Genomic DNA, 72,089 nt, shown 5'->3' on the forward strand with positions numbered 1-72,089 from the left:
TGCCTTTTGTTATTGAGGCTAGGACTTTTATACATGACCTGGTTTGTTTGCCTTTATGTGGTTTAGATATTATCTTAGTTCTAGATTGGTTGTCTAAGCATCATGTTTTCCTTGATTGTTTTAAACAAATTGCTATATTTCCATCATTTGAAATGCACACTGAACCAGTTGAGTCTTGTACTTTCTATTTGAATTCCCTAAGAGTTATTTCTAGTAATAGTGGGTTAGAAGGTTACGTTCTACTATCGGCTAGCTCAGAAACTAATGAACAAGACTTAGAGCAAATCCGAGTGGTGAAGGAGTTTCCTGATGTTTTTCCGGATGATATACCTGAGTTTCCACCTCAGAGAGAGATAGAGTTTATTATTGATCTGGTTCCTAGAGCCGGACCAATTTCTATAGCACTGTATCGGATGTCACCGTTGGAACTAGCAAAGTTAAAGAAGCAATTGGATGAATTGCTGGGGAAGAAGTTTATTCGTCCGAGTGTATCACCATGGGGAGCTCCAGTGTTACTAGTGAAAAAGAAGGATGGAGGAATGAGGTTATGTGTGGATTATCGGCAATTGAACAAGATCACAATCAAGAACAAGTATCCACTCCCAAGGATAGATGATCTGATGGACCAGCTGAGAGGTGCGACAGTATTCTTGAAGACTGATTTGCGGTCAGGTTACCATCAAATCTGGGTGAAGGAATCAGATATACCTAAGACTGCCTTTCGAACTAGGTACGGTCACTATGATTATACGGTTATGTCCTTTGGACTGACTAATGTTCCTGCTGTATTCATGGATTATATGAATCCCATTTTTCGTCTGTATCTAGATCAGTTTATGGTAGTCTTTATAGATGATATCCTCATCTATTCCAAGACAGAAGAAGAACATGGAGAGCATTTGAGGATTGTGTTGCAAATATTAAGAGCACGGAAGCTATATGCGAAATTGTCAAAATGTGAGTTTTGGGCGACAGAAGTGGCATTCTTAGGACATGTGATCACACGAGATGGTATAACTGTAGATCCTTTAAAGATCGAGGCCGTAATACAATGGAAGCAACCCAAGACAGTTACAGAAGTTTGTAGTTTCTTGGGGTTAGCAGGATACTATCGGCAGTTTATCAAGGGTTTTTCACAGATAGCTTTACCTTTGACCCGCCTTACTAGGAAGGAAGTTCCGTTTGAGTGGACAGAGAAGTGTGAAGAAAGCTTTGAAACTTTCAAGGAAAGGTTGACGACGGCTCCAGTTTTGGTGTTACCAGACCCACAGGAACCTTTTGAGGTGTATTGTGATGCTTCTTTTAAGGGACTTGGATGTGTATTGATGCAACATAGGAATGTGGTAGCTTATGCTTCGAGACAACTAAGACCTCACGAAAGGAACTATCCGACACATGATTTAGAATTAGCAGCAGTGGTCTTTGCACTTAAGATTTGGAGGCACTATTTGTACGGAGCCCAATTTGAAGTTTTCTCTAATCATAAGAGTTTGAAGTATATCTTTGATCAGAAAGACCTTAATATGAGGCAGAGGCGATGGATGGAATTCTTAAAAGATTATGATTTTAAGTTGAGCTATCATCCTGGGAAGGCAAATGTAGTCGCAGATGCTTTGAGTCGAAGAGTTTGGGCATATCCTGGATGATGATCAAGGAAGAAGAAATGATCTCAGCCTTTGAAAACTTAAAATTAGGAATGAGAGAGACATCAAGAGGAATTGTTATGGCGCAACTACAATTAACATCTGACTTTAAGATAGCTATTCAGCAAGCTCAAGCCCAGAATTTAGGAATGCTGGCATTGTTAACACGGATGAAGGCAGATCAGCCGGAAGAGGTACGCCAAGATAAAGAGGGAATATGGAAATATAGGAACAGAATTTGTGTACCTGCTCAGGAGGACTTGAGAAAGAACATTCTGACCGAAGCTCATGAAAGCAGATTTTCTATCCATCCCGGAACGACTAAAATGTACCAAGACCTGAAGAAGATGTTCTGGTGGCCGGAAATGAAGAAAGATGTAGCAACGTATGTTTCAAAGTGTCTCACTTGCCAGAAGATTAAGGTGGAACATCAAAAACCACCTGGAACCCTGCAACCATTAGAGATACCGCAACGGAAATGGGAAGAGATTACGATGGATTTTGTTACTGGGTTACCAAGAACCTCTGCCGGGCATGATGCAATTTGGGTAATTGTAGATCGATTGACAAAATCAGCGCATTTTCTACCAATTCAAATTGGTCACAGCTTGGAGAAACTTGCCCGGTTATACATTCAGGAGATAATACGATTGCATGGAATACCTTCATCAATTGTGTCAGATAGAGATCCAAGGTTTACTTCTAGATTTTGGGGAGCTCTACAGAAAGATTTTGGGATGAAGTTGCACTTAAGTACAGCATATCACCCACAGACTGATGGACAGACAGAATGAACAATTCGTACCTTGGAAGATATGTTGAGATCTTGCGTGATGGACCAACAGGGTAACTGGGACAAATACTTGCCATTGATTGAGTTTGCCTACAACAACAGTTATCAACAGAGTATCGGAATGGCACCATATGAGGCCCTCTACGGAAGAAAGTGTCAATCACCATTATGCTGGTACGACAAGGAGGAAGGCAGGATTTTGGGGCCAGACTTGGTACAAGAAACCACCGAACGGATTAAGCACATTCGAGAGAAGATTCAAACTGTCCAAAGTCAACAAAAGAGCTATACAGATATTAGACGTAGGCCCTTAGAATTTAACGAAGGAGACCATATTTTCTTTAGAGTGACACCTACGATTGGAATTGGTACAGCTCTTAGGACTAAGAAATTGAATCCACGATACTTAGGTCCTTTTCAAATTCTTAAAAGAGTCGGTCTAGTAGCATACCAAGTAGCTCTCCCTCCTTATTTGTCAAACCTTTATGATGTTTTTCATGTTTCACAACTCAAAAAGTATAATCCCGACGAAAGCCATGTTTTACAACCAAAGACAGTACAGCTGCGAGCTGACTTGACATATCAAACCCTACCAGTCAGGATTGTGGAACGAAGTGACAAACAGCTTAGAGGCAAGACAGTATCATTGGTTAACGGCCTAGCCCCGAAGAAACGGCGCTTTTTCGGGATCAAACGGAATTTTTACAGAATTTTTAGGAATTTCTATGCATATAAGCACCTCCACTGCACAGGTGCTGCGTCATCAAGCTTGATTGCACAGGACACCTCTCCTAATCTAAGAAGGCACGTCGCGAAGAGTTGCGTTTTTGAGCCACTTTGGGCCCGAATTTCAAAATTATGATTTCTGTGGTTAGTCTCTATGTGACGAGCCGATCACGAATTTCGAGAGAAAAATTATATTAATATAATATTCATATATTATTATTTTATTCCGAATATTATATTATTATCTTCTCTACTGTGATTAATGTTGATCTATGTTTTGTAATATAATAACTGAGCTAGAAATCTACCGGTAACGGATAATACCGGCATTCTTAGATGAACTTAGCACTGCTAATGCTTCATCATATATCTTTTATTCTTATGATTATCCAGTTACTAGTGTCATTTACACTAAGTAACTTAATGTTTATCCATTAGCAGTGTAATTACTTAAGTTCTAATACATCTAGCTTTAGTAATTATCCTTTTCTGAGATATTTTGACAAGTAACTTTTGGATAATCATCATCCAAAAGCCACGGCCTCCCTTGGACAGCTTGGCTATCATTTTTGTTCTTGGAAAAGCTTAGAACACCATGAAAGAAAACCATGAAACTTCCATGAACACCTGAGCTTCTTTCTCCGTTCTTTCTCAAACCGGAACCCCTATCAAAAATCTAATCTTACCAAAGTGTTCACATCTTCCTCCTCTTCATTTCTATGTCACTTTTCATGGAGTAAATCAAGGTATGAAGGCTGCTCCTCCTCCTTGAAGGTTCGGCCATGGTGGTTCCTTAAGCTAATGATGTTTTCTTCATGTTTTCTCTTAGGATCTATTATTCAATCACCAAAAGCTCCAAGAAAACGTGATTTCTAGTTACCTTAAGGTGAGGAAAACCTTCTTTTCATCATCATGAAGCTTCAGCCTTCATGGTTCATAAGATTCTAAAGTTGTTGTTGATGTTAAAATAGGCGTAAAAGTGCTTCTAGAAGCTTGTTTTTGGTGCAATCTTGGACAGCAGCAAAGGAGGTAAGGTTTGGTAAATTAATCAATGATTGGCTGTGTTCTTGAAGTGTTAAATCAGATCTTTTTGCTTGAGGTTTGATTTTGGGTGTTTGTGTGATGGTTTGATCATGAAATCTTGTTGTTTAATGCTTGAAAATCATGTTTATGATGGTTTTGAAGTGGCTGTTGGTGCTGCTGGAAAACGTGACATTCCAGCAATGAAAATCATGATTTCTTATGCTTATTTGATGTGCATTTAATGGCTGGAAAGTTTCTCTTTGGTTTGATAAAAATCGGGTTCAAATCGGTTTACGAAAAGATTGAAAAACTAGCTGAAAATCAAGCAGAAATTTGATGAACTTTTGGAAAAATGTTTTTGGTTTTTGGAAGAACATGAAAACGTGTATTCATGGAGTTTTGGGGTCAAAATTTAATTATTAAAAAGTTTGGGGTTGAAAATTAATTAATCAAAAGTTGAGGGGCTAAAGTGCAACTATTAAAAGTTATAGGGGTCAAAATGCAATTTTTTAAAGTTAAATAAAATATTATAATTTTAATAATAAAATATTAATATATATTTTATTAATAATATTATTTTAATAATAATATTATTTAATTAATAATAATAAAATATTGATAAAAAGACAGTTTTTCCTAAAAGTCTCAGGAAGGCAGTTTTGAGTCCAGAATTCTCTAATTTCCTTTACTAAACACCTAAGAAGAGGTATAAGAGAAGATATAGAGGTATATGAGATAAAGAAACAAGATTTTGAAACCTGTGTTTATGTTAAAAGGAAAAAGAGTTAAAAGTGATATAGCCGTGTACCTGACCTTACAGAGTAAACAGAGAATTGTAAAATGAGCTTTTTGTGATGTTATAATGCTTGATTTATGATGATTGCTAAGTGATGGAAAGTATGGTTATATGTGAATTTTGAGCCTTCGGGCAATGCTTGTGAATGTTGTGCGGGGACGCCCGTATTGTGATGTTGCTTCCCAGACAGGCTGCGGTAGAGTAGTACCAGCCCTGCAAGCTGAATGCTTGGTAGAGGCCTGACTCACATACCTGCGGTATATTGAGACCTGAGCAAATACCAGCCCTGCAAGTCGAGAGCACTTGGTAGAGGGTATGCGGTACTTAATCTGGGATTAAGTTCTGGGAAGGCCCTATCTGACTTAGAGGGTCGGATTGCGTCGGGTGCGTGTCGAAACCGACAAATGAGTTCATTACCTGCAGTAGGGACAGACATGCATCATACTTGTTTGTGCATTATTTATTGCTTATCTTCTTGTGTTCTTGTTCTATTCCTTGTTTATTTGAGCATAACTGTGTGATTGCATATTAATGTGTGAATATGCAATTACTTCCTATTTTCTCTCTTGTTCATGTGTTAGTTTATGTTGCTGTTATGTACATATTACTCTACATTTATTTATACTTCTATGACCACGGACATTATAAATGAACTTAACTGTAAACCCCGACCTTACTAAGAACTCCCCAGTTCTTACCCCTTACACCTCTACAGATGGACATAGGAGTCCTATTCTACGAGATTGATCCACCGTACATCCACGAGGACCCGGTGCGTGGCGAGTATTACATCTACTATGCGGTACCTCGTATCCGTAATTATGTAGTTCGTGGTAGACCTTTCCAGTACCCTATTAGGACAGCATACTTTAATCCTGATGCACCCTATGATTTTCCTTTATCTTGGTTACACCCCGGCGGACCTGGGATACCTCATCCTGAGGAGCAGATGCTACCTCCACCTGACTATCCTCCTCCACCTGAACCTCCTCTACCTGATGAGCCTATACCTGCCCAGCCTATCCATGAGTCACCTCCTGCACCTTTTGTCCTTGATGAGTGGGGTGTTCCTGTGTTGCCACCCGAGCTTGATACTTTACCTGAGCCGATCGAGCCTCCTGTCTTTGATGAGCAGCAGGGACATGAGTATGATCAGATCATGGAGGCGCCACCTCCTTCTCCCGATTGTATTTTGTTTGGTAGCTATCCTTTTATGGTTCCTGTGGCCAGCAGTGGTTCCTCTGCTATCACTCCAGCAGAAGAAGAGGACGAGGAAGAAGAAGATCAAGTGGAAGATCCTAACTTCATAGTTATCTCCTCTAACAGCTATGACGATGAGCCAGGCGAGGTGCCAGCAGGCGAGCATCACCATTCGCCCGGTGGTTTTCCGTGAGGTACTCTGGACCCGGATTGAGGAGATTTTTTGAGACGCCTAGTCTAACTTCAGTACATTAGAGTGTCTCCCTCACTTTTGTTAGCATGATTAGAGGGAATAGGCATATCATAGAGTTAGGCTAGCCTGGGTGCCAGCTTAGGGGCTTTTGGTCAGGCCAGGCCCTGGGGCGTCTTATGTACATATATGTACATACTATATGAGTCACTGACTTAAGGGTGTTGTACTATAGCTATATGCTTATATAACTGAGCCACTTTTGTAACATGATGTATATTATAGTGTGTTACTCCATATTCTATTATCTTTTGTTTTATGTATGTGAATATTTAATTATCCCTTGATATATGGAGGGTATGCGACTTTAAATTATTCTTGTTTTAAAAAAAATTTACTTGTAAAATTTGCGGTGTTTTAACAACGTACAGGCTTATATTTATTAATTAATAATACAGAAAAGGAAAAATAAGTTGGTAACATTCAATTTCTAGTATGATCTAGACATGCTAGAAGTTGGGTCGTTACATTAAACGCCCAGAATGGTATACATTCTGGTGTTTAACGCCCGAAATGCTACCCTTTTGGGCGTTAAACGCCCAGCTAGGTGCCCTGGCAGGCGTTTAAATGCCAGTTTTCCTTCTTCACTGGGCGTTTTGAACGCCCAGCTTTTTCTGTGTAATTCCTCTGCTGTATGTTCTGAATCTTTAATTCTCTGCATTATTGACTTGAAAAGACACAAATTAAAAATTTTTTTGGATTTTTAATGATGAGGAAAAATCAAAATGCAACTAAAATCAAATAAACAATGCATGCAAGACACCAAACTTAGAAGTTTGTATACTACTGACACTAACAAATTGAGAATGCATATGAGAAACAACAAAACACACAAAACAAGAGAATTTAAAGACCAGAGCAAGTAAATCATCAAGAACAACTTGAAGATCAATGAAGACACATGATAAATGCAAAAAGAACAGAAACATGCAATTGACACCAAACTTAAAATGAGACACTAGACTCAAACAAGAAATATTTTTTATTTTTATGATTTTGTAATTTTTTTGGTTTTTTCGAAAATTATATGGAGAAGAAAATAAAGAGATTCAAATTTTTTAATAAGAATTCCAGGAATCATGCAATGTTAGTCTAAAGCTTTAGTGTAAAGGAATTAGACATGGCTAGCCAAGCTTCAGCAGGACATTGCATTCAAGAGCTAAATTGATGAAGATCAATCAGCTTTGGTGATGATAAGAACATCACCTTGAAATACTAGAATTCATTCTTAAAAATTCTGAAAAATACCTAATCTAAGCAACAAGATGAACCGTCAGTTGTCCAAACTCAAACAATTCCCGGCAACGACGCCAAAAACTTGGTGCACAAAATTGTGATCATCAATGGCGCCATCAACATGGCACGCTCAATTGCAATCTCATCTCTTTATCACAACTTCGCACAACTAACCAGCAAGTGCACTGGGTCGTCCAAGTAATAAACCTTACGCGAGAAAGGGTCGATCCCACGGAGATTGTTGGTATGAAGCAAGCTATGGTCATCTTGTAAATCTCAGTCAGGCGGATTCAAATGGTTATGGAGGATTAATAATTAAAAGATAAATAAAACATAAAGTAAAGATAGAGATACTTATGTAATTCATTGGTGAGAATTTCAGATAAGCGTATGGAGATGCTTTGTTCCTTCCGTCTCTCTGCTTTCCTATTGTCTTCATCCAATCCTTCTTACTCCTTTCCATGGCAAGCTGTATGTTGGGCATCACCATTGTCAATGGCTACAATCTCGTCCTCTCCGTGAAAATGTTCAACGCGCTCTGTCACAGCACGGCTATTCAGCTGTCGGTTCTCGATCATGTCAGAATAGAATCCAGTGATTCTTTTGCGTCTGTCACTAATGCCCCACAATCGTGAGTTTGAAGCTTGTCACAGTCATTCAATCCTTGAATCCTACTCAAAATACCACAGACAAGGTTTAGACCTTCCGGATTCTCTTGAATGCTGCCATCAATTCTAGCTTATACCACGAAGATTCCAATTAAGGGATCCAAGAGATATCCACTCAATCTAAGGTAGAACGGAGGTGGTTGTCAGGCACACGTTCATAGGTGAGAATGATGATGAGTGTCACGGATCATCACATTCATCAAGTTGAGGAACAAGTGATATCTTAGAACAAGAATAAGCTAAATTGAATAGAAGAACAATAGTAATTGCATTAATACTCGAGGTACAGCAGAGCTCCACACCTTAATCTATGGTGTGTAGAAACTCCACTGTTGAAAATACATAAGAACAAGGTCTAGGCATGGCCGAGAGGCCAGCCCCCATGATCTAAGATAGCATAAGACTACTCAAAGATAGCTACCAAGATATCTAATACAATAGCAAAAGGTCCTATTTGTAGAGAACTAGTAGCTTAGGGTTTACAAAGATGAGTAAATGACATAAAAATCCACTTCCGGACCCACTTGGTGTGTGCTTGGGCTGAGCATTGAAGCATTTTCATGTAGAGACTCTTCTTGGAGTTAAACGCCAGCTTTTGTGCCAGTTTGGTCGTTTAACTCCCATTCTTGTGCCAGTTCCGGCGTTTTACGCCAGAATTCTTGAGCTGATTTGGAACGCCTGTTTGGGCCATCAAATCTCGGGCAAAGTATAAACTATTATATATTGCTGGAAAGCCCAGGATGTCTACTTTCCAACCCAATTGAGAGCGCGCCAATTGGGCTTCTGTAGCTCCAGAAAATTCACTTCTAGTGCAGAGAGGTCAGAATCCAACAGCATCTACAGTCCTTTTTAGCCTCTGAATCAGATTTTTGCTCAGGTCCCTCAATTTCAGTCAGAAAATGCCTGAAATCACAGAAAAACACACAAACTCATAGTACAGTCCAGAAAAGTGAATTTTAACTAAAAACTAATAAAAATATAATAAAAACTAACTAAAACATACTAAAAACATACTAAAAACAATGCCAAAAAGCGTATAAATTATCCGCTCATCAAGCTCGAACACAAAAATCAGTGAGATTTTGAGCTTACTTGATCGGTTGCATATTATCAACCAATGTTTTATTTTGATGTGTGTTGTTCTCTCTAAAATTGTGATCTATATCTTGCTTGATTCTATATTTTCATGGTTCAATGTATGCATACACTTATATGATTGAGGCCTTATTTCACTATAGCTCACATGTCCATATGGCCTTACCCTATCATTATCACTTTGCAACCCCATTTTGAGCTTATTATACCCCATTTGTTCTTTATTATAGCACATCATTTACTCTAGGTGTAAAACAATAATTGTCCCTAATTTCAATCCTTGATTAGCTTAGACTAGTAAGGTGCACATAAATTAAGTATGGGGAAATTGATTTGGGAAATACATATTTAGGAGATTGGGTACTATATATGCCTATATGAAAATATGAAAGCAAGTTGAGCACCTGTTCATGCCACATAAATCATATGCATTAATTCATCGAAAAAGAAAAAAAAAATAGAAAAGAGAAAAAGAAAAGAAAAGAGAAAATAAATTGAAAGGGGACAAAATGCTCCAAAGCTAATAAGTGAGCTAATGCATATGACTTGTACTCATAAGATATCAAGGTGCATGAATTCATGACAAAAAAAAAAGATAGTTAATGGATGACTAGGTTGTGCATTATAATTACTTGGAATGTCTTAGGCTAAGTGAGAAGTTTAGGTTAATCACGGATTGGAAATTTAGTCCACTTGACGAAATACATTCCTACCTTGACCCTAACCCCATTACAACCTCTGAAAAGACCTCTTAGAAGAAAAGCAAGCCTTAAAAAGCAAGATTAGTAGAGAATCGAGAGATTCGACCCTCAAACACTAGAGTGATTAGAGTGTATACACTTCCAGTGAGGGTTCAATGCTTGACTCTATGTTTCCAGCTTTCATGAGCTCTCTTCTTCCAAGTTACTTGTACTTTATTTTGTAATTTGAATTAGTGGAATCCATCTTATGGTTGTCTTGAGAAACTTGTTTACTTTTAATCAAGTAAGTAGAAACATTTTAGCATGTAGTTGCATTCACATAAATAGGCTGCATTGCATAAGTCTCACCTTTCCCCCTTTACTCTTTTGGTTTCCTTGAGCTTAGCATGAGGACATGCTAGTGTTTAAGTGTGGGGAGATTGATAAACCACTATTTTATGGTTTATCTTGTGCTGAATTAAGTGGGTTTTACCAATCTTTCATACACTTATTCACATAAAATGCATGGTTTTACATTTTTTTTCCCAAATTGATGCTACGATTGGAAGCATGCTTCTTTGGCCTTAAATTCGCTATTTTTAATCCTCTCTTATTTCCATTCCATGCCATGATATGTGTGTTAAGTGTTGTCAGGGTTTATAGGAAAAGAATGGCTTAGAGGATGGAAAAGAAGCATGCAAAAGAGGAAGGATCACAAGGAATTAAGGAATTCATGGGTGAGCATTGACGCCCACACGTGGAGAGACGCGTACGCGTGTCCAAGAGAAAATGCAGCGACGCGCACGCGTGAAGTGATGCGTACGCGTGACTAGAAGGCCTTCCTTACTGTGTTTAATGCCAGTGATGGTGCTTCTATGGGCGTTGAACGCCCAGTAAGGGCTCCCTTACTGGCGTTCAACACCATTGATGCTTCCTCTTTGGGAGTTGAACACCCAGTAAGGACTTCCTTACCGGCGTTCAATGCCAGAGTATCCCCTTCAGATTAGGCCTCAGCTTCTTCATTGATGGCCTTGCACTCTTCTCTTGGGTTTACTTTAGTGTTACTTGGGAGAGTGTTAGGAGGGGTCTTGATGCAAGAATTTACACCGGTTCGAAATTTCACAAAATATTTCTGTTATTGATATAGTCCAAACCGATAGTCAATCTTTGAATCAAATTTAATTTTGGTTTTGTCACAAGTACAAACCCCAATGAAAATTAACCGAAGTATTTAAACCTCGGGTCGTCTCACAAGGAATTGCAATGAAGTGAATGATTATTGCCTATGAAAGAATAAAGGGTTTGATTGATAAAGGGGCAAGAAATTAAATGGGCAAGAAATTAAATGACAAAAAAATTAAATCAAGCGAGCAATTAAAGAAAGCAATTAATAAAAAGAGACATTCATGGTAAAGATTGAGAATGTAGGCTTTCTATTATAGTCATACAATGATTAATTCATCCTATTTAGTCAACTATGGCAAATGGAAGAAGGTATCATGTTATCCTCAAATAGGGAGAACGTCAAACAAGACTAATCAATCATATCACAATGATAAACAAGAATTTATCTTATTACATCATCCCCGACGATGGAGGAAGGTATCATGTTATCCTCATACTCGAAGAAAGTCTAATAAGACTAGCTAATCTCAATCCAAAAGTCCTAATCAACTTACTAATTGAATTAGCGAGAGATTAGAGTCAATGAAAATCATATTAACTAACAATTCTAAATCACCAATATAAGTTGGGTATTCATGACTCAAGATTACCTAATTACTATTTCCAAGCCAAGAATGCTCAAAATCTACTCTAACATCCAACCAAGCATTTTTTTCAAACACTTGGAAGGCATAAAAGGAAAGCATGGTAAATGTGCAAGAAATAGTAAAATCTACCAACTACCAATTGCAAAGAAAGTAAAATCACAGCACAAATCAACAATAAAAGGGCATCAAACATCAAATTTCATTAAAGGAGATCCAAATCCAACATGAGTGCATGAGCATAAAAGAGACATGAAAGTAAAATTAACATCACAAAATAAGAGAATTAAAGTGTAGAAACAAGAAATTGTAGAGAAAACAAGATGAAATCAAGAAATTGTACTTAGATCTAAGAGGCAAAATAGCCTAGAATCCTAATTCTAGAGAGAAGAGGGAGCTTCTCTCTCTAGAAACTAAACTACATGATGCCAATTCTACAACTAAGTGCTCCCCCTTGCCCAAGCTTAAATTCTGCATGAAATAGCATAAAAAATGAGTTGGATTGGGCCCAAAATGCTTCAAAAATCACTGCCCACGAGTTGCTTTTAGTGAGTCACGTGCAGCTTCCCATGTGTACGCGTTACTCAATGCTAAGTAACTTTGACAAATTTTATATTATTTTGAAGCCCCATATGTTAGCCTTCCAACGCAACTAGAACTGCCTCATTTGGACCTCTGTTGCTTAAGTTATGATCGATTAAGTGCGAAGAGGTCAGGATTGACAGCTTTGCAGTTCCTTCATTTCTTCATGGGTTCCCCCACTTTACATGCTTTTCCTTCATTCCTTCAATCCAATCTTTACCTTCTAAACCTGAAATCACTTAACAAACATATCAAGGCATCAAATGGAATTAAAGTGAATTAAATTTAGCCATTTTAAGGCCTAAAAAGCATGTTTTCACCCTTAAGCACAAATTTAGGGAGGATTACAAAACCATGCTACTTCATTGAATAAATGTGAGTAAAGTTGATAAAATCCCCTGAAATAAGTACAAGATAAATTACAAAATTGGAGTTTATCAAACCTCCCTACACTTAAACTAAGCATGTCCTCATGCTAAACTCAAGAAATAAGCAAAGGGTATCAACATTTATTCAATGTAAACTACCTAAATGCAACTTATCTACATGCAATCTATCTAAATGAATGCAACTATTTGGTCAAAATAAGTCAACTTCCAATAATACATATATAAGTACAAGGGCTAAAGCCATAGCAGTCAAATCAAACCCACAATTGAATTGAATTATTGAAAGATTTTACAAACTTGCAAGAATAGATGATCATGGGTGAAAACATGTAATTGGGTGATCGAACCTTCATCGGATGTGTATCTGCACTAGTCACTCAAGTGTATGCGGTTGATTCACTCAATTCTCCCCTAATCATGCTTTCCAAGATTTGTTTTTTATCTAACAACCAACAATTATTTCATGCATGCATACAAATATCGAATGGGGCTAGGGTCAAGGTAAGGATGCATATGGTCAAGTGGGCTAGAATTCGAATCTTTGATTAACCTAAGCTTCCCACCTAACCTATATAACAACCTATACAATTCAAAGCTAACCTAACTACCCTTTCTTCACTTTTTCACACACTCATGAATTCTATTTTTGGTCACCACACATATGCATTGATTTTTATTGAGCTTTACTTGGGGCATTTTGTCCCCTTTTTATTGCTATTTTTTTTCCTTTTTTTCTTTTTCTATACTTTTTTCTTTTGATATATATATTTTTTCTTTATTTTGTATTATTTATTATTTTTTTCTTTTTGCAATAAAGTATATACAAAAGTATCAATGCATATGGCTTTACATTTAATTAACACATGAGTATGTACCCAATTCCCAAAATTTTGACAAAAATGCAAAAATACACTTTCATTCCAACCAATATTCCCAACTTTCCCAAACTTACATGATGAGCACTCTCACTAGACTAAGCCAATCAAAGATCCAAATAAGGACATATATTGTTTTTCGCTTTAGGCTTGTAATGTGCTAAAATTAAGAACAAATGGGTTAAGCATAGGCTTAAAATTGGTTAACAATGGAAGATAAAAGGTAAGGCCAATTGGGTAAGTGAGCTAATTGAAACAACAGCCTCAATCATGTAATTGCATGTATACATAGAATAATGGACATATAGAATTAAACAAATCAAAAATTACAATCATAGAAAGAGAATAATACACACAAGAATGAAAATAAGTGGTTATATGAGGTAACCACACAATTAGGCTCAAATCTCACATGCTTGTGTTCTTAGCTTATAAACATGATCCACAATTGTATAATTCAAGCAAGTTCTAAAAAAATTTTCAATCAATTGGGGTGCCCTATAGGTAAAATTCTTGAAATAATTTTATTATTTTGACTAAACTTATATATATATATATATAATATATGCAAAACAAGAAGATGCAACTAAAAAACCTAAAGGACCTAAGAATGAAATACAAAAGTGTTAGGATTAGAAACTTGTCTCCCAAAAACGCTGACTAGTCGAACGACCTCCCCACACTTAAAAGTTTGCATCGTCTTCGGTGCACTCAAAGATGAGCAAGGGGGTACGGCGACCTTCCTAGTTGCCACGTCCACCTGGTAGGTCAACCGGTTGCTGCATGCCCTTTTTTCCTCTTCCATTTTTGCTTATAATGACTCCTCCAAGAGAAATAGAAAAAAGGATAGTGAGAAAAGTAAATGCAAAAACAAGGAAGCGTAAATTTTTGGAATGAGATAAATCACTAGAATTGAGTGAGTGAATTAGTGTGACATTAATGAAACAAGTATGTGAATTCTAAATTAGGCGCCGTTTAGAACACACACAAACATTATCATAGAAGGCTATGTCACAATTACACAAAGGAGGTATGCACTTCACTCATTCTAGTGGGCTTGAAGTACTTCAAAAGACTTGTAGGGTAAGTCAACCAAACAAGTAGTGATGAAGCATGAAAGCATTCAAGCAAGAACCAAGCAATTGTGAAATGGAAAATGGATGGGTATTGATTGATGTGTAAGTGAACTTAATGAACCAAGTGAAATGTAGAGCTCACACATCAAACAATGACACATATTGAAGTTGTTGCAACACCTAAGTGACATAAGGGTAGAAGACATGGGTGCTATGGAACTTAGAAAAAGAAGTATAAGAGTTGAAATCAATCACATAGCAAGGATGGTCCACAAAGCTTTACATATCAATGCATGAAATAGGTGATGTTCAATCAGAAATAAGCATCCTAAAAAAATGCATTGATAGCGTGCAATTGCTTAACAATGGATGATGAATGCATGGTAGCCAAAACATGTAATTCAAAAGATTTAGAAACTTGAAGGTGATGTAACATGCAGTTGGTATTCACAAAAATTAAGCATTAGGAGCTCAAAACCAAGTAACCAAGTGTAACCTCAACAAAGAAATCCAACAATAAGAATTAACAATAATTATTCTAAGATAGCATTCAGTTGATACTAAGCAGCAATAGACAGTAACAAGATTAATAATCGAACACTTATAATGAAAAATAGGAAATTAAACAAAAATGAAACTAACTAAATAACTAATAAACTAAATTAGCTAACTAAAAGAAATGGTGTTAAATGGTGTTTAGTAGTGTTGGATGATGGTTGAAGGGGGAAAGAATAGAAGAGAAGAAATAAGAAGGAAATAAATGGAAAGAAGAGAAGAAAAGAGGGTGGGTGAAACAGGGCAATCCACGCGTGCGCGTCATACGACGCATAAGCGTGGATTGATGAAATGGTAGCGATGCGTACGCGTGAGACACGCATATGCATGATGCGTTATTTGAAGTGGGTGACGCGTACGCATGGGGCACATGTGCGCGTGGGTAGAGATGTGCCTCGGGCACAAAGTTGGCATGAAGTAGGCACAACTCTCGGGTTTATATATGGAAGGGTGAAACTTCTAAATCCACGCGTGCGCGTGGATGGTCGAAAATCTTGCGGCCATGCGTACGCGTGGGTGACGCGTACGCGTGGGTTAGTGCTCTGTTTTTCAAAATTTTTCTATATTTTTGCACCAACCCAAGCATTCCGAACCTCCAAACAACTACCAAAACATCATAAAACCTTATTTACCGTACTAGACTCCCAATTAAACTCAACTAATCAAACAAAACATGAAATTAAACCTATTTTACCAATATGTACAAAAGAGAAAAAATGAAAAGATGTTACCATGGTGGGGGTGTCTCCCACCTAGCACTTTTGTTTATTGTCCTTAAGTTGGACTTATGGGGAGCTCTTTATCAAGGTGGCTTGTGCTTGAATCCATCCTTGAACATCCACCAATGCTTGGACTTCCAATGAGCTCTATCTTCCAAAGTTAATAACTCCAAGCCTTGATGGAGTTCCTCACAAGCCATGGGCTCCCAAAAGTGATTCTTCTCTCGTAGGCCGGGATCCCATACTTTGTTTTGACACCCGTCCTTGAATTGATCATGATAATTTCCTCCGGGTGGCACGAAAGATGAATTCTCATGGTGACACCAAACTACCCTCCTAGACCCATTCATTTGAGAACTACACCAACCCTTGCTCCTTGAAGCTTCACCCATAATGAGCCTAGACTTACTACGCCAACCGTTAAACATCCTCCTCTTGTGCTTAATTCCACAAAGCGCCCTAAGTTGGCCATTCATTTCAAGCAAACCAAATTCAAGTGGGATAATAAAGCTAAGAGTTAGAATTTTTACCCACTCAAATGAAGGATTGGATGACAACCTAGGTGGAGGCGTTCCCAACGGTCTTGATAACGCACGTTCCACTTCTATCCATCTTCTTCTAGAGGGTTCCACCACTTGGCAAGGTTCTTCAAGCTCTACCTCTTGCCAAGCTTCCTCATGTTCACCTTCTTCTTCATCAATCTCCTCAATCTCTTCCCCGTCACTCAAATTATAAATAGGGGATTGAGTGAAGTCTACCTCCTCATCAATTCCGAGCATAGTGGGAAAGGATTCTTCAAGCTCAAAAGGATCATATGTTGATTTGGAATCATCATAGATAGGAGGACATGGTGTTCACCCCACTTCTTCCAATTCTTTAATCACATCGTGCCTTGAAGGTTGTGCATTTTCCTCCTCGACAACAACTTCAAACTCCATGGAAGAAGGCTCTTTAATTTGTGATTCCTCTATGTACTCAACATATCCTAAGGCTCCATCTACTACTTCCTCTTGCTCAATAATCTCTACTTCCTCCTCTTGTTGCACTTCTTGCTTTAACTCCTCTTCTTCACCTTGGAGCTTCAAGTTCACTCCCTCACTAAGCTCTTTGGTTGCCCGTCCACATTCAATAATGGGGGTGCCTTGATCGCACAAGCTTAGGCAGGATGAGTAAATGTTGCTAACGGCTTCTACCATGATAGCCATCTTAGCTTCTAGCTCCTTAAACTCTTTTTCCATCTCCTCTTGGTTCCTTTGGATACGAGATCTAAGATCTCTTTGTTCTAGCATGAGGGCTTCATCGGGAGGCGGTGGTGGAAGAGAGGGTTCATTGTTTGAGGGAAGGGTATTGTAGTTGGAAGGTGGTTCATATTGGTGAAATTCTTGAGGTATGGACTTTGTGGTTCATGGGAGTATTGGTGTTGGAATGGTGGTGGCTCTAGATATGGTTCATATAGTGGTTGGTATGGTGGGTATGGGTTAGGGTCATATGGAGGTGAATGGTGGTATGAGGCTTGTGAGTATGGTGAAGGGCTATATTGAGGAGGGGGTTCATATGCATATGATGATTGTGGTTGCAACCACAATGAGGACCATCACATACATTAGATTGATATGCATCTTAGAGTGGTTCTTGCTCATAGTACATTAATGGAGGTTGATCAAATGCTTGAGGCTCCTCCCACCTTTGGTTGTTCCTTCCTTGATGCATGTTACCATTGTAATTTCCATCTCCTACAACATAGTTAGAACCACACTCATAGCCAAAAGGATGAGAATTTATAGTGTCAAGAGAAAATAAAAACAAATATTAATAAAAAACAAAGAGAGCAAAATCCTACAACTAGCAAAAACTAACAAACAAACCAAAAATCAAACTATTCACAATATATACAATAGCCAACAACATAGTACCATTGCAATTCCCCGGCAACGGTACCATAAATTTGATGCAAGAATTTACACCGATTCGGAATTCCACAAAATATTTCCGTTGTTACTATAGTCCAAACCGATAGTCAATCCTCGAATCAAATTTAATTTTGGTTTTGTCACAAGTACAAACCCCAATGAAAATTAACCGAAGTATTTAAACCTCGGGTCGTCTCACAAGAAATTGCAATGAAGTGAATGATTATTGCCTATGAAGGAATAAGGGGTTTGATTGATAAAGGGGCAAGAAATTAAATGGGCAAGAAATTAAATGACAAAAAAAATTAAATCAAGCGAGCAATTAAAGAAAGCAATTAATAAAGAGAGACATTCATGGTAAAGATTGAGAATGTAGGCTTTCTATTCTAGTCATACAATGATTATTTCATCCTATTTAGTCAACTTCGGCAAATGAAAGAGGGTATCATGTTATCTTCAAATAGGGAGAACGTCAAACAAGACTAATCAATCATCTCACAATGATAAACAAGAATTTATCTTATTACGTCATCCCCGACGATGGAGGAAGGTATCATGTTATCCTCATACTCGAAGAAAGTCTAATAAGACTAGCTAATCTCAATCCAAAAGTCCTAATCAACTTACTAATTGAATTAGCGAGAGATTAGAGTCAATGAAAACCATATTAACTAACAATTCTAAATCACCAATATAAGTTGGGTATTCATGACTCAAGATTACCTAATTACTATTTCCAAGCCAAGAATGCTCAAAATCTACTCTAACATCCAACCAAGCATTTTGTCAAACACTTGGAAGGCAAAAAAGGAAAGCACGGTAAATGTTCAAGAAATAGTAAAATCTACCAACTACCAACTGCAAAGAAAGTAAAATCACAACACAAATCAACAATAAAAGGGCATCAAACATCAAATTTCATTAAAGGAGATCCAAATCCAACATGAGTGCATGAGCATAAAAGAGACATGAAAGTAAAATTAACATCACAAAATAAGAGAATTAAAGTGTAGAAACAAGAAATTGTAGAGGAAACAAGATGGAATCAAGAAATTGTACTTAGATCTAAGAGGCAAAATAGCCTAGAATCCTAATTCTAGAGAGAAGAGGGAGCTTCTCTCTCTAGAAACTAAACTACATGATGCCAATTCTACAACTAAGTGCTCCCCTTTGCCCAAGCTTAAATTCTGCATGAAATAGCATAAAAAATGAGTTGGATTGGGCCCAAAATGCTTCAAAAATCACTGTCCACGAGTTGCTTTTAGTGAGTCACGTGCAGCTTCCCACGTGTACGCGTCACTCAATGCTAAGTAACTTTGACAAATTTTATATTATTTTGAAGCCCCAGATGTTAGCCTTCCAACGCAACTAGAACTGCCTCATTTGGACCTCTGTTGCTTAAGTTATGATCGATTAAGTGCGAAGAGGTCAGGATTGACAGCTTTGCAGTTCCTTCATTTCTTCATGGGTTCCCCCACTTTACATGCTTTTCCTTCATTCCTTCAATCCAATCTTTACCTTCTAAACCTGAAATCACTTAACAAACATATCAAGGCATCAAATGGAATTAAAGTGAATTAAATTTAGCCATTTTAAGGCCTAAAAAGCATGTTTTCACCCTTAAGCACAAATTTAGGGAGGATTACAAAACCATGCTACTTCATTGAATAAATGTGAGTAAAGTTGATAAAATCCCCTGAAATAAGTACAAGATAAATTACAAAATTGGAGTTTATCAAACCTCCCTACACTTAAACTAAGCATGTCCTCATGCTAAACTCAAGAAATAAGCAAAGGGTATCAACATTTATTCAATGTAAACTACCTAAATGCAACTTATCTACATGCAATCTATCTAAATGAATACAACTATTTGGTCAAAATAAGTCAACTTCCAATAATACATATATAAGTACAAGGGCTAAAGCCATAGCAGTCAAATCAAACCCACAATTGAATTGAATTATTGAAAGATTTTACAAACTTGCAAGAATAGATGATCATGGGTGAAAACATGTAATTGGGTGATCGAACCTTCATCGGATGTGTATCTGCTCTAGTCACTCAAGTGTATGCGGTTGATTCACTCAATTCTCCCCTAATCATGCTTTCCAAGATTTTTTTTTATCTAACAATCAACAATTATTTCATGCATGCATACAAATATCGAATGGGGCTAGGGTCAAGGTAAGGATGCATATGGTCAAGTGGGCTAGAATTCGAATCTTTGATTAACCTAAGCTTCCCACCTAACCTATATAACAACCTATACAATTCAAAGCTAACCTAACTACCCATTCTTCACTTTTTCACACACTCATGAATTCTATTTTTGGTCACCACACATATGCATTGATTTTTATTGAGCTTTACTTGGGGCATTTTGTCCCCTTTTTATTGCTATTCTTTTTCCTTTTTTTTTTCTTTTTCTATACTTTTTTCTTTTGATATATATATTTTTTCTTTATTTTGTATTATTTATTATTTTTTTCTTTTTGCAATAAAGTATATACAAAAGTATCAATGCATATGGCTTTACATTTAATTAACACATGAGTATGTACCCAATTCCCAAAATTTTGACAAAAATGCAAAAATAAACTTTCATTCCAACCAATATTCCCAACTTTCCCAAACTTACATGATGAGCACTCTCACTAGACTAAGCCAATCAAAGATCCAAATAAGGACATATATTGTTTTTCGCTTTAGGCTTGTAATGTGCTAAAATTAAGAACAAATGGGTTAAGCATAGGCTTAAAATTGGTTAACAATGGAAGATAAAAGGTAAGGCCAATTGGGTAAGTGAGCTAATTGAAACAATAGCCTCAATCATGTAATTGCATATATACATAGAATAATGGACATATAGAATTAAACAAATCAAAAATTACAATCATAGAAAGAGAATAATACACACAAGAATGAAAATAAGTGGTTATATGAGGTAACCACACAATTAGGCTCAAATCTCACATGCTTGTGTTCTTAGCTCATAAACATGATCCACAATTGTATAATTCAAGCAAGTTCTAAAAAAATTTTCAATCAATTGGGGTGCCTTATAGGTAAAATTCTTGAAATAATTTTATTATTTTGACTAAACTTATTATATATATATATATATTATATATATATATATAATATATGCAAAAGAAGAAGATGCAACTAAAAAACCTAAAGGACCTAAGAATGAAATACAAAAGTGTTGGGATTAGAAACTTGTCACCCAAAAACGCTGACTGGTCGAACGACCTCCCCACACTTAAAAGTTTGCATCGTCTTCGGTGCACTCAAAGATGAGCAAGGGGGTACGGCGACCTTCCTAGTTGCCACGTCCACCTGGTAGGTCAACCGGTTGCTGCATGCCCTTTTTTCCTCTTCCATTTTTGCTTATAATGACTCCTCCAAGAGAAATAGAAAAAAGGATAGTGAGAAAAGTAAATGCAAAAACAAGGAAGCGTAAATTTTTGGAATGAGATAAATCACTAGAATTGAGTGAGTGAATTAGTGTGACATTAATGAAGCAAGTATGTGAATTCTAAATTAGGCGCCGTTTAGAACACACACAAACATTATCATAGAAGGCTATGTCACAATTACACAAAGGAGGTATGCACTTCACTCATTCTAGTGTGCTTGAAGTACTTCAAAAGACTTGTAGGGTAAGTCAACCAAACAAGTAGTGATGAAGCATGAAAGCATTCAAGCAAGAACCAAGCAATTGTGAAATGGAAAATGGATGGGTATTGATTGATGTGTAAGTGAACTTAATGAACCAAGTAAAATGTAGAGCTCACACATCAAACAATGACACATATTGAAGTTGTTGCAACACCTAAGTTACATAAGGGTAGAAGACATGGGTGCTATGGAACTTAGGAAAAGAAGTATAAGAGTTGAAATCAATCACATAGCAAGGATGGTCCACAAAGCTTTACATATCAATGCATGAAATAGGTGATGTTCAATCAGAAATAAGCATCCTAAAAAAATGCATTGATAGCGTGCAATTGCTTAACAATGGATGATGAATGCATGGTGGCCAAAACATGTAATTCAAAAGATTTAGAAACTTGAAGGTGATGTAACATGCAGTTGGTATTCACAAAAATTAAGCATTAGGAGCTCAAAACCAAGTAACCAAGTGTAACCTCAACAAAGAAATCCAACAATAAGAATTAACAATAATTATTCTAAGATAGCATTCAGTTGATACTAAGCAGCAATAGACAGTAACAAGATTAATAATCGAACACTTATAATGAAAAATAGGAAATTAAACAAAAATAAAACTAACTAAATAACTAATAAACTAAATTAGCTAACTAAAAGAAATGGTGTTAAATGGTGTTTAGTAGTGTTGGATGATGGTTGAAGGGGGAAAGAATAGAAGAGAAGAAATAAGAAGGAAATAAATGGAAAGAAGAGAAGAAAAGAGGGTGGGTGAAACAGGGCAATCCACGCGTGCGCGTCATACGACGCGTAAGCGTGGATTGATGAAATGGTAGCGATGCGTACGCGTGAGACACGCGTATGCATGATGAGTTATTTGAAGTGGGCGACGCGTACACATGGGGCACGTGTGCGCGTGGGTAGAGATGTGCCTCGGGCACAAAGTTGGCATGAAGTAGGCACAACTCTCGGGTTTATGTATGGAAGGGTGAAACTTCTAAATCCACGCGTGCGCGTGGATGGTCGAAAATCTTGCGGCCATGCGTACGCGTGGGTGACGCGTACGCGTGGGTTAGTGCTCTGTTTTTCAAAATTTTTCTATATTTTTGCACCAACCCAAGCATTCCGAACCTCCAAACAACTACCAAAACATCATAAAACCTTATTTACCGTACTAGACTCCCAATTAAACTCAACTAATCAAACAAAACATGAAATTAAACCTATTTTACCAATATGTACAAAAGAGAAAAAATGAAAAGATGTTACCATGGTGGGGGTGTCTCCCACCTAGCACTTTTGTTTATTGTCCTTAAGTTGGACTTATGGGGAGCTCTTTATCAAGGTGGCTTGTGCTTGAATCCATCCTTGAACATCCACCAATGCTTGGACTTCCAATGAGCTCTATCTTCCAAAGTTAATAACTCCAAGCCTTGATGGAGTTCCTCACAAGCCATGGGCTCCCAAAAGTGATTCTTCTCTCGTAGGCCGGGATCCCATACTTTGTTTTGACACCCGTCCTTGAATTGATCATGATAATTTCCTCCGGGTGGCACGAAAGATGAATTCTCATGGTGACACCAAACTACCCTCCTAGACCCATTCATTTGAGAACTACACCAACCCTTGCTCCTTGAAGCTTCACCCATAATGAGCCTAGACTTACTACGCCAACCGTTAAACATCCTCCTCTTGTGCTTAATTCCACAAAGCGCCCTAAGTTGGCCATTCATTTCAAGCAAACCAAATTCAAGTGGGATAATAAAGCTAAGAGTTAGAATTTTTACCCACTCAAATGAAGGATTGGATGACAACCTAGGTGGAGGCGTTCCCAACGGTCTTGATAACGCACGTTCCACTTCTATCCATCTTCTTCTAGAGGGTTCCACCACTTGGCAAGGTTCTTCAAGCTCTACCTCTTGCCAAGCTTCCTCATGTTCACCTTCTTCTTCATCAATCTCCTCAATCTCTTCCCCGTCACTCAAATTATAAATAGGGGATTGAGTGAAGTCTACCTCCTCATCAATTCCGAGCATAGTGGGAAAGGATTCTTCAAGCTCAAAAGGATCATATGTTGATTTGGAATCATCATAGATAGGAGGACATGGTGTTCACCCCACTTCTTCCAATTCTTTAATCACATCGTGCCTTGAAGGTTGTGCACTTTCCTCCTCGACAACAACTTCAAACTCCATGGAAGAAGGCTCTTTAATTTGTGATTCCTCTATGTACTCAACATATCCTAAGGCTCCATCTACTACTTCCTCTTGCTCAATAATCTCTACTTCCTCCTCTTGTTGCACTTCTTGCTTTAACTCCTCTTCTTCACCTTGGAGCTTCAAGTTCACTCCCTCACTAAGCTCTTTGGTTGCCCGTCCACATTCAATAATGGGGGTGCCTTGATCGCACAAGCTTAGGCAGGATGAGTAAATGTTGCTAACGGCTTCTACCATGATAGCCATCTTAGCTTCTAGCTCCTTAAACTCTTTTTCCATCTCCTCTTGGTTCCTTTGGATACGAGATCTAAGATCTCTTTGTTCTAGCATGAGGGCTTCATCGGGAGGCGGTGGTGGAAGAGAGGGTTCATTGTTTGAGGGAAGGGTATTGTAGTTGGAAGGTGGTTCATATTGGTGAAATTCTTGAGGTATGGACTTTGTGGTTCATGGGAGTATTGGTGTTGGAATGGTGGTGGCTCTAGATATGGTTCATATAGTGGTTGGTATGGTGGGTATGGGTTAGGGTCATATGGAGGTGAATGGTGGTATGAGGCTTGTGAGTATGGTGAAGGGCTATATTGAGGAGGGGGTTCATATGCATATGATGATTGTGGTTGCAACCACAATGAGGACCATCACATACATTAGATTGATATGCATCTTAGAGTGGTTCTTGCTCATAGTACATTAATGGAGGTTGATCAAATGCTTGAGGCTCCTCCCACCTTTGGTTGTTCCTTCCTTGATGCATGTTACCATTGTAATTTCCATCTCCTACAACATAGTTAGAACCACACTCATAGCCAAAAGGATGAGAATTTATAGTGTCAAGAGAAAATAAAAACAAATATTAATAAAAAACAAAGAGAGCAAAATCCTACAACTAGCAAAAACTAACAAACAAACCAAAAATCAAACTATTCACAATATATACAATAGCCAACAACATAGTACCATTGCAATTCCCCGGCAACGGTACCATAAATTTGATGCAAGAATTTACACCGATTCGGAATTCCACAAAATATTTCCGTTGTTACTATAGTCCAAACCGATAGTCAATCCTCGAATCAAATTTAATTTTGGTTTTGTCACAAGTACAAACCCCAATGAAAATTAACCGAAGTATTTAAACCTCGGGTCGTCTCACAAGAAATTGCAATGAAGTGAATGATTATTGCCTATGAAGGAATAAGGGGTTTGATTGATAAAGGGGCAAGAAATTAAATGGGCAAGAAATTAAATGACAAAAAAAATTAAATCAAGCGAGCAATTAAAGAAAGCAATTAATAAAGAGAGACATTCATGGTAAAGATTGAGAATGTAGGCTTTCTATTCTAGTCATACAATGATTAATTCATCCTATTTAGTCAACCCCGGCAAATGAAAGAGGGTATCATGTTATCTTCAAATAGGGAGAACGTCAAACAAGACTAATCAATCATCTCACAATGATAAACAAGAATTTATCTTATTACGTCATCCCCGACGATGGAGGAAGGTATCATGTTATCCTCATACTCGAAGAAAGTCTAATAAGACTAGCTAATCTCAATCCAAAAGTCCTAATCAACTCACTAATTAAATTAGCGAGATATTAGAGTCAATGGAAATCATATTAACTAACAATTCTAGATCACCAATATAAGTTGGGTATTCATGACTCAAGATTACCTAATTACTCTTTCCAAGCCAAGAATGCTCAAAATCTACTCTAACATCCAACTAAGCATTTTGTCAAACACTTAGAAGGCATAAAAGGAAAGCATGGTAAATGTGCAAGAAATAGTAAAATCTACTAACTACCAATTGCAAAGAAAGTAAAATCACAACACAAATCAACAATAAAAGGGCATTAAACATCAAATTTCATTAAAGGAGATCCAAATCCAACATGAGTGCATGAGCATAAAAGAGACATGAAAGTAAATATAACATCACAAAATAAGAGAATTAAAGTGTAGAAACCAGAAATTGTAGAAGAAACAAGATGAAATCAAGAAATTGGACTTAGATCTAAGATGCAAAATAGCCTAGAACCCTAATTCTAGAGAGAAGATGGAGCTTCTCTCTCTAGAAACTAAATTACATAATGCCAATTCTACAACTAAGTGCTCCCCCCTTTCCCAAGCTTGAATTCTACATGAAATAGCATTAGAAATGAGTTGGATTGGGCCCAAAATGCTTCAAAAATCGCTAGCCAGGGGTTACCTTTAGTGAGTCACGTGCAGCTTCCCACGCGTACGCGTGATGCATGCGTACGCATCACTCAACATTAGGAAACTATGACAAATTTTATATCATTTTGAATCCTCGGATGTTAGCTTTCCAATGCAACTGGAACCGCCTAATTTGGACATTTGTAGCTCAAGTTATGATCGATTAAGTGTGAAGAGGTCAGGATTGACAGCTTTGCAATTCCTTCATTTCTTCATGAGTTCTCCCACTTTGCATGCTTTTCCTTCATTCCATCAATCCAATATTTGCCTTCTAAACCTGAAATCACTTAGCAAACATATCAAGGCATTGAATGGAATTAAAGTGAATTAAATTTAGCCATTTAAGCACAAATTTAGGGAGAATTACAAAACCAAGCTACTTCATTGAATAAATGTGAGAAAATTTGATAAAATTACCCAAAATAAGCACAAGAAAAACCACAAAATTGGTGTTTATCAGGTCTCAGGGATTCTCTTGCTCAGCTGCACTTATGTCTCCAAGTACCCAACGAAGTCGGGAATTAGCTGTCTAACAGATGTATAATCAAGCTTGTTGTTCAGTACTATCCCTTCAAGGACTCGCAAGAACCCATATAGAAGGGATAACGGTCAAGTTACACTCCCAATTCATTAGGATAAAAAACGAAGATACATCTTAGAATGGAGTCAAGCATAGATTGAAATAGAACAATGATATTATTAATCCATATAAATCAGCAAAGCTCCTAACCTTAACCTAGGAGGTTAGTGACTCATAGCTTACAGAAAAGCAATGAAAGGTTCAAATGGGGGGAGGAAGAAAATCCTAAACATGGGTGATCTTCTCCTATATATACTATTCTAATAACTAAGAATTACAGAAATAAGATAAACTAGTCATGCAGTGCGAAAATCTACTTTTTGGGCCCACTTGGTGAGTGTTTGGGCTGAGCTTGAGTGAAGTCACGAGTTGGGACTCCCTTATGGGCGTTGAACTCCAGTTTGGGACTCCTGTTTGGGTGTTGGACGCTAGCTGCTCCCTTTTGGGCGTCCAACACTAGGAAGAGGGTGGAGTACTGGCGTTGAATGCCAATTTTGTACCTTCATTTCTAAAGAAAAGCATAATCTATTATATATTTCTAAAAAGCCTTAGATGTTAGGTTTCCATAGCTGTTGATAGCATACCATTTGGACTTATATAACTCCAGAAATGCTCCTTCGAATGCACGGAGGTCAGATCCTGACAGCATCTGCAGTGCTTTCTCTGTCTCTGAATCAGGCTTTTTCCAAAACTCCTCAATTTCAAGCAGAAAATACCTGAAATCATCATAAAACACACAAATTCAAAGTAGAATCCAAAAATATGAATTTAACACTAAAACCTATGAATATGTAATAAAACTTAAACAAAACATAATAAAAATTATATGAAAATGATGCCAAAAAACATATAAAATATCCGTTCATCAACCTCAGCACGGACATACTGAATCACAATACATAAACAATCAAACACCGCATATAAACAAACCTCAGCACATAAATAAAGAATTACAGTACACAAACAATAAAAATGAATACAAAAAAATGAACCACAACAAATAAACAATGAATCTCAGGACAGAAATAATGAACCACAATGCACGAAAAATGAACTTCAGCATACAAAAATTGAAACACGGCACACAAGTAATGAACCTTTAAGCATACAAATACAGAATCAGAACACACAAACAATGAACTTTTCAACACAAAAACTATAGATCACATGCACACAAATTTAATACTTTAAAAACATTTACATGCAAATGGTTTTATTTCATTTAGATTCTTCATAAGTAATTTTTTTAAAAAGAATATAAAGCTTGATAAAAGAAACAAGAATCAAATAACATGAACGATTAATGAGTATGTCATTATAAAAAAAAATTGAAATAGAATGCTTAAAATATTAAATATTAAATTAAAATTCGACCTAAATATTGATGATCAAAATAATACTTTACATTTTATTATAGGAATGTCAACAAATGTAAACAAGAAATTTCAATGTATTTAACTTAATGTAATTTGTTTTTATACTTTTAAAAATACGTTGACCTTTTTTTTGGGCATGTATATGAGAGGAGAAAAGAATCTCTAAAAGAAATTTTGAAAAGTAATAAAATAAAATTAATTATCATTAAATTTATAATTTTTATTATGTATAAATCTTACCATCTTAAAGTTGATTAAATTTTCAATTTTTTGCTATGTTGGTTGATCCACACGGAAGAATTGAGCTTGTCTGTATTTTATCATATTCTATAAGTTTTTCTGTTATGATGATGAATTTGTTGTGTACCAAAAAGACAAAATTGAAGATTTATTTTTAAGAATAATTAACGAGCGAGATAAAGGAAGTACTTAAAGTCAAATTAAGCCTAAAAGTATCCAGCTATTGAACTTTTTCTTTTTTCCGTAATAATTTCCTAATAAGGACCTTCATATTTGGTTGTCAAATTATCCAATATAATTATTTTCTATAGATTTAATATTTAATATTTACATCAATTGTGGGTTTAAAAATTTTTGTATTTGGTTAATGAATGCTTTTACGACTTGTTAAGAAAACAAAAAAAAATCACTGAAAAATAATTTTTTTATATTTATAATATATTTTTAATATATTAAATACACTAAATATATAAAAATTATTCTTCTTAGGAAGAAAATATTAAGAGGCTATTAAAATTTATTATTTTTAATTATTATTTAATTATTAATTTAATTTTTTTTAGTTTAGTTTCTTTAGTATAGTAAACTAACCATATATTTTATTTTATATTTTAAATATTAATAATTAACTGATAGTTAAAAATAATAAATTTTGATGATTTTTTAAATTTTTAATTTAACTTTTAGCAAATATCTTTTAGTTAAGGTTTAATTATTTTATCCGTTTCTAATATTTTACTGAATTTTTAATTAGATCTTTATATTTTTTTTTAATGGAATCTTTATACCATACCAGATTTTATAATTAAGTCTTTATTAATAAAAATTGTTGAAATTAATAAAATATTTAGTTAAATAAAATAAATATATTTAATATTTGATTGAATATTTATATAATTTAATAAAATATTTTATTAATTTTAATATTTTTATCATAATAAAAATTTAATATAAAATCTAATATAATACAAAATTTAATTAAAAAAAGTTATACAAATTTAATTAAAAATTTGATTAAATTATAAAGTCCGACATAGTAAATAAACCTTTAGTTAATTCTAATTTTTTTCCCTATAAAAAGGCCATAATAAGCAATGTGAAAACCAAGACAACGGTCATAATAGTGTCCCAACTCCCAACACGCATTCTCAAAAGACAAAGCACATCATTAATTTTGTTTGTGTTAGAAATCAATAAGAAATACTTAAAAGAAAATAAATGTGTATTTTGTTTTTTTCAAGTGCGAGTAAAACGTAAGAAAGAAAAGAAAACCAAGCGAAGAGTTTGTCAAAAACTCACAAATAAAAAGAAGAAATCAAATATCCTTTAAATCATTGGTAAAGAAACAACAATTCATCACATAAGTGCAAATTTAATTACTACGATATATTAGAATTCCTGCCACAGATAATTCATAAGTTTTATATCCTGGCCCAATAATAAAGGCCCAGGTCCAAACAAAAGGCCTAATCCCACGGACTGAGCTTCACCCGGCACCGACCTTCGTCTTACGAAGTCGGCACTCACCACGACCTGTTCTAAAAAAGTCGGGAACGAGGGTTAGCTGGCAGATAAGCACTCATTCAGATAGGTAACTGCCCTTAAAATCTCTCTAACCACTTCCAGTATCCATATCTTAACCTCCCCAAGATAAAGGGACGGTTAACACCCTAAAAAAGTGGCACTACTCCAACGGTGGTTATTGGTTCACCACTATAAATACACTAACATTCCTCAGGTATCTCTAAGTTCCAATACATTCTAAACCTGCTTAACCCCACGCTGGCTTAGGCATCGGAGTTTCTTTGCAGGTACCACCCCCCATTTTTTCACATACACAACTCGGAGGCAGCTCCCAGACGTAAACCAAGTCGGAGACCACACTCCTCCAACGCTTGGGCCTCACCAAAACAAGCCCAACCACCGTCCGGTTCTAGGTAAGTCCCGGAACATTGGCGCCGTTGCCGGGGAACCGAGAGGTCAACCAGTGATGGCGGACAGATCCCCCGAAGAGGGTCATGTGGAATCAGATTCTGAACAAGAGAATCTGGACACCGGAAACAATGACGCAGACTTGACCCTTCACCAGGAAACCAATGATCAGCACAGAGAAGGTACCTCCGGAGTCAAAAATCCGAAGGCGAATTCTTCAGAAGGGCACGACTCAGAGAAAGATGGACCATTCCACACAACTGAACTCATGGGACTAGTCCACGTCCACCAAAGTCGCTTGGAACAGTTAGAACAGGAATGGAAGCGACAAAGGGAGACTGAGAAGAACCTAAAAGAGGAGATGGAACGATGAAAAGAGTTAGAAAGAAAACCCTTGAAGTTGGAATCCTCCCTCAAAGGCCGGAACTCCCGCGACGAACGAGAAGAGCCGCCCATAGGAGGGGAGGACCCTATCAGCGAGGACATCATGAGGGCAAAAGTTCCAAGGAACTTCAAAAGCCCCGATATGGACCTCTATGACGAAACCACGGATCCAAAGCATCACTTAAGCAATTTCAAAAGTCGGATGTACCTGGCTGATGCTTCCGACGCTACGCGATGCAAAGCTTTCCCGACTAACCTATCGAAAGCAGCGATGAAGTGGTTCGACAGCCTCCCTCCGAGGTCGGTCACCAGTTTTGAAGACCTCTCAAGGAAGTTTTTGATGAGGTTCTCTATCCAGAAAGACAAAGTGAAACATGCGCCAAGCCTCCTTAGAATAAAACAGGAGGTCGGAGAATCCTTACGAGCCTATATAGAAAGGTTCAACAAAGCATGTTTAGAGATCCAAGACCTGCCCACCGAGGCATTCATAATGGGGTTAGTCAATGGGCTTCAGAAAAGGTCCCTTCTCACAGTCCATATCCAAAAGATACCCCATCTCTTTAAGTGATGTACAGGAAAGAGCTGAAAGGTACATCAACATGGAGGAGAATGTTAAGCTGAGAGATCCGAGTTGGCGACCCAGACACCTTCCCTCAACAAAAGAGAGGGAGAGGGAGCTCAAGAAAAAGGAAGAACTCGGCCTCGATAGACCAAGGAAATATCACTCTTATACTCCTCTAAAGGTTTCTATAGTGGATGTATACAGAGAAATTTGCAATACCGAAAGGCTGCCACCTCCCAGACCCATTAAAAATAAAAAAGAGGGGAGCCGCAGCAACTAGTGCGAGTACCATAAAATATATGGTCACTCCACAAATGACTGTTACGACCTTAAAAATGTGATAGAAAAGCTGGCTAGAGAAGGTCGGCTTGACAGATATCTCACAGAAAGGTCGGACAGTCATGGGAAGAGAAAGCGAGACGATATGGATAGAAGAGACCCACCACCACAGACTCCGGAGAGACATATCCATATGATCTCAGGAGGGTTCGCGGGAGGGGGACTCACCAAATCCTCTCATAAAAGGCATCTCAAGAAAATCTACCAGGTCGGAGGAGAATCATCCGACCTCCCTACCATTTCATTCACAAAAGAAGATGGGCAAGGAATAATCCCTGGACACGATGATCCAGTGGTAATAACTATGATCCTAGCAAATGCCCATCTCCACAGAGCCCTAGTAGACTAAGGAAGCTCAGCGGACATCCTTTTTAAGCCCGCTTTTGACAAACTAGGGTTGGAGGAGAAAGAATTAAGAGCTTACCCCGACACCTTATACGGATTAGACGACACGCCAATAAAGCCACTGGGATTTTTGCCCCTCCACACCACTTTTGGAAAAGGGGAAAAATCAAAAACTCTGAGTATAGACTTCGTAGTCATCGATGTAGGGTCAGCATATAATGCTTTAATCGGCAGAGCTACCTTTAATCGACTCGGAGCGGTGGTATCCACTCCCCACCTTTGTATGAAATTCCCGACCCCAGCGGGGATAGCAACGGTAAGGGGAAATCAGAAATTGGCAAGGAAATGCTACAATGAGAGCCTAAACCTGAGAGGAAAAGGCAGATAGATTCACACAATAGAACTCGGTGGTGTAAGGGCTAGAGAAGAGCTGCGACCACAGCCGGGAGAAAAAACCGAGGAGATACAGGTAGGCAAAGAGGAAGGAAAAAATACTCACATAGGAGCCAACCTAGGGGAAACCCTAAAACAAGGGTTGACTAAGCTTCTAAGAGACAACTCCGATCTCTTTGCCTGGAAGGCCTCCGACATGCCCGGGATAGACCCCGAGCTCATGTCCCACAAACTCTCGGTCTACCCGGGGTCCCGACCCATGCAACAAAGAAGGCGCAAGCTCGGCCCAGAACGAGCCCTAGTAGTAGAAGAACAAGTACAGGCGCTCCTAAAAGCCGGCTTCATCAGAGAAGTCAAGTACCCAACATGGCTAGCCAATGTAGTGCTAGTCAAAAAACAAAATGGCAAATGGAGAATGTGTGTCGACTATACCGACTTAAATAAGGTCTGTCCTAAGGACCCTTATCCACTACCAAGTATTGATACCCTAGTAGACTCCAGCTCGGGGTATCAATACTTGTCGTTCATGGACGCCTACTCGGGGTATAACCAAATCCCGATGTATGAGCCAGACTAGGAAAAGACATCCTTCATCACGCCCAAAGCAAATTTTTGCTATGTGGTCATGCCATTTGGATTAAAAAATGCAGGGGCCACATACCAAAGGCTGATGAACAAAGTGTTTGCTCCCCACCTTGGGAGCCTAATGGAAGTATACGTCGACGACATGCTGGTGAAAACCAAGAAAGAGGTCGACCTCTTGTTAGACCTCTCGCGAGTCTTTGACACCATAAGGTTACACGGGATGAGACTAAATCCCGCAAAGTATGCCTTTGCGGTAGAGGCGGGAAAATTTCTAGGGTTCATGCTGACACAAAGAGGGATTGAAGTCAATCCCGATAAATGTAGAGCTATCCTGGAAACGAAAAGCCTGACCTGTTTAAGAAAGGTCCAGCAGCTAAATGGCCAACTCGCAGTCCTCTCCAGATTCTTGGCAGGATCAGCACTAAAATCCCTTCCACTGTTCTCCTTATTGAGAAAGGGATGTCAATTCGAATGGACTCCTGAATGCGAGGAGGCATTTCAGGAGTTCAATAGATTCTTGAGCCGACCTCCGATTCTGACCCGACCTGTAGCTGGAGAAGACATCGTCCTATATTTATCTGTAGCAGACAAGGCTGTCGCGTCAGCCCTGATAAGAGAAGATGAGGTCGGCCAGCATCCAGTGTATTTCATCAGCAAAGTTCTACAAGGACCCGAGCTAAGATACCACAAACTAGAGAAGTTTGCCTACTCCTTAGTAGTAGCCTCACGAAGGCTACGACCTTACTTTCAAGCTCATACAGTAAGAGTTCGCACGAACCAACCCATGAAGCAAATCCTCCAAAAAACGGATGTCGCAGGGAGAATGGTTCAATGGGCAATAGAGCTCTCCGAGTTCGACTTGAGGTATGAAACTCGGACGGCGATTAAAGCCCAGTGCCTCACCGACTTCATCGCAGAATACGCAGGAGATCAAGAGGAAAAGCCGACTACATGAAAACTCTATATAGATGGATCCTCAAATAAAACAGGAAGCGGTGCAGGCAAAATATTGGTGGATAAAAGAGGAACCCAAATAGAGATTTCCCTCAAATTTGAATTCCCAGCTTCAAATAATCAGGCCGAATATGAAGCCCTGATTGCTGGATTGAAGCTGGCAGAGGAAGTCGGTGCTACAAAGGTGATGATATACAACGACTCACAAGTGGTGACCTCCCAGATAAGTGGAGAGTATCAGGCAAAGGACCCAAATATGAAGAGGTACTTGGAAAAAACTCTGGAACACCTTGGACGCTTTGCAGAAACCGAGGTCAAACACATAACTCGGGATCTGAATATCAGAGCAGACGCCCTATCCAAGCTAGCAAGTACCAAGCCAGGAGGGAATAACAGAAGCCTGATCCAGGAAACTCTCCAGGAACCCTCCGTGGTAAAAAAAGAAGACAAACAAGAGGTCCTTGAGGTAGCCGGTTCAAACCTCGGATGGATGAACCCCTTGGTCGAATACATGAAATTCGACATCCTTCCCAAAGAGGAAAAAGAGGCCAAGAAAATCCGGAGGGAAGCACAACATTACACTTTGGTGAGAAATATTCTCTACAGAAGGGGGATATCAACACCATTGTTAAAGTGTGTACCGACCTCAAGAACCACCAAGGTGTTAGAGGAAGTTCACAGTGGGATCTGCAAAAATCATCTCGGAGCAAGGTCACTAGCCAGGAAAGTGATCCGAGCTGGATTCTACTGGCCGACCTTGCAGAAAGATGCTACAGAATTTGTGAAAAAGTGTCAACCATGTCAGATGCATTTAAATTTCCATGTGGCTCCCCCGGAAGAGCTCATCAGTATCACTTCTCCATGGCCCTTTGCAAAATGGGGAATGGATTTGTTAGGTCCTTTTCCCCAAGCGCCAGGACAAGTCAAATACCTGATCATGGGAATAGATTACTTCACAAAGTGGATAGAAGCAGAACCATTAGCCACCATCACCGCTCAAAGAAGTCGGAGGTTCCTCTACAAAAATATCATCACAAGATATGGGATACCTTATTCCATTACTACAGATAATAGAACCCAGTTCACCGACTCTACCTTTAGAAGCCTAGTAGCCAGTATGAAAATCAAACACCAGTTCACCTTGGTAGAACATCCGCAAGCCAATGGACAAGTCGAGGCAGCCAACAAAATCATACTGGCAGGACTGAAGAAAAGATTACAAGATGCAAAAGGAGCCTGGGCTGAGGAGCTCCCGCAAGTGCTATGGGCTTACAGGACAACCCCCCAATCCGCCACTGGAGAAACGCCCTTCCGACTAGTCTATGGCGTAGAAGCCATGATACCAATAGAAATCAATGAACAAAGCCCAAGGGTGACTCTCCATGACGAGATCGGGAACATACAGGGGCACAAAGAGGAGCTCGACCTACTCCCCGAAGTTCGAGAGCAAGCCCAGATAAGAGAAGCAGCGTTGAAGCAAAGGATGACTAGAAGATACAACAAAAAAGTCATTCGAAGAACATTCTCCACAAATGACTTAATCTTGATCAGAAACGACATTGGAGTCAACAAATCGGGGGAAGGAAAACTCGCTGCTAATTGGAAGGTACCATACAAAGTCAATGAGGCCTTAGGAAAAGGTTATTATAAAGTGACCGACTTGAACGGCACCGAGTTACCGAGGTCGTGGCATGCTTGTAATATGAAAAGGTACTACAGTTAAAAGCGAACTCTACTCCCTAGTGTACTCTTTTCCCAACTTCATGATTTTTCCCAAAATCAAAGGGTTTTTTCTGAAGAAGGGTTTTTAACGAGGCATCATAGTAGGGGCTAAGAGAAATAGATTGGCAAAAACCCTTAGTAGCAATAAAGTACCTCCCCAATAAATAAAGATCTTTTCATTTTACAAATATCTCTTATAAATTCCTTTCTGTTTTCTCTTTCTTTTGACGAAACGCGCCAACTTAAGCTCGACAAAACGTGAAAATCCCATGAACCGACCTAGATGGTCGTCAGGATAAAACGACGAGGTACAAGTCGGTGTAAAGAGGTTATAGAAGTTGATCGTGATAAACTCAGAAACATACCAACTCATAAATCGAAATGAGAAACCGAGTAAAACAAAAACGAATCACAAAAGTAGCCTAAGTCATAAGAGCTCAATAAAACAAAGTTGAGTGCAAGGAATAACCAAAAAGAGATCAAAAAACCTAGGAGAAAAGCTTAAAAGTTGTCCTAAAGAAAACCTTGAAAACAAAAAGGCTTAAAAAGACAAACAAGCCAAGAGCTTTCAGAAAAGATCAAGGGAACTTCCGAAAATCAAAACCAAAAAAGTACGCACGCATAAGGTAACTTAAACCCTTATCCAAAAAAGGGTACTTTTTGTTAACTTAAAACCCTTATTAAAAAAGGGTATTATAAAATGTTTTGTTTACAGCCTTAAAAGGCCAAAAAGAAAATTGTTCAGTAAACCACCAACAAACAACAAATAAAAGAGTTTAAAAAAAAGAGGGGACCCACATGCCGGGCCCCCATATAGCCAACAAAATCATTTTTTCAGAGGAGTAGATGGATCACCACCAGAAGGAGTAGTAGGAGCAGCATCAGGACCAGGGAGAGAGGCATCCATAGGAGATGAAGAGGAAGTCGGAGGAACTACGGAAGAGCTCAGAACCTCTTTTGGGCGAGGAAGGGACTCAATGATCCTCTGCCCCCGAGTCTTCAATTCTGACTCGGAAACGATCACGGGAGCAGGGGGATCCACTATGGCACCGTCGATAACGACTTTGTCAGGATCCAAAGGAGAAAGATCCAAGTCAGGAGCGATGACTCCGACTTGCTCCTTAAAAATCCTCCAAGCCTCCTCGACCCCGTCAGCAATTGAGTCCTCCAACTCGGCATATGCATTCCGAGAATTCAGCAGATCCTTCCTCACAAACACAAGATCTTCAAATAAACTTTGATAACTCTCCTGTGCTGTTTTCCTCAAGCCCACCTCCATGTTGCATTGGGCTTGCAACTTACTCTCCTTCTCCCGAAGGCTATCTCTCTCCTCCCTCAGCTTGGCGACTTCCTCCTTCAACTCCCTCTCATGCTCTTGATATATAAGAAGCCTTCCTTCCAGCTCTTCAACCTTCGAGGTTAAACCCAAAGAGCTAAGAGGAGTCTTCTAAAAAATATCTAAGAGTTTACCACAAACACCCGCCGCCCTGAGACTCTCCTCAGCCAGAGTGGTAAGGTGGTTCCGAACAGAAACATCATCCATACTTATACGAGTATGGGGGTAGATATACTTTCGGACGAATGCAAGAGCATCCGCTTTAACCTCACCTTCAAAAGAAGAGCCAGACTCTAAAGTCTTGCGCTTCTTCTTCTCTGGCTCAGGAAGAGGTCGGGCGGAGAGGAGCGGCCGAGATGAAACTGAAGAAGAAATCACAATGGGCTGAGAAGGAGTCCCCGTATTCCGGAGAGGAGGAGGAGGAGGAGAGATAATCGCCTTGGTGCCACCAGTCCTGGCTCGAGACCTTGCCTTGGCCTCCTGGACTCTCTGGTAAGATTCCTGAGCGTTCTTCTTCGCCATCTCTGCAAAAACAAGTAAGTAACTAAAAGTCAAACAAGTCGGTACAAGAAATCACGAGTTGGAAGCAAATTAGAAAAACAAAAGCTACCTAGTTGCATCTGGATAAAAGTTGGAGACCCTTGGAGGAATTTCTTAGTGTCCAGATACGGGGCCCTCCCCCACACTTCTCGGAAGAACCCCACGACGGCCGCCTCCACTTCGTCTAGGTCGTCCAGACCATATTTCTCACAGGGGGAGGCCTCCAACCAATACAGGGGAAAGCGAGGAGAAGAACTCTCGTCCAAGAAAAAGGGGTGGTGACCCTCTACAGCTTGAACTTTGAAAAAATAATTTTTAAAGTCATGGAAGGATTCGTCAAAAAGGGTGAAAACTCTCCGACCTTGTATGGCTCGGAAAGACACCCACTGTTGCTTATTATTTAGCCCACTAAAGGGTTTGGTCATATGAAAAAGATAGAAAAAAATCTTCAGAGAGGTCGGGAACTCCAAAGCCTGGCTGATAAATTGATAAATTTTCAAAAAACCCCAAGAGTTAGGGTGAAGCTGAGTAGGGGCAACTCGGCAGTGACGCAACACAGACATCTCAAAATTTGAAAAAGGAAGAAAAACACCCAAACGGGTGATCATACACTCATACATAAAGAAAAAATGAGGGGCCGCTTCATTGGCCCTCCTAAAGCAAACCCGGTCTTCTGGGCCCGGGACTACCAACTCATACTTCTGCTCATCCACCTCAGAAGTACAAATTCTGTGGCGAGTACGAAGGTGGGTGATAAATTCAGTATCGACCGAAGGTTCCTCCCCTAAGACTGTAACATCAACCCACTGGGAAAGGATATCTACGGAAGACATTTCTTTTCTTAAAAGGTGACAAAAACCTACAAGGGAAAAAGAAAAGAAAAATAAAAAAAAAGCACGGTCTCTAAAGGGAGGGAATACGGAACCAAACAGAAATCTACCAACCAACCTATCTATTTACAAAATAAAGGCATACAAATAGAAAGCATGTTACAGAAGAAGAAAAAACCAACCTTTATCTGAAAATCAGGATTGGGGGAAGTAAAGGCCTTCGAACACAAGAATGCAGCACGAACAAATGAAGAAGAAATTTGAAAATCGCAGAAACGAAGCAACGAAAGAGAGGGAAAGTATTTATAAACATGCTAGGGGCACAATGGTAAAAGCGGGGCAGTCATTAATGAGAATGCACCGTTACCAAGACCATCAATCCCTACGCACATCCCTAATGAACGCGACGTTTGATTAGACGTAACTGTCAGAACCAAAAGGTCACGAAGAGTCGCGTCGGTTTCAGACCATCACGTCAGTCCTCCAACAAGTCGGCTATGACCCCGAATAGAATACTCGAACCCAAATCTTGAAAAGAAAATTGGGCTCGAGTAGGGGCACTGTTCATACCCTGGCCCAATAGTAAAGGCCCAGGTCCAAACAAAAGGCCTAATCCCACGGACTGAGCCTCACCCGGCACCGACCTTCGTCTTACGAAGTCGGCACTCGCCACGACCTGTTCTAAAGAAGTCGGGAACGAGGGTTAGCTGGCAGATAAGCACTCATTCAGATGGATAACTGCCCCTAAAATCTCTCTAACCACTTCTAGTATCCATATCTTAACCTCCCCAAGATAAAGGGACGGTTAACACCCTAAAAAAGTGGCACTACTCCAACGGTGGTTATTGGTTCACCATTATAAATACACTGACATTCCTCAGGTATCTCTAAGTTCCAATACATTCTAAACCTGCTTAACCCCACGCTAACTTAGGCATCGGAGTGTCTTTGCAGGTACCACCCCCCATTTTTCACATACACAACTCGGAGGCAGCTCACAGACGTAAACCAAGTCGGAGACCACACTCCTCCAACGCTTGGGCCTCACCAAACAAGACCAACCACCGTCCGGTTCTAGGTAAGCCCCGGAACAGAAAGTAAGCTCAACTTTTAAACAAATAATTGGAGTTTAAATTTTAGAAAAATATTTAATTTCTAGTTAATAGTTTGTTAAATTTTTTCTATTTATCTATCTTTAGTTTGTTAAAAGGGAAGAAAAATAATTTTCTGGTAAATCAATTACTTTAACCTTTTCTTGTTGTCTAAGAAAAAATGTCCTAATAGCTAATACTAGTAAGAGAATCAAGTACAGCCTGCGTACCTAAACTTTTGTTCTTCCAAAAAATAAATAAAAGATAAATAACTATTGTTTTGTTTTAATCCATAATTCATAACTAAATAAAATAAATTTTATATTTTATGAAAATAACATTTGTTACAAAAATAACACTAATTTCATATAAAATAAAATTTTAACATTTTAACTATTCATAATTAAAAATTATATTTAATAATAAATAAGTTTATGATTTTTTTAAAAATTTTTATGAATAAAAATAATAATTTATTTTAAAAGTATGCAGAAGAAGCTGAGAAGGGAAGGGATCATAAAATATAACGGACGACGGAATGACAAGAGAAGCAGGGGGCGCAGTACGCCACAGAGGCTTGTCTGTGTTTCTCCTTCGCTGTGATCTTCAACCTTTTTAATTTCTTTTTCTCTTTTTATTTTTGACGGGTGTTCAGTGTTCACTCATCACTGTGATCTTGAACCTGAACAAATAACACTATAACAGCACCTCCCACAAAAAAAAAAAAAAATCTCTCTGTTCGCCTGTCCTTGTCCGTGTCCTTGACCGTCACCGTCACCGTCACCGTTACCGTCACCGTTACCGTCACCGTCATCCCCGCTCTTTCACTAACTCGCTCAAAATCAATAAATTACTTAGTAGCAACCACCAACACTCCCTCATTCAGTCTCTTCAAGTATTCATTCATAATTCTAATTATTATATTATTCCTAAACACTTGAATGAGAAACAAGAAATCGTTAGAATTGAAATAATTGTAATAATAATAACAATGGAAGGTCCTGTCATCAACGAGTCCACATTCTCCTCCGCCAACCCTTCCTCTTACTCTCTCTCTGAGATTTGGCCCGCCACCGCAACCACCTTCACTCCCATCCACAACCATAAGAGGAAGGAATCATCCCCCTCCTCCTCCACCACCACCGCCACCGCCAATCACTTGGTTTGCCTTCTCTCTTTCATATGTAACTGTATGCTATTTGCAGTTATTGTTATGCTGAGCTGGATTATAGTTAGTTAGTTAGTTAGTTACAGTTAACAACAAACTATTCTTACCAGCTGAGCTAACTAATTGATTGCTTGCTTACTTACTCACTCTGTTTTGGAAACTGAATTTCGTGTTCTGGTTTGGAGCAGAATGATTCGTATGGCAATAAGCATAGGAAACTGGAAGGATCCTTCCAGGAGGAAAACCGTGCTGGCGATTCAAAAGCCGAGGTAGGTGCCAGTTTAGTTGCCGGTAACAAGTTAGCTCGGCAAGGTGGTGGTGGCGGCGGCGGCGGCGGCGCTGCTAAGCCTTCTTGTGAGCAACCGCCTAAACAAGACTACATCCATGTGAGAGCCAGGAGAGGCCAGGCTACCGATAGCCACAGTCTCGCTGAGAGAGTATATATTTTTTTTTCTCACTTTTCGAACTTTCTTTCCTCTGTTTCTAAATGAGCTTTGCTTGTATGAGAAGTATTCGAATTCTTTTTTTCTCCTTTTATATATATATGTATGTTTGTTTATGTTTGTTACTTGTTAAGGAGCATATTGCTTATGATAACAAGTTTTCTGCAGGCCAGGAGAGAAAAGATTAGTGAGAGGATGAAAATTCTTCAAGATTTAGTCCCTGGATGTAACAAGGTACTAATCTTATCTGTTGGATCAGTGATATATTATTGTTGCTATATAATTTAGATTTTGATTTAATTGAATATTTATCTTTGTTCTGTTTTGTTTCGTTCAGGTAATTGGCAAAGCACTTGTGTTAGATGAGATAATCAATTACATACAGTCGCTGCAGCGTCAGGTTGAGGTAGATCTCTTTGTTTCGTCTGTCATGATGGAGCACTACCCATTGATATTATCTTTCGTTTGTACCAATGAATTTAATTCTGAGAAATATATCTTGATTTTTGCAGTTCCTTTCAATGAAGCTTGAAGCAGTTAATTCAAGATTGAACATGAATTCTGTTGTTGAATGTTTTCCTTCAAAAGACGTAAGGCCATCATTTTTTTCCCTTAATCCGCATGGCTTAGATAAATGTTTAAGCAAAATTCAATATAAAGTTCTATATACTATGACATTCTTAAACCAAAATGATTAATTTTGTAGAAGACTAATCTTAATTGACGAAAGTCAGAGCTTGCAAGTAAGGGGTCAATAAAGGAGGTGTGTTACTGTGTAACTACTAACAGGCTAACAAACTAGATGTTTTATACATAGATAACTAAGATAAGGAAACAAGAATACAATAGAATGCACACAGTTGATATTGTCCGAAAATAATAATAAACAAGCTAATAAGGTTGATGAAATTGAGAAAACATGGGCGAACCCATTTTTGAACCAATGAAAATGAATAAGAAAATTTTGGAAAGGAAGAAAACTGGGATGCAGGATTGCTTGATAAATATGACACCAATATTTTGAATGTCTGGTTTGAATGGTTTGTGGAAATCTTCAGGACCTTGCAAACCTTTCTTTGTTGCCTAAATATGAATTAAAAGGGGCTTAACAAAAGAACAAGCTAGATTGTTTGTGAATCTGTGGATCCAGATTCATCTGATCAAGTTAATTGTTATGCAGATTGATTCCATGTAAACATGGTTAAACCAGTTACTTAACTAGTCAAGGGACTGATTCCATGTTTAATTGTTGAACTGTGGCAGCCTCACCCTTGCTGTGCTATTAATTTTGATTAATACTAATTGATTTAGTTTTGATGAAGACATTTTTTTTCCCTTCTAAATTTGCAATATTATTATTCAGGAGAGCCGCATTCCAAGAGTTTACGTTTGACATCCCATGTATTTGTAATTCTGTTCATGTATATATGTATATCTTGGTAAAACATTTATATCTAGTTTGCGGTTTTGTGTAGAGTTTCTCATATTTTTCAATCCTTAACCTTATCGTACAGCCTATGTAGTTATATTATCACTTGTATGCATGTGGCTGATAGGATTTTATAGAAATATGAACTTAAACATTTGAAGTGGAAAGCAATGCTGATTTAATGGGGCTGATAGAATTTTCATAGGAATATGAGCTTTAACATGATGGAGAAGTGGAAAGCCTCCCTGAACTTAATTTGCAACTCCCACACCAGAGACTCAATAAAAGCTAAAGCCTAAAAGGAGGCATTTCAGTATGTTGCTCTTAGTAACAATTACTGGGCTTCTCATGTATGGAAGAATTTTTTTTTCCTCTTTAAAACACAAAAAGGAACCTCAAAGCAGCAATATTTTCATTATTAGCTGAGTAAAAAAACTTAGTTGGACCATTTGATTGTTTGAAATGGTCCCAATTTGTGTTCGCATGTGTCTGTATTGAGATCCTTTTAAATACCTAGTGGGAAACCTTATCTTAAAAGCTAGCTATTAAGAGAAAGAACCATTCTCTTTAAATAGAACCTTAAGCTTCCCATACGGTTGTGGGACTTTTGGCACTTCAGAATACCCAACTCCCTAACAGATTCTCAATATCATTCTTTTTCCTTTTGGTTTTATTAATTATTATTGTTATTATTATAATTATAATTAATATTTATGTATGTTGGGCTGCTGGCTGTGTATGTGTTGAATTTTCCTTGTATTTCCTCTTTTTAGTAATAACTTGAACATACTTTTAGGTGCAAAGTGACTTATTTGAGTCATGGGATGACTTAGCTAAACAAATCCTAGTGCTATATCAATGAGCCCTCCGACCATCTTGAAAATTTGCAGGGTTCTCAAAGATAGAGATTCTCAATTAGGACATCATCTTCTTCACTTTGTGTTTGTTCTCTAGACCTAGAACATTTATCTACACCCTTTCTTGTTAGGACTGTTTATGTTCACAATATTGTGATTTTAATAAGCTATTCTACAGGTTCAGGTTGGTAATCAGCCATTTGATATTGCCGGAATGATATTCGGATCACAAGCAACCAGGGGGTATGCACAGGGATCACAATCTGGATGGCTGCATATGCAATTAGGAGGTGATTTCGATAGAGTGGCATAATTTAAAGGAGATTCATTGGGAATGAGAGATCAAATAGTGTGGTTGGTTTTCCTTTTATCCATTTAACAACCCAGTCAATTGGTGCAGAGTGCCGTAGGTCTGTACGTCCATTCTCATAGTATGATGTCTTTTGTAGGAAGTGTATCTAATCTTCATGTGCAACATCTGATAGGCAACTCAAATAATCTTTAAGTGTGTATTGTTGTCTCAAATAATCTGATGTGAATGAGAGTAACTTCTCTTCTTATTTTCTATCAAAAAAAAAAAAAAACTTCTCTTCTTTTTTGCTCCTTCAGGAGTTTAGGATGCATTAGCAGGCAGCCGTTTTTCCATTGTTTTATAGTTATTTAATTATATTTGTAAGCATGGAGAATATTGAATTATTGATAGCAATTAATATAAAACTAATTAAGGAATTGTTTTTTTTTAATAAAAGAAAGAAATGACTATATTTTATGCGTGTAAAAGAAATTTTAAAAAATATCACTAATTGCAAAATTGAGAATTTACTTGTGGTGTAGTGAAAGTGCTTCGATGGCTTTATAGAACAGGATAGACATATAGAATAGAAGAATAGAATAGAATGGTATAGACAGTATAGAAGTAGTGCAGTAAGATCAAACATAAGAATATACATTTGCACTAGGATAAAAAATACAGAGTTAATGTTCTCTCACAAAAGGTTACATTAACATTTTGCTTACAACCAGAGACAGCAGTAGTATAATTTGGATTTATTACATGTGAGATAGAAGTACATGCTAATAATAAGAATAGGGAAGTACTGAAAATAGTAATAAAAACTAGTAAAACCCTAGACAACACAGGCATTGTGAGGGATGGAATGAAGTAACCAAAATAATCACTAGTAGTAGAAATCTCAAAGCTACCTAGTGTTTGTTTCATCACCTGTCTCTTTCTCTTTCTCTATCTCTTTCTCTTTCTCTTTCTCTTTCTCGGCTACATTCTTATTTTGCAAGGATTGGTCTCCACTTTCTGCCGCCACCTCTGTCTTGTGTTCTGGCTTCTTATTCTTATTTTGTAAGGATTGGTCTCCACTTTCTGCGGCCACCTCTATCTTGTGTTCTGGCTTCTTCAGCATCCGGCCAAGAAGATATGTTTTCTCTGCTTTAACACCTTTCTTGGGGTCATTTTCTCCATTATTATTATTATTATCCTCACCTCCTTCGGCTTCAGCATGAGATAATTGAGCTTCCTTGATCTCTTCCTCCGGAAGTGCTCCATACTTGTTTCTGTAAACATCGCATTCGCTTTCTAAAGCTTTGACTTCCTCCTCTAGTTTAGCAAGCATTTCATTGGTTGCTTGCAAGTTCTCTTGTTCATACTCTATCTGCTCCTCCATCATTCTTTGATATTGCAAAGCATCCATCTGTAATGCAGCCTTCTCTTCTTGCAGGCGGGTGATCATCGCCATGGCGTTCTTCGCAGCAATAGCCGAAGCATTCCTTTCTTCATCCAACTCCATGCAAAGAGCCATGAGTGATTTATGATCCATATGAACCTGCCTTTTAAGAAGCGAGTTGGGATCATCTCCTTCAGTTTGAGCAGTTGCCTCGTTAGAATCGCCAGCCTGTTCTGTCTTTTCCAGTAGTGATTTCCTAGTAGTCCATCTGGGGCTGGTGCTTGTAGAAGTTGAATCTGTTATTGGAACCCAGAAGAACCTACTCTGAGTAGATCCCTCTGCAACCTCAGTGGCGATTTCAGTTTTTTCCAGTGGCGATTTCTTGTAAGACAATTTAGGACTGTTGCTCGGAGAGTCTGAAATTGGGAGCCAAAAGAACTTGCCACCCTTTAAGAAAGTTGGGCTTCTTGGAGACTCGCCAAAGAACTTGATACCCTTTGCAAAAGAGGGGGTTGTTTTGGGGGTGGTTTCACTGTTTCCTTCCTCACCTTCTGCCAATGGAGGCAAAGAGGTACTTTTTGCTTCTTCTCTTACTGTATAAATTTTGAAAAGAACGTTATCAAAGTAGGTATATGACTCCATAGTGGCATCATTACTTCGAATGCAAGTAAATCATACAATAGCACCTTTAAGAGCAATTCCATTGCTCCGTTTCAGTTCAATTTCGTTTGGGAGTCATAAAATATGACCTCAGTATTTCTGATACCACAATGTCATAAATAATAATCAATTCATTATAAACTTCATATAAGGTGGCAAAATTTTGATTCTCCACCAAAGTGAAACCATCTCTCTAAAATGAGATTGGTCTCATTTCACCAATCATCTCCAATACAAAGTAAAATTTAAAACCGTTTCACTTCATGTACACGTCAAATTTTAAACTCCAAAAACACTCCATTGGATACTTTAAAAACCTGAAACAGATAAAATTGTTTGCTAGAATTCCATGGTCAAACTGATGTAACATTATTGTTATTATTCCCATCAACTAATGACGTGTATCCCAAGAAATTTAATATACTTACATCTGATCTTTAGAGTTTTTCCACTGCCATCTTCATTCTCTGACAGAAGCCTGAGTGCTGCGGATCGGACATGAGGCGATTCAAGACCACTGGATTCCTCATTCTTTGATGCGGTGTTTGGATGAGCTCGCGGTGAGGCGGCCGGAGCTCGCAAGTGGGCGCCTGAAGTCTTCCCCTTTGAGACGGAAGACTTGGTTGATGTCGCTCCACAGCATGCACACTTGTGAATCCTGCCTTTCTCAAACTGCATGATCCCATCGTCCTTCAAGCTCAAGTGAACTTTTTGTCCATCTTCTACAAAGAATTCTAGATCCCTCTGAAGAATCCCTAGAAGAGACTTATATGTCTCTGAATCGGAATCCTTCCCGCTCGCGAATGAAAACAGGCACCTTTCGCACATCTTCCTTATATCAGTGATCTTCTTGTGTTGGGTGCAGAAAAACAAAGAAGAAATCTCTTTCTTGTGAGATTCACACCAACAATTGTTGTAATAAAAAGTTGGAGTTCTATGAGCTAGAATATGTGCCATTCTAGTGCACAACCAACATGGGATTTGCAATTCAAAATACACAGCTAATTCATTAGCAAAAAGTGCAATAAACCCATCAAGGAAAAGAAGAATTATCAACACCCATTCAAGCAATACATTCATCAAAAAGAGTGGCAGCTTTCCCAATTTTTGCTCAACAAAACGAGTAAATGGTTTAGTGGCCATGTTGGCTTATTCTCTTTTTATTTTTTCTTTAATGTTTCATGTAACAATGGTGGGTGACTGGGTGTTGTGACGGTTGAGGACTTAGCAGAAATGGAACAAGAGAAGGAAGATCACATGACCTTCATTTTTTTTATTTTTTTCTTGTGCCCTTTTCACTTCCTGGCGGAGGAAAGAAGATAGAAAGATTTTTGATTTGATAACAAGTGAAGAATGTTTTGGGTGGTGGAACTAATTTTTGGCTAAGAAGAAAATGAAATAGAAGGGTGCATGGAGGGTGGTTAGTTAACGTTGACCTAAAATACCGGTAAGAATGGGAAAAGAAGGTTTTCTTATCTATTTTTTTTTTTTTTTTTGGTGTGGTTCATTGGTTTTCTTGGTTGAGTTTAGTTTGTTAGATTGGTTGCTTTAATTAGCAAGTTAGAGATCCTTCTCTACAATTCATTACTGTATTTGTATCCATTTATTACTTTTTTTCATCATCATTGTTAAACAAATAATATTTTTCTTTTTTATTGTTTACGTAAATTATGAATTCTATTCTTACTCTTCTTACGAATATATCTCTTCTCCAATCTCCACCGTGCTTTTATAAAAAAAAATAGAAGAATTATCTAAATTAATCCTAAAAAATTTTAAAAACGGATATTTTAATCCTAAAAAAATTAATACATAGATCAATCTTTAAAGATTTACTTTGACAGATAAATCAGTTTCCAATTTATTTTTCAGCAGAGTAATTACCCAAATTAATCTCCAAAGATTTTTCTTTGTCAGACATAACACTCTTTGTTCATTTTACTTTTACTATATGTTGCCATTATTATTATAACTTAGCGGTGAACATATAAATGATGATACTAGCATATTAATACATTCTTCTCATTAAAAACAAGTAAGGTGAATAATGATATTTTGAAATCCAAATTAAAATATTTTCTTTTAATACAAACATGTTTTTTAAAATAGGAAATCCTTTGATTATATTAAATACAAAAATATCAAATAGTTTCAACCATAAATTTCTTTTAGAATAATCTCTAATAATTTTATTATTATTATTATTATTATTATTATTATTATTATTATTATTATTATTATTATTATTATTGAGTGACTATATATAAATATATATATAAATTTAATAAATAAATTTATCATTACTTTTATTTAAAAAATACAAAATTATGGTACATTATTATTGTATAATTAATAATAATAATAATTTTATTTTACATTTTTTTGGACGAAGGACTCTTATATATGGTAGAAAAAAATATTGGAGATTGATTTATGTATTAATTTTTTTAGGGACTAAAATATCCGTTTTCAAAATTTTTGGAAATTGATATAGGTAATTATTCTGCCAAAAAATGAATTGAGAACTAATTTGTCTGTCAAAATAAAATTTTAGAAATTAATTTGTGTATTAATTTTTTTTGAAAATTAAAATATCCGCTTTTAAAATTCTTGAAAGTTGATGTGGTAATTACTCAAAAAAGTAAATTTGAAAACAATTGGACTATATATAACTGAAACACATCAAATTAGGTAAAATATTGTTTTTATTTTAGGAGGGTATTGTAGCATCATATTGTATGATTAATTTATACAAAAAATATACTGCCTAAATAATAAATGAAATTTAGTTACAAGAATAGATGTTTTTAATGATGGTTACCAAAATGTGTATTTATGAAGATATTAGCAGGGGAACTAATTTTTAATTAGCTAATTTTTTAATTTTTGTTATAGAATTATTTTTTTAATTTTTATTTTTTTAGAATTTAAAATTTACGGTTAAGATTTACTGTTTCAAATTTAAAATTTATGATTTAAAATTTAGAGTTCATAACTTAGGATAAAAGAATAAAAATCTCAGTCTCTAACTGTTTACTTAATGGATCTGACGTCTCTTGACCATTAAAAAATAATAACGCGATTCTTATCCATTCATTCCATGTAACAAAAAGACCCCTTTTATAGGTTTTCTGTAAAATGGTAATCGAAAAATTCTACATATATTAATAACTCTCCTATGTGAAGTCAATCTATTTGATGGGACTAATAGGTCCTGCATAGTCATAAAAACATCGTCGTTTTAATGCACATTGTTGGTAAAAAAAAGCACATCAAGATGTTAAACTTTTGTCTATCCTAAATTTTGAATCGTACCTGAAGTGATGAACACGACAGAGCAATCAACAAGTTCAATCCATCATTTATGGAAGAAGAAGTCGGTGGGCTTTTCATGCAATAACTCTGGCAATGTTGGCATAGGGGGAAAGAAGTTCACACACCTAACATGTAATTGCGGAGCTTATGTGCTTCTTTTTTAATCTATTACATCATAGAACTTAAATATGTTGTTTTTTAGTTGCAGCTACTTCAAGGTACATAATTATTCACTCTATCTTACAATCTTCTCTGTAATTAGGTTGAGTAAAAAATAATTGTAAGTAATTGCAAACTCCATCAACACATTGCAAATATTTAAGAGGCTGGATAAGATCATAACTGAGCATGAACATATGAATATGGGTGTGTAAAAGATAGAAGTTCATGGTAGATTAAGAGAATTGGAGGACAAAATTGAAGAAATAGAGTTTAAGCTATATGATGGAGTTCAAGGAAGAAGATACACAAGTTAACACTATTATTATTGCTGAGTGTCTCATAACTAGGTGGGGGAGGCTTATAAGTCTCGTCCTTAGCACTCTCATAGCTATTATCAATGGAGGAGTCAATCAACTCTACAAGAACATCCCCTGCATCCTCTACAACTGGCTTGCTCACAGGATGATCAAAATACATATACAACTCATTAGTTTTCAAATTCGTCATCTTGTTATCACACATCTGATTAATCTCTTTGTTACCCTTTAGAATGTGGAGGCAGAATTTAAATTAGGGGCAGTGGAGTCTTGCCAAAACATAGTCTTGTACTTTGTATACCCTAGATCCTTAAACACTTTTCTAAGTCCTTAAAATTAACAAAGTCATGTCTAACTTAGAAAATCTATGCACCTTACCATCAAACTAGTAGAGCACTCCATTGTTGTTTCTCTCAAATTGTCCTCCATGGTAAAAACACTGGTATAATCTCATAGGACATCTGCAACATATAAAGGTATACTCATTATAGCACAAATAAATTATAACTATCAAAGATCAATATATCTAAAAATGAACAAAAAATCTCTCCTTTAAGTAATAATTCAACCCATTCTAACCTAGTGAAAGTGATTGTTCTTCACAAGTGTCTAAAAAAATACATATATTATATTTTATAGTGGTCCATAATAATAATAATAATAATAATAATAATAATAATAATAATAATAATAATAATAATAATTTATTCAAATAAACAAATAAAGGACCATACTGTTGGAGTTTACAAAAGGTTAAAGAATAGAAACTAACCTCGAAGAACTGGCCTATTAACAACGCATCACCTCTTGCGTCAACAAACGTCGTATTACTCTCGCTGTCACGTACTCCCTTACCAACTCATTTTTGTCAGCAATTTCTAGCGGAAAATATGACGGTCTCTAGGGTTCAAGGTAATTGTTTGTGTGAGATGAGGGCAAAGTGTGAGAGTGTACTCTTATGTGTTAAGAGAGAGAATGAGAAGTTTCTTTTAAAAGCTGGATCCAGGGTGCATAAATTGTACAAAGGTCTAATTGTCTCATCAAATGATTTGAGTCCACGTATGAGTTACCGTTACACGTAGAATTTTTCGGCTATCATTTGACAGAAGATCTGCTAGAGGAAGCTTTTTGTCACACGGATTGAATGAATAAAGGTCGCATTGTCATTTTCTAATGGTCAGGGGCGCCTAATCATTTTCTAGCAAGCAGTTATTGACCTAGAAAATAGTTGGTTTGATGGTTTCTTAGTTTAATTCTTTAATAAATTGTAATGAAAAATAATGTACCAATGTGAAGTTGGCATTTTTTGGGTTTGGTTTGGCATGCAACAAATCATTGAGTGGAGCACTTCCATGCCGAACGACGATGATAACAACAACAACAATACATCTCATCGTATATAAAATTTGGGTATTGCTTAGTTTGGTTAATCAGATAGATGCTGAAGGTGTAATATCATTATAATATTTCTCACTTCGGTAAGAATTGTTTTTATATTCACCATGTTTCTCTTACTTTATTTTCTCCTATCACCGCAATTTTTTTCCTTATCAGTGGCTGCCCACCCCAAATTTTAATCTCAAATTCTAAATCCTAAATTCTAAAAAAGATGAGAATTAAAAATAGGGTAAAGTACTAAATTGCTCTCTTATGTTTTGGCTTAGTCCCATTTTGGTTCTTAAGTTTTAAAGTGTCCTATTTAAATCTAAAAAAGTTTCATTTAACTTTAATGTAGTCCTGTTGAGAAGTCAATGTTAAATAATTAACGAAATTTTGTTTACAGATATGGAAAACTTATATAACCAAACTCTTCAATTGTCGAGAAGAGTTTCCCATGGTAGATGTGACAATGGCGGTCTTGTCCTTATCACCACCAACAAACTTTTTCATGTTTTGCGAGTTCTCAAAGATGTTCTTCGTGTGCTTGAACTAAGGCCATTGTCTCGTAGTGATGCATCCGCAACTGATCCTATGCCTCTCGAGTTGGTACCTCTTTTTTAGGGAAGGACATTAAGGTTTGGTAGAATAGTAATGTTAATTATTTAACATTGACTTTACAGAAAGACTACATTAAGCTATATGAAACTTTTTTGGATTCAAATAGGACACTTTAAACTATAGAGACCAAAATAGGATTAGACCCAAACATAGAGAACTAATTTAATACTTTATCCTTAAAAATATACTTTTAAAATACAAATAAAAATTAGCTAATGAAAATTATGTTGGTTCTGGATACTTATTATTGTTTTCAGAATCAATATACAAATCAATTGCTAAAAGAGTAGCTTGAAAATGGGTAAAAATATGAGGTAATGTCCAATTTGGTCCCTAAAATTTCCAACTCTCTTTAGATTAGTCCTTCAATTTTTAAAATGATCAAATACGTTTTTCACTCTCAGAATCGTGAATTTCCATTGGTCCAAAAATTAAGAGATGTTTTAACGGCGCTAAGGTGTACAGTTAAGTGCCAAGTTGGCAGTTAACTAAACGACGTCGTTTAGTGATGAAACACCAATTATAGCAAAACGATGCTATTTTTCCCCATAATCTATCCTCCACAATTAAAAAACTCCCAAATGGTCCCCCTGGTGAACGAAATTAGAACTTGCACAATTTATCATCCCACAAGTGCACCAGGTCATCCAAGTAATAGCTCAGGTGAGTAAGGGTCGATCCCACGAGGATTGTCGGACTGAACAAGCAATGGTTATCCTGTTGGACTTAGTCAGGCAAACAGTGAAAGGGGTTGTTGTTGAAAATGCATAAATAAAGATAATAAAGAAAGCAATAAGAATTTGGTGTAAAATCATAATAAGAAAGCAGTTAAGGTCTCGGAGATGTTTATCTTTCCGGATTAAAACTTCTTACTAACTATTTTAATAATGAATGATTCATTCTATGGCAAACTATAAGTGATTAACCCTAATACGTTAGTGATTTAATCTCCTCTGATCCTCATCAAATGCCACTCCCATGGTCATTCAATTCGGATTGGAGGGTGAAGTTCAGAAAGCTAGTTTATACCACAAAGGCCCTAATCACCCTAATCCTGGCTGAATAGATATTGCTTATTCCCATCAGGTTGTGTAACTAGCCATCTAGGAAGCGTGTTTTCAAGTTGTAGTTCAAGCGAGATAACTCTCCCTAGAATCACAAGAACTCATATAGAAAAAGGATCATACTCCCGTTCTACCTAGTCTCATAAGATTAAGAACGAAAACAACACCTTAGAATTGAATTAAACATATATTAAAATAGAAGAATAATAGTCTTAATCCATAGAAATAAACAAATCTCCTAACCTTAACCAAGAGGTTTAGTTGCTCATAACTTACGGAGAACACAGGTTCTGAAAGTGCGGAAGGAAGAAGATCCTAAACCTAAATGATCTTTTCCTTTAAATACTAACCTAATAATAAATGCTAAACCTAAAAGATATTATTTATAAATAAAAATTAAAAAAAGAAAATAATTTAAAACTAAGAAGTGCTAAATCCAATTGGAGGCCCAAAGAGGTGTGAAATGGGCTGCTGTTGGCGTCAACTTTAGGAATGGGCGTTGAACACCAAGGGGAAAAGCGTGCATTTCTAGCTTATGACTCCTGCTGACGTTAAACACTAGGTGGGCGTTCAACGCCCATGGGGGTGCTGTCAGCATTTTCCTTTCTTGCTTCAGGCTCCTCCAAACTGCTCCGAATTTCACCTAAAATCATAAAAACATAAGAAAAACTCAAAGTAGCATCCAAAGGTGATTTTGCACTAAAATCAAGTAAAACTAAATAAAATCTAACTAAAAATAATATAAAAGTAACTAAAAAAGGGTATAAGATGCTCACGCATCACAGCACCAAACTTAAACAGTTGCTTGTCCTCAAGCAACCAAAACAAATATAAGACTAAAGAAGAGATAATGCTTAAGACTTTGAGTTGTCAATGAAGCTCAAGTCTAGTTACTGAATAGGGCTTATGACACTCCAATTCTGAATAGGTTTGACATCTCACTATCCTTTGAAACTTAGAAATATTGACATCCTTCAAAACTAGAACTCGAATAGTATTATTGATTCTCTTCTTTAGGCTCTAATTGATTCTTGAACACAGCTTTTCTTTTCCTTGGTGCTTTGTACTTTTGAGCCTAGCCATGACCCTGAGTGTTTCGTTTTCAAGCTTAACTTGATACATAAATACCACAAACACTTAACTGGGGGAACCTTTTGGGTTCGAATTTGTCTTTGCTTTTTTTTTCCCAAACAGTGGTGCTCAAAGCATTAGGCATACTCTGTAACAGCATTAGGTCACGACTTTAAGTGCTCAGTCTCAAGGATTACTTGACACTTTCACACCACAAGTATATGGTTAGGGAAAACCACTCTTTTGAGCTTTAGATCAGTTTTGACCCTCATAACTATTGATGCTCAAAGCCTTTGACCTTTTTCTTTTGATTTTTCTTTTCTTTTCAATTCTTTTTGCTGTTTGTTTTGCTCCAATAATCAATCTTTTCTTGTTTCAGAGAATCAATAATATTTCTCTAAGCTTCTGTTCCTCAAGAACCAATATACTCAACTCCAATATCAAATATGCATAGTTAATTCATACATTCAGGAGTAGAGATAAGGCCACCACATCAAAGCAACTAGAATAACTCATAATATAACTCAAGATTTCATGCATTTTACTACTTCTTTTTCAATAGATTTTTCTTTTAGCTTAATGTGTAATATATAAGACATCTTGAACAATTTTCAGAAATAAATTACTAAACTAGAAAGCAAAGAAATCCTAAGAGTGATCATGCAAACTATAATATAAAGCAGGTAATACAATGAAACACTAGAAAAACAGAGGTAAAATAAAGAAAGGGAGAGTGAAACTAGACCACCTCAGTGATGGTGGCTACTGTTCCCTCTGAAGAATCCTCCAAAGTGTTTAAGCTCCTCAATGTCATGCCCATGCCTCCTCTGCTCCTCCATTATTCTCCTTTGATCTTCCATCATCTAATGGAGGAGACTAGATTGGTCCTGATGCTCCAGCCTCAGCTGATCAATTGATCTTAGTAATCACAGGGAGGGAAGTACATCCCTGGAGACATCTCTGGGAGATCCTGTGAAGGCGGTGGAACTGGTAGAACTGCCGAGCATAATACAGTAAATCATCACTACTTGCTCAATTGTAACCTCAAAGCAATTACTCGTAGGGATGATAGAACGTTGGATGAACTCCAACCATCCTCTAGCTATTGGCCTAAGGTCAAGCTTACCCAGCTTGTAAAGCCAACCTTGAGCATCCCTCCTCCACTGAGCTCTAGGTACACAGATGTCAGTAAGGACTTGATCCAACCTTTGGTCAATGTTGACCTTGCGAGTGTATGAATGAGGGTCCTCTCGTGGCTCTGGCAAATGTAGCGCCACCCTCACACTCTCAGGGCTAAAATCCATGATGGGTCCCCTGACCATGATGCGCCAATTCTTTGACTCTGGGTTCACGCTTCTATCATGCTTGCTCGTCACCCAAGTGTTGGCGTAGAACTCCCGTACCATTAACACTCCAACCTCGGTCATGGGGTTGGCTAGAACTTTCCAACCCCGTCTCAGAATCTGAAATCGGATCTCTGGGTACTCATCATCCTTCAAGCGGAAGGGGACTTCGGGAGTCACCTTCTTCCTCACCACATCATAAAAATGGTCTTGATGGGTCTTGGAAAATAATCATGTGAAATCCCATGGCTCAAAAGTGGGGGCTTTCTTCTTTCTTTTCCTTGAGGACTCTATGGTTTTTGGTGCCATGGAGGTAAGAATGAAGAAGCAAAAGCAGAGCGCCCAACATCAAACTTAAAATCTTTGCTCGCCCCCGAGAAAAATACAAATAGGAAACAAAAAAAGAAAAGAAGATAGAAGAATGAGATAGAGGATATGAGGTATAAGCTTTGGCCTTTCGGGTAAAGGAACGGGAAAAATGAAGAAAGGGAATGTGTATGGTGAAAAGTAAGTAAGAGGGGAAGAGTAATGGAGGTGTGGTGAAAATGGATGAAGTGAGGGGTGTTTATAGGTGGGGGTGGAAGGGGGTTTTGTTTATGGGAATAGAATGGGGGGGGGGGGAATTTGAATTTGAATGTGGGTTGTTGGGAAGAGAGATAGATGGGATAAATGAGAGGGGATTGGGTGGAGTGAAAGGTGGGTTGAGAGAATCAAGGGAAGTGATGGGTGATGGGATGGATGAATGTGGATGGAAAGAGGAGAGAGAATGGATAACAATGAGTGGTGAAGTGGTTGGTGGTTGGAGTTTATCCATTGGCCAAAAAATCTTGAAATGCAAATTTTGCATGCTGCCTGCCCCCTGGGCGCTGAACAACGGGCTGGCATTTGTCGCCACCAGGGGGATCTACATTTTTTTTTGAATTTCTAGCGTTTAACGCCAAGAATGGGCGTTAAACGCTCTAGGGGGACCAAAAATTGGTCTTGAACTGCTCCCTTTTGGACGTTAAACGTCCACTGCCTTTGCTCCCCCCTAGGCGTTGAATGCCAGCTTGGCGTTTAGCGACACATGGGGGTCTCTTCCAGGCTGTACTATTTTTCCTTCTACGCATTCCTATTCCTGTTCTAAGTGTTATATATGATCACAAGCATCATAAAAACCAGGAAAACTATGGAATTTAATATAAAATAAATTAATATGAAATCAAACTAAAATAACTTAAGTAAAACTGAAATAAAAACAAACTAAACTATAGGATACTGATTATTGGGTTGCCTTCTAATAAGCGCTTCTTTATCGTCATTAGCTTGATGGACAGCTCCTCTACGGAGGTTCATAGGGGCTCAGATATTCACCTCTCATTGTGAACTTCCTTCCTGTGCTCTTATGAATTAATTCAACATGCTCTAGAGATAGGATCCGGTTCACATTGTATGGTATGACTGGACTTCTTGTGAAGACCACTTTCATGCCAGGTGAGAAGTCCTCAATAGGAATCTTCTTATTCCTCCAGCCTTTGGATACTTTCTTTTTGGGACCTCCTCCATCTATGGTGGGTGGTGAATGCCCAACACCAAACTTAGGTTTGATGTTAGGGGACTCTGTATGGCTTTCCACTGAATGCAAAGGCTTGAGCACTGAGCTCTGCATGCTAGTACCACCTTTTTGTGAGAGAGATAGAGGCTTAGGAATTTTGAACAGCAAATAGTCCTCATGCATCCTCAGGACTAGCTCTCCTAGCTCTACATCAATCAAGGCTCTCCCAGTATCTAGGAATGGCCTTCCTAGGATGATGGAGTTATCCTTTTTCTCTCTAGTATCTAGTATCATGAAGTCGGCAGGGAGGTAAAGGTCTTTAACCTTCACTAAAATGTTCTCCACCAATCCATATGCTCACTTCAGGGATTTGTCTTCCATCTCCAGTGAGATCCTTGAGGGTTATGCCTCCCAGATTCCTAGCTTCTTCATCATAGGGAGATGCATCAGATTTATGCCTGATCCAAGGTCGCATAGTACCTTCTCAAATGTGATGGTCCCTATATTACAAGAAATTAAGAAGATTTCGGGATCTGGCAATTTTTGATATAGCTTCTTTTGCACTAGAGCACTGCACTCCTTGGTCAGCACCACAATTTCATCTCCCCTCAGGGCCTTCTTCTCATAGAATATACTTTTTAGACAGGCTATTGAGGGAGGCTTCTTCAACAACACCTCTGCAAAAGCAATATTGATTTGTAACTTCTTAAAGACTGCCAAGAATTGAGCAAGTTCCTTGGTGGACGAAATTGTGATCCATATTCTTTTGTACTTGTATGAAATCATTATTGTGGCACCAGTTGAATTCACAACTCCGTTCAACTAACCAGCAAGTGTACTGGGTCGTCCAAGTAATAAACCTTACGCGAGTAAGGGTCGATCCCACAGAGATTGTTGGTATGAAGCAAGCTATGGTCACCTTGTAAATCTCAGTTAGGCAAATTAAATTGGTTTATGGGTTTTCGGAAATTAATAATAAAAAGAAAATAAAAGGGATAGAAATACTTATGTAAATTAATAGTGGGAATTTCAGATAGGTGTATGGAGATGCTGTGTTCCTCTTGAAACTCTGCTTCACTACTCGCTCTTCCTTCAATTCTTCTTATTCCTTTCCATGGCAAGCTGTATGTAGGGCTTCACCATCATCGGTGGCTACTTTCAATCCTCTCGGGAAAATGGTCCTATGCGCTGTCACTGCACGGCTAATCGTCTGGAGGCATCACCCTTGGTTGATGGCTACATCCCATCCTCTCAGTGAAAATGGTCCAAATGCTCTGTCACAGCACGGCTAATCATCTGTCGGTTCTCAATCAGGTTGGAATAGAATCCATTGATTCTTTTGCGTTTGTCACTAATGCCCAGCCTTCAGGAGTTTGAAGCTCGTCACAGTCATTCAATACCGGAATCCTACTCAGAATACCACAGACAAGGTTAGACTTTCCGGATTCCCAAGATCCTACTCGGAATACCACAGACAATGTTAGACTTTCCGGATCCTCATGAATGCCGCCATCCATCTAGATTATACCACGAAGATTCTGTTGGAGAATCTAAGAGATATGCGCCTGGCCTAAGGTAGAACGGAAGTGGTTGTCAGTCACGTGCGCTTATAGGTGAGAATGATGATGAGTGTCACGGATCATCACATTCATCAAGTTAAGTATAACGTATATCTTGGAATAAGAATAAGAGAGAATTGAATGAAAATTAATAGTAATTGTATTGAAACTTGAGGTACAGCAGAGCTCCACACCCTTAATCTATGGTGTGCAGAAACTCCACCGTTGAAAATACATAAGTGAAAGGTTCAGGCATGGCCGAATGGCCAGCTCCCTTGAGTGATCAAGAGACCGAATAATCAAAGGCTAAACAGTCAAGAGATTAAACTGTCAAAAGATGTCTAATACAATAGTAACTTATCCTATTTATACTAGACTAGCTACTGGGGTTTACATGAGTAAGTAATTAATGCATAAATCCACTTCCGGGGCCCACTTGGTGTATGCTTGGGCTGAGCTTGATCTATCCACGAGCTGAGGCTTTTCTTGGAGTTGAACTCCAAGTTATGACGTGTTTTGGGCGTTCAACTCCGGATCATGACGTTTTTCTGGCCTTTAACTCCAGACAGCAGCATGTACTTGGCGTTCAACGCCAAGGTACGTCGTCATTTTCCGAATAAAGCATGGACTATTATATATTACTGGAAAGCTCTGAATGTCTACTTTCCAACGCCGTTGAGAGCGCGCCATTTAGAGTTCTGTAGCTCCAGAAAATCCATTTCGAGTGCAGGGAGGTCAGATTCCAACAGCATCAGCAGTCCTTTTTGTCAGCCTTTTTCAGAGTTTTGCTCAAGTCCCTCAATTTCAGCCAGAATTTACCTGAAATCACAGAAAAACACACAAACTCATAGTAAAGTCCAGAAATATGAATTTAACATAAAAACTAATGAAATTGTCCCCAAAAGTAGCTCAAACTTACTAAAAACTACCTAAAAACAATGCCAAAAAGCGTATAAATTATCCGCTCATCACAACACCAAACTTTAAATTGTTGCTTGTCCCCAAGCAACTGAAAATCAAATAGGATAAAAAGAAGAGAATATACTATAAATTCCAGAATATCAATGAATATTAATATAATTAGATGAGCGGGACTTGTAGCTTTTTGCTTCTGAACAGTTTTGGCATCCCACTTTTTCCTTTGAAGTTTAGAGTGATTGGCGTCTCTGGGAACCTAGAATTTTGGATAGTGTTATTGAATTTCCTAGTTAGGCATGTTGATTCTTGAACACAGATACTTATGAGTCTTGGCCGTGGCCCTAAGCACTTTGTTTTCTAGTATTACCACCGGATACATAAATGCCACAAACACATAACTGGGTGAACCTTTTCAGATTGTGACTCAGCTTTGCTAGAGTCCCCAGTTAGTGGTGTCCAGAGCTCTTAAGCACACTCTTTTGCTTTGTATCACGACTTTAACCACTCAGTCTCAAGCTTTTCACTTGGATCTTCATGACACAAGCACATGGTTAGGGACAGCTTGATTTAGCCGCTTAGGCCTGGATTTAATTTCCTTGGGCCCTCCTATCCATTGATGCTCAAAGCCTTGGATCCTTTTTACCCTTGTCTTTTGGTTTTAAGGGCTATTGGCTTTTTCTGCTTTGCTTTTTCTTTTTCTTTCTATTTTTTTTTCGGCACTTTTTTTTTCCGCAAGCTTTCTTTTTCACTGCTTTTTCTTGCTTCAAGAATCAATTTCATGATTTTTTTTTCAGATCATCAATAACATTTCTCTTTGTTCATCATTCTTTCAAGAGCCAACAATTTTAACACTCATAAACAACAATATCAAAAGACATATGCACTGTTCAATCATTCATTCAGAAAACAAAAAAGTATTGTCACCACATCAATATAATTAAATTAAATTCAAGGATAAATTTGAAATTCATGTACTTCTTGTTCTTTGGAATTAAAACATTTTTCATTTAAGAGAGGTGAAGGATTAATGGATTTTATTCATAGCTTTAAGGCATGGTTACATACTAATGATCATGAAGTAGAGACACAAAACATAGATAAACACAACATTAAAAACCGAAAACAGAAAGAAATAAAGAACAAGGAATGAATCCACCTTTAGTGGTGTCTTCTTCTTGAAGGACCAACAATGTCCTTAAGCTCTTCTATGTCCCTTCCTTGCCTTTGTTGCTCCTCCCTCATTGCTCTTTGGTCTTCTCTTATTTCTTGGAGAATGATGGAGTGCTCATGATGTTCCACCCTTAATTGTTCCACATTGTGGCTCAAATCTTCTAAGGAGGTGTTGAGTTGCTCCCAATAGTTGTTGGGAGGAAAGTGCATCCCTTGAGGCATCTCAAGGATTTCTTAATGATGAGCTTCCTCATGCATCTCTTGAGAACCGTGCATGGTCTCTCTTGCTTGCTCCATCCTCTTCTTAGTGATGGGCTTATCCTCTTCAATGGGGATATCTCCTTCTATGATAACTCCAGCTGAGTAACACAGATGGCAAATAAGGTGAGGGAAGGCTAGCCGTGCCATGGGTGAGGGCTTGTCGGCTATTTTGTAGAGTTCATTGGAGATGACCTCATGAACTTCTACTTCCTCTCCAATCATGATGCTGTGAATCATGATGGCCTGATCCATAGTAACTTCAGATCGGTTGCTTGTAGGAATGATGGAGCGTTGAATGAACTCCAACCATCCTCTAGCTACAGGCTTGAGGTCCAGTCTTCTTAGTTGGACTGGCTTGCCTTTGGAGTCTCTCTTCCATTGAGCTCCTTCCACACATATGTCCATAAGGACTTGGTCCAACCTTTGATTAAAGTTGACCCTTCTAGTGTAGGGGCGTTCATCTCCTTGCATCATGGGCATGTGAAACGCCAACCTTACATTTTCCGGACTAAAATCTAAGTATTTCCCCCGAACCATTGTGAGATAATTCTTTGGACTCGGGTTCATACTTTGATCATGGTTCCTAGTGATCCATGCATTGGCATAGAACTCTTGAACCATTAAGATTCCGACTTGTTGCATGGGGTTGGTTAGGACTTCCCAACCTCTTCTTCGGATCTCATGTCGGATTTTCGGATACTCATTCTTTTTGAGCTTGAAAGGGACCTCGGGGATCACCTTCTTCTTTGCCACAACATCATAGAAGTGGTCTTGATGGCTCTTGGAGATGAATCTTTCCATCTCCCATGACTCAGAGGTGGAAGCTTTTGTCTTCCCTTTTCCTTTTCTAGAGGATACTCCGGCCTTAGGTGCCATTGATGGTAATGGAAAAACAAAAAGCTTATGCTTTTACCACACCAAACTTAAAATATTGCTCGCCCTCGAGCAAGAAAGAAAAGAAGAGAAGAAGAAGAAGAAGAGAATAGGGTAGAGAGGGAGAGATGTAGGTTCGGCTAAGTGGGAGAAGAGGGGTTTGTGTTGTGTGAAAATGAAGTAGAATGGAAGGGTATTTATAGGGAGAGGGGGGAGTGTGTATTCGGCCATTTAGGGTGGGAATGGGTGGGAAAATGGTTTTGAATTTTTGAAGGTAGGTGGGGTTTATGGGGAAGAGTGGATGGATGTGAATGGTGAATGGGTTGATTGGGAAGAGGAATTGAGGTGATTGGTGAAGGGTTTTGGGAAAGAGTGTTTATTGGGAAGAGAGATTCAGAGATTGAAGTTGTTGGGAAGTGTGACATGGGGAAGAGAAAAATAGGATTAGGAGGTAAGGTGGGAATATGTTAGGTGGGGATCCTGTGGGGTCCACAGATCCTGAGGTGATCCTGTGGGGTCCACAGATCCTGAGGTGTCAAGGAATTCCATCCCTGCACCAAATAGGCATGTAAAATGCCTTTGCACACCATTCTGGCGTTTAAACGCCCATTGGTGCACGTTCTGGGCGTTCAACGCCCATGTAAAGCATGTTTCTGGCGTTGAACGCCAGTTTCATGCTTGTTACTGGCGTTCAGCGCCAGCTCTTCTTCTCTGGGCACATTCCTGGCGTTCAGCGCCAGAATGTTGCTTGTTTCTGGCGTTCAGCGCCAGAATGATGCTCTGTTCTGGCGTTGAACGCCGGCCAGATGCATCTTACTGGCGTTGAACGCCAGCCTGTGCGTCCTCCAGGGTGTGAATTTTTTTCTCTGCTGTTTTTGATTCTGTTTTTAATTTTTATGATTTTTTCGTGACTCCTCATGATCATGTACCTAATAAAACACAAAATAACAATAAAATAAAAATTAGATAAATAAAATTCGGTTGCCTCCCAACAAGCGCTTCTTTAATGTCAATAGCTTGACAGTGGCTCTCATGGAGCCACAAGGTGATCAAGTCAATGTTTGTGTAGTCCCAACACCAAACTTAGAGTTTGGATATGGGGTCTTAACACCAAACTTAGAGTTTGGTTGTGGCCTCACAACACCAAACTTATAGTTTGACTGTGTGGGCTCTTCTTGACTCTGAACTGAGAGAAGCTCTTCATACTTACTCTCTTTTGTCACAGAGGGATGGCCATGTGCCTTAAACACAAGGTAGTCCCCATTCAATTGAAGGACTAATTCACCTCTGTTGACATCTATCACAGCTCCTGCTGTGGCTAGGAAAGGTCTTCCAAGGATGATGCAATCATCCTCTCCCTTCCTAGTGTCTAAGATTATGAAACCAGCAGGGATGTAAAGGCCTTCAACCTTTACTAACACGTCCTCTACTATTCCATAAGCTTGTCTCAATGACTTGTCTGCCAATTGTAATGAGAACAAGGCAGGTTGTACCTCAATGATCCCCAGCTTCTCCATTACAGAGAGTGGCATAAGATTTATCCCTGACCCTAGATCACATAGAGCCTTTTCAAAGGTCATGGTGCCTATGGTACAAGGTATTAGGAATTTGCCAGGATCTTGTTTCTTTTGAGGTAGAGTTTTCTGAATCCAAGTATCTAGTTTACTAATGAGCAAGGGAGGTTCACTTTCCCAAGTCTCATTACCAAACAACTTGGCATTCAGCTTCATGATAGCTCTTAGGTATTGAGCAATTTGCTCTCCAGTCACATCTTCATCCACTTCAGAGGAAGAATAGTCTTCAGAGCTCATGAATGGCAGAAGGAGATTTAATGGAATCTCTATGGTCTCTATATGAGCCTCAGATTCCTTTGGATCCTTAACAGGAGACTCCTTCTTGCTTGAAGGACGTCCTAGGAGGTCTTCCTCACTAGGATTTTCGTCCTCTTCCTCCCTTGTGTGTTCGGCCACATTGATCACATCAATGGCCTTGCACTCTCCTTTTGGATTCTCTTCTGTATTACTTGGGAGAATACTGGGAGGAGTTTCAATGACTTTCTTACTCAGCTGGCCCACTTGTGCCTCCAGATTTCTGATGGAGGATCTTGTTTCATTCATGAAACTAAAAGTGGCCTTTGATAGATCAGAGACTATATTGGCTAAATTAGAAGTATTTTGTTCAGAATTCTCTGTCTGTTGCTGAGAAGATGATGGATATGGCTTGCTATTGCCCAGCCTATTGCGTCCACCATTGTTAAAGCCTTGTTGAGGCTTTTGTTGATCCTTCCATGAGAAATTTGGATGATTTCTCCATGATGAGTTATAGGTGTTTCCATAAGGTTCACCCATGTAATTAACCTCTGCCATGGCAGGGTTCTCAGGATCATAAGCTTCTTCAGAAGCTGCCTCTTTAGTACTGTTGGATGCATGTTGCCATCCATTCAGACTTTGAGAGATCATGTTGACCTGCTGAGTCAACACTTTGTTCTGAGCCACTATGGCATTCAGAGCATCAATTTCAAGAACTCCTTTCTTCTGAGGTATCCCATTATTCACGGAATTCCTCTCAGAGGTGTATATAAATTGGTTGTTTGCAACCATATCAATGAGTTCTTGAGCCTTTTCAGGCGTTTTCTTCAGGTGAATAGATCCACCTGCAGAATGGTCCAATGACATTTTCGAAAATTCAGAGAGACCATAGTAGAATATATCTAATATGGTCCATTCTGAAAACATGTCAGATGGACATCTTTTGGTCAGCTGCTTATATCTTTCCCAAGCTTCATAGAGGGATTCACCATCTTTTTGTTTGAAGGTTTGAACATCCACTCTCAGCTTGCTCAGCTTTTGAGGAGGAAAGAATTTATCCAAGAAAGTAGTGACCAGCTTATCCCAGGAATCCAGGCTATCCTTAGGTTGTGAATCCAACCATATTCTAGCTCTGTCTCTTACAGCAAAAGGGAAAAGCATGAGTCTGTAGACTTCAGGATCAACTCCATTCGTCTTTACAGTCTCACAAATCTGCGAGAACTCAGTTAAAAACTAGTAAGGATCTTCAGATGGAAGTCCATAAAACTTGCAGATTTGTTGCATTAATGCAACTAGCTGAGGTTTCAGCTCAAAGTTTTTGGCTCCAATGGCAGGAATGGAGATGCTTCTTCCATCAAACTTGGATGTTGGCTTTGTGAAGTCACCAAGCATTCTCCTTGCATTATTATTATTTTCGGCTGCCATCTCCTTCTCTTGTTCGAAAATTTCTGAAAGGTTACCTTTAGAATAATTTAATTTAGCTTCTCTTAATTTTCTCTTCAGAGTCCTTTCAGGTTCTGGATCAATTTCAACAAGAGTGCCTTTTTCCCTGTTCCTGCTCATATGAAAGAGAAGAAAACAAGAAAAGAAAGAGGAATCCTCTATGTCACAGTATAGAGATTCCTTTATGTTAGTAGAAGGAGAAAGGGGTAGGAGAATCCAAACACAAGAGATATAATAAGTTCGGATTTTTAGATGAAGAGAGGTGAAGAGAAGTGTTAGTAATTAATTAATTAAATAGAATAAGAGAAGAGAAGGGAAATTTCGAAAATAATTTTTGAAAAAGAGGTTAGTAATTTTCAAAAATCAAAGATAAGATGAGATTAAAATTAAAATTTAAAACAAAAAGAATTTTTGAAAAAGAGATGAGATATTTTTGAAAATTAGAGAGGGAAAAGTAGTTAGGTGGTTTTGAAAAAAAAGATAAGAAACAAACAAAAAGTTGATTAGTTAGTTGAAAAAGATATCAAAATTGAAAAGATAAGAAGATAGGAGGTTAGATAAGATATTTTGAAATCAAATTTTGAAAAAGATAAAATTTTTGAAAAAGATAAGATAAAAGATAAGAAAGATTTAATTTAAAAATTTGAAATTACTTACTTCACTAACAAGAAACTACAAGATAAGATTCTAGAACTTAAAGATTGAACCTTTCTTAACAAGAAAGTAACAAACTTCAAATTTTTGAATCAATCACATTAATTGTTAGCTAATTTTCGAAAATTAGATATAAAAGATAAGAAAAAGATTTTTGAAAAAAATAATTTTTAAAAATTTCGAAAATAAGAAAAAAAATGGAAAAGATATGATTTTTGAAAAAGATTTTGAAAAGATAAGATTTTTAAAATTGAAATTTTGACTTGACTTGTAAGAAACAACTAATTTTAAAATTTTTTTACCAAGTCAACCCAAAATTTCGAAAATTTGGAGGAAAATAAGGAAAAGATATATTTTTTTTTATTTTTGAATTTTTAATTATGAGAGAGAAAAACAACAAAAATACTCAATGCATGAAATTTTTAGATCAAAACAATGAATGCATGCAAGAATGCTATGAATGTCAAGATGAACACCAAGAACACTTTGAAGATCATGATGAACATCAAGAACATAATTTTGAAAAATTTTTGATGCAAAGAAAACATGCAAGACGCCAAACTTAGAAATCTTTAATGCTTGGAAAATATGAATGCAAAGATGCACATGAAAAAACAAGAAAAGACACAAAACAAGAAAACATCAAGATCAAACAAGAGGACTTATCAAGAACAACTTGAAGATCATGAAGAACACTATGAATGCATGGGATTTTCGAAAAATGCAAGAAAAATTTTTAAAAGCATGCAATTGACACCAAACTTAAAAATTGACTCAAGACTCAAACAAGAAACACAAAATATTTTTGGTTTTTATGATTTTCTAGTTTTTTTTGGATTTTTATTGATTTTTTCGAAAATATTTTTGGAGAAAACGAAAAATAAAAGAAAAATTTTGAAAATGATTTTTGAAAAGAAAATTACCTAATCTGAGCAACAAGATGAACCGTCAGTTGTCCATACTCGAACAATCCCCGGCAACGGCGCCAAAAATTGGTGGACGAAATTGTGATCCATATTCTTTTGTACTTGTATGAAATCATTATTGTGGCACCAGTTGAATTCACAACTCCGTTCAACTAACCAGCAAGTGTACTGGGTCGTCCAAGTAATAAACCTTACGCGAGTAAGGGTCGATCCCACAGAGATTGTTGGTATGAAGCAAGCTATGGTCACCTTGTAAATCTCAGTTAGGCAGATTAAATTGGTTTATGGGTTTTCGGAAATTAATAATAAAAAGAAAATAAAAGGGATAGAAATACTTATGTAAATTAATAGTGGGAATTTCAGATAGGTGTATGGAGATGCTGTGTTCCTCTTGAAACTCTGCTTCACTACTCGCTCTTCCTTCAATTCTTCTTATTCCTTTCCATGGCAAGCTGTATGTAGGGCTTCACCATCATCGGTGGCTACTTTCAATCCTCTCGGGAAAATGGTCCTATGCGCTGTCACTGCACGGCTAATCGTCTGGAGGCATCACCCTTGGTTGATGGCTACATCCCATCCTCTCAGTGAAAATGGTCCAAATGCTCTGTCACAACACGGCTAATCATCTGTCGGTTCTCAATCAGGTTGGAATAGAATCCATTGATTCTTTTGCGTTTGTCACTAACGCCCAGCCTTCAGGAGTTTGAAGCTCGTCACAGTCATTCAATACCGGAATCCTACTCGGAATACCACAGACAAGGTTAGACTTTCCGGATTCCCAGGATCCTACTCGGAATACCAAAGACAAGGTTAGACTTTCCGGATCCTCATGAATGCCGCCATCCATCTAGCTTATACCACGAAGATTCTGTTGGAGAATCTAAGAGATATGCGCCTGGCCTAAGGTAGAACAGAAGTGGTTGTCAGTCACGTGCGTTCATAGGTGAGAATGATGATGAGTGTCACGGATCATCACATTCATCAAGTTAAGTATAACGTATATCTTGGAATAAGAATAAGAGAGAATTGAATGAAAAGTAATAGTAATTGTATTGAAACTTGAGGTACAGCAGAGCTCCACACCCTTAATCTATGGTGTGCAGAAACTCCACCGTTGAAAATACATAAGTGAAAGGTTCAGGCATGGCCGAATGGCCAGCTCCCTTGAGTGATCAAGAGACCGAATAATCAAAGGCTAAACAGTCAAGAGATTAAACTGTCAAAAGATGTCTAATACAATAGTAACTTATCCTATTTATACTAGACTAGCTACTAGGGTTTACATGAGTAAGTAATTAATGCATAAATCCACTTCCGGGGCCCACTTGGTGTATGCTTGGGCTGAGCTTGATCTATCCACGAGCTGAGGCTTTTCTTGGAGTTGAACTCCAAGTTATGACGTGTTTTGGGCGTTCAACTCCGGATCATGACGTTTTTCTGGCCTTTAACTCCAGACAGCAGCATGTACTAGGCGTTCAACGCCAAGTTACGTCGTCATTTTCCGAATAAAGCATGGACTATTATATATTGATGGAAAGCTCTGGATGTCTTCTTTCCAACGCCGTTGAGAGTGCGCCATTTGGAGTTCTGTAGCTCCAGAAAATCCATTTCGAGTGCAGGGAGGTCAGATTCCAACAGCATCAGCAGTCCTTTTTGTCAGCCTTTTTCAGAGTTTTGCTCAAGTCCCTCAATTTCAGCCAGAATTTACCTGAAATCACAGAAAAACACACAAACTCATAGTAAAGTCCAGAAATGTGAATTTAACATAAAAACTAATGAAATTGTCCCTAAAAGTAGCTCAAACTTACTAAAAACTACCTAAAAACAATGCCAAAAAGCGTATAAATTATCCGCTCATCATTTCTCATCCTTGGTCTCCTCTTGCACGTTCTGAAGATGTTGTACCTCCGGCTCCTTCATCACCATCGGGGCATGTACAACTATACTGCCAGTCTTCTCTTGAGCCTTTTTCTCCTTCAAATCCTCAGCAACTGACTCCTCTTCAGGTAAGTCCTCCTTGCCCATGGTGATGGCCTTGCACTCTTCCATTGAATTTACCTTTGTGTTGCTTGGAAGAGTGTTGGGAGGTCTCTCAGGTATCCTGCTACTAAATTGACCCACCTGTATTTTGAAGTTCCAAATTGAAGACCCAGTCTCTTGCATAATATAGTGAGGTCGAATCCCACAAGGATTGATTGGTCAAGCAACTTTAGTTGGAAGAGTATGCTAGTTGAACTAAACAGAATGTAGTTTGAGAATTGCAGAAAATTAAATGGCGGAAAAGTAAATAACAGAAAATAGAGTGCAGAATCTTAAATGGGGATTTGGGGGAATGAACATGAAAATAAATGGCAGAAAGTAAAGAGAATGGGTAAGATCAGAAATGGGGAATTCATTGGGCTCAAGAGATGTTGTATTCTCCGGATCAAATTCATTTTCATCTCTTCTTCAATCAAAACATCTATTGATCTCCTTGGCAATCTTAGGTGATTGGGTTCCAATTCCTTGGCAACCCAATCCCTCTAAGCTTAAACAATTGCCCAATTCTTTGATTTAATTACTCATGGGAAAAGATGAAATGTGGTCACTGATTATACCACATGTATTTCCAAATCAAAGTGTTAGGAGGATTACATGTCACTATATCTGCCCAGACCCCAATTTGGTCTAACATGAGAAAGTATTTCTAGCATGATCTCCTCATCCCTTTTCCAAGGCTCAAAGGAGATCCAATTATGGAGAGTTTCTTTTCCAAGACAACTAACCAATTGAATTGAGATCGAAAGCTTTCTAGTAAATCAAAAGAGAAGAAAGAAGAAGAGAAATGAAAACTATAATTGATCCATCAAATTACAACAGAGCTCCCTAACCCAATGAAAGGGGTTTAGTTGTTCATAGCTCTAGAAATGAAAAATGGCAGAAAAGAATACATGCCTAGCTAAATGAGCAGAAAAGTAAATATACAGATGGTAGTTCTCCCAATTGCCAAGCTTCTCTATAGTTCAAAACTACTCCTATATATACTACTTCTCTTGATCTTTTAGTGAGTTCTTCAAGTCTTGGATGTGGATCTTAGATCTTGAGTTGAAGCAGTTACAATCTTTAGTGGGCTCATCTTGTAGAGAAGTATGAATTAGGCATGGGCGTTAGTGAAGTTAACGTTAAGTGACATTGTGGGTTCGAGAACGTTAGTGGCAATCACATTTTTCACTAACGTTCCAACCCCATATAGCCCACGTTAACTCCAATGTTAGTGGCACCAACGTGACCACTAACGTAGCCTTGTAAAACTTCACAAGCGTTATTAGGACTCACCTTTCCCAATAACGTTGCCTTATAAACCTTCACAAGCGTTATTTGGACTCACCTTTCCTAATAACGTTGCCTTGTGCCCTTTGTCCATACGTTAGAGTTCATGTTAGGGTAACTAACATGGCTCTTAACATAGTTATGCCTCACCTTCGAGAGCGTTAGTGACACTTACCTTTGTCACTAACGCTCCAAGTGCCCCTACTCTCCACGTTAGAGCTCACGTTAACTAAGTTAACGTGGCCACTAACGTGGTAGTGAATGCCATCTCCAACGTTAGTGACAAAGGTGAGTGTCACTAACGTTGCCATTGTTCCTCTCTTCCACGTTAGAGTTCACGTTAACTAAGTTAACGTGACCCTTAACGTGGCTTATTGCCAAATCTTGGAATGTTAGTGGTGTTCACGTTTACCACTAACGTTGGAGCTTTCTTTTGTCTCCACGTTAACTACCACGTTAACCTAGTTAACGTGGCAATTAACGTGGGCTAATGATGGTTTTGCAGGCGTTATTGGTGATCACTTTTCTCATTAACGTTGCAAGCTATTTACCATTCCACGTTAGTGGTCACATTAACTAGATTAACGTGAGTACTAACGTGGTTCTTCCTTGCTTCCTTTGTCCTGAAATCAAGCAAATAAAGTGCATCAACGCTCTAGCCAAAGTCATGAGATTATGCATCATCAATTTATCATTCAATTCTAGCAAAAATCCTCATAAAATAATGTGAAATTCACAATAGTTGCTTGAATCAAGGTGTAAGTGTATTTTCATCCAAAACTTGCCTTATTCACTAAGAAAATGCATGAAACTAACCTAAAATAGTAAAAAAAGGTCAGTGAAACTGGCCTAGATGCCCTGGCATCAACTTCCCATCCTCTCAGTGAAAATGGTCCAAATGCTCTATCACAGCACGACTAATCATCTGTCGGTTCTTGATCATGTCGGAATAGAATCCATTGATTCTTTTGCATCTGTCACTATGCCCAACAATCGCGAGTTTGAAGCTCGTCACATTCATTCAATCCCTGAATCCTACTCGGAATACCACAGACAAGGTTTAGAATTTCCGGATTCTCAAGAATGGATGCCAATAATTCTAGCTTATACCACGAAGATTTTGATTAAGGAATCCAAGAGATATAAGCTCGGTCTAAGGTATAATGGAAGTGGTTGTCAATCACGCGTTCTTAGGTGAGAATGATGATGAGTGTCACGGATCATCACATTCATCAAGTTGAAGTGCAACGAATATCTTAGAATCAGAATAAGCTGAATTGAATAGAAAATAGTAGTAATTGCATTAATACTCGAGGTACAGCAGAGCTCCACACCTTAATCTATGGTGTGTAGAAACTCCACCGTTGAAAATACATAAGTGATGGTCCAGGCATGGCCGAATGGCCAGCCCCCAAAACGTGATCAAAGATGTAAAATCCAAGATGTCTAATACAATAGTAAAATGTCCTATTTATACTAGACTAGCTACTAGGGTTTACAGAAATAAGGGTGTGCTTGGGCTGAGCTTTAGCTTTACACGTGCAGAGGCTTCTCTTGGGGTTAAACGCCAAGTTGTAACGTCTGTTTGGTGTTTAACTCTGGTTTATGACGTGTTTCTGGCGTTGCAGCATGGAGCTGGAGTTGAACGCCAGTTTGCAGGAAAGCCCTGGATGTCTACTTTCCAACGCAATTGAAAGCGCACCATATAGAATTCTGTAGCTCCAGAAAATCTATCTCGAGTGTAGGGAGGTCAGAATCCAATAGCATCAGCAGTCCTTTTTCAGCCTGAATCAGATTTTTGCTCAGGTCCCTCAATTTCAGCCAGAAAATACCTGAAATTACAGAAAAACACACAAACTCATAGTAAAGTCCAGAAATGTGAATTTTTCATAAAAACTAATAAAAATATCCCTAAAAGTAGCTAGATCCTACTAAAAACTACCTAAAAACAATGCCAAAAAGCATATAAATTATCCGCTCATCACAACACCAAACTTAAATTGTTGCTTGTCCCCAAGCAACTGAAAATCAAATAAGATAAAAATAAGAGAATATACTATAAATCTCAAAATATCAATGAATATTAGTTCTAATTAGATGAGCGGGACTTGTAGCTTTTTGCTTCTGAACAGTTTTGGCATCTCACTTTATCCTTTGAAGTTTAGAATGATTGGCATCTATAGGAACTCAAAGTTCAGATAGTGTTATTGATTCTCCTAGTTAAGTATGTTGATTCTTGAACACAGCTACTTTTTTTAGTCTTGGCCGTGGCCCTAAGAACTTTGTTTTCAAGTATTACCACCGGATACATAAATGCCACAGACACATGACTGGGTGAACCTTTTCAGATTGTGACTCAGCTTTGCTAAAGTCCCCAGTTAGAGGTGTCCAGAGCTCTTAAGCACACTCTTTTTGCTTTGGATCATGACTTTAACCACTCAGTCTCAAGCTTTTCACTTGGACCTGCATGCCACAAGCACATGGTTAGGGACAGCTTGATTTAGCCGCTTAGGCCTGGATTTATTTCCTTGGGCCCTCCTATCGATTGATGCTCAAAGCCTTGGATCCTTTTTTTCCCTTGCCTTCTGGTTTTAAGGGCTATTGGCTTTTTCTACTTGCTTTTTCTTTTTTTCGCCACTTTTTTTTCTTTTCACAAGATTTTGTTATTCACTGCTTTTTCTTGCTTCAAGAATCAATTTTATGATTTTTCAGATCATCAATAACATTTCTCTTATTTATCATTCTTTCAAGAGCCAACAATTTTAACATTCATAAGCAACAAGATAAAAAATATGCACTGTTCAAGCATTCTTTCAGAAAACCAAAA

General features: G+C 37.9%; 2 protein-coding genes across 3 annotated transcripts; one reads left to right on the top strand and one right to left on the bottom strand.

Annotated features, from left to right (window-relative positions):
* Positions 1-39,952: 39,952 nt before the first annotated feature.
* Positions 39,953-43,794, top strand: LOC112695138 (transcription factor BHLH094). Of its 2 annotated transcripts, none has more exons than XM_025747360.3 (6): positions 39,953-40,466; positions 40,661-40,909; positions 41,084-41,149; positions 41,253-41,321; positions 41,428-41,505; positions 43,380-43,794. In XM_025747360.3, exons 1-6 carry the CDS (start codon positions 40,296-40,298, stop codon positions 43,512-43,514), a joined length of 768 nt encoding a protein of 255 aa, XP_025603145.1. In that variant the 5' UTR covers positions 39,953-40,295; the 3' UTR covers positions 43,515-43,794. The 2 variants fall into 2 exon arrangements, with proteins under 2 accessions (XP_025603145.1, XP_072055058.1); XM_072198957.1 differs by having other exon boundaries at positions 40,173-40,466; positions 43,386-43,794.
* A 332-nt stretch (positions 43,795-44,126) lies between these two features.
* LOC112695130 (probable myosin-binding protein 5) lies at positions 44,127-46,680 on the bottom strand. The gene is made up of 2 exons (XM_025747347.3): positions 45,966-46,680; positions 44,127-45,470 (listed from the first exon to the last, which is right to left on the bottom strand). Exons 1-2 carry the CDS (start codon positions 46,678-46,680, stop codon positions 44,401-44,403), a joined length of 1,785 nt encoding a protein of 594 aa, XP_025603132.1. The 3' UTR covers positions 44,127-44,400.
* Between the last annotated feature and the right edge of the window lie 25,409 nt (positions 46,681-72,089).

This window comes from Arachis hypogaea, chromosome 1 (assembly GCF_003086295.3).
Source record: "Arachis hypogaea cultivar Tifrunner chromosome 1, arahy.Tifrunner.gnm2.J5K5, whole genome shotgun sequence".
Taxonomy (NCBI): domain Eukaryota; kingdom Viridiplantae; phylum Streptophyta; class Magnoliopsida; order Fabales; family Fabaceae; genus Arachis; species Arachis hypogaea.

Excerpts from the sequence above, each read along its gene's own strand:
- LOC112695130 (XM_025747347.3), bottom strand. The coding sequence starts at position 46,680 with ATGGCCACTAAACCATTTACTCGTTTTGTTGAGCAAAAATTGGGAAAG. Across the intron at positions 45,471-45,965 it reads AAAAACTCTAAAGATCAGAT|TAAGAGAAGAAGCAAAAAGT; the intron begins GTAAGTATATTA and ends AAATTTATACAG.
- LOC112695138 (XM_025747360.3), top strand. The coding sequence starts at position 40,296 with ATGGAAGGTCCTGTCATCAACGAGTCCACATTCTCCTCCGCCAACCCT. Across the intron at positions 40,910-41,083 it reads GCCACAGTCTCGCTGAGAGA|GCCAGGAGAGAAAAGATTAG; the intron begins GTATATATTTTT and ends AGTTTTCTGCAG. Across the intron at positions 41,150-41,252 it reads TAGTCCCTGGATGTAACAAG|GTAATTGGCAAAGCACTTGT; the intron begins GTACTAATCTTA and ends TGTTTCGTTCAG.